This window comes from Choloepus didactylus, chromosome 14 (genome assembly GCF_015220235.1).
Source record: "Choloepus didactylus isolate mChoDid1 chromosome 14, mChoDid1.pri, whole genome shotgun sequence".
In the NCBI taxonomy this organism is placed as follows: Eukaryota; Metazoa; Chordata; class Mammalia; order Pilosa; family Megalonychidae; genus Choloepus; species Choloepus didactylus.
Genome location: NC_051320.1, coordinates 9477346 through 9549434, shown reverse-complemented (window position 1 = coordinate 9549434; position 72089 = coordinate 9477346). Strand labels below are relative to the sequence as shown.

Below are 72089 nucleotides of genomic sequence, written 5' to 3'. Positions count from 1 at the left end.
ATAGCTCATTTCATCTTGGGATAATCTCTGCTTCCTAAGACATTTTTCCTGTAGCTCTGATTCATTATTCTTTTCAAAGACAGAAACATTCTGATCCATTTACAATGGGGCAAACCTTCAAATATGGACAATAACTATCCTAGATATCACAGCTCCATCATTAATTTGGATAAATAATTTAACTTCTGTGAGTTTTAGTTTCCCAAAGAAAAATGGAGAAAGTTCATAGTAAGCACTCTGAAAATATTAGAGTGCAATCCAGAAATTAGTTATAATATGAGAGTGTTTTGGAAGCAGGTGATATAAAAACTAGTTATTTGAGCATTTATTCATTATATTTAAGTAATACCTGGATAAAATAAGAGTTCATAGGAGAGCTAGGCTCTGAAGAAATCTGAAATGAATTATACCAGAGGGTGATGTAACAATGAATGTTTTTGTACTGTTGATTATGGGAAGATTCATTTTGGAGCAACTTGCAGACCAAATGTGAAAGAGTTTATGTTTTGGTTTGGTTAGGTTGGCATTGAATTATGAAATCTCTAATACAATAAAAAGACTTACTATGATACCATTATGAGTACTTTAGATTATCTAGACTCTCCAGTTGTGAAGTTATGTCTCTGATTTGAGATGCATCTTCTTTTTCAATGTAACTATTTAAACTATAAATTTCCCTTCAGCACTGCCTTTGCTGTATTTCATAAGTTTTGGTATGTTGTGTTTTCATTTTCATTTGCTTCACAATATTTCCTAATATCCCTTGTGATTTCTTTTTTGACACATTGTTTGTTTAAGAGTGTGTTGTTTAATTTCCACGTATTTGTGAATTTTTACAGTTCCCCCTGTGTTATTATTTCTAGCTTCATTCCATTGTGGTCAGAGAAGATAAATTGCCTGATTTCAATACTTTTTAATTTATTGAGACTTGTTTTGTGACCTACCTTATGGTCTATCCTGGAGAATGATCCATGTGCACTAGAGAAGAATGTGTATTCTGCTGCTTTTGGGTGGAATGTTCTATATGTGTTAGATCTTGTTGATTTATAGTATTGTTCAAGTCTTCTATTTCCTTATTGATCTTCTGTCTAAATGTTTCATCCATTTTTGAAAGTGGTGTATTGCAATCTCCTACTATTAATGTAGAACTATTTCTCCCTTCAAATCTGTCAATATTTGCTTCATATATTTGGGGGCTCTGCTATTAGGTGAATATAAATTTATAATTGTTATGTCTTCTTGTTGAATTGACCCCTTTATCAGAATATTGTGTTCTTCTTTGTCCTTTCTAAGAGTGTTTGACTTAAAGTCATACATTAGTATAGCTACCCCAGCTCTCTTTGGGTTACTATTTCCATGGTATATGTTCTAGTTTACTAATGCTGCTGTTTTGCAAAATACAAGAAAGGGATTGGCTTTCATAAAGAGGGTTTATTTGGCTATAAAGTTACAGTCTTAAGGCCATAAAGTGTTCAAGGTAAGGGATCAACTGTCCGGCGCTCTCTCCGCCCCGCCTCGAGTCCCCGGTCGGCCGGCGATGGGGACCAGAGAGATAAGGGGAGAGAGGGTGCGGACAATGTCTTACCCGACGCACTCGTGATCACTCTGGACTCGCAGCAGTGAAGCATGTAGGCTTTTAATGGAACTAGGCAATCATCCTCTTTACAGGTTCCGCCCGGGGCAAGACGCCTCGGGGGAGAACAACCTCGATGCGGCCGTCAGGCGCGGCTCCTTGTGGGCTGTCTCCCCGAGCTTTGCCCGGGAACTTTCTTATAAACCTTGCGTGTATCCAATGGGCTAACGCCACGCACACAAGCATGATTGGTGAATACAGCGGGTGGTTACATACATCAGAAGCCGGAAGCAGGATGTGGGCGCCATCTTGGCACCACTCGATGGGCGGGGGGAACTCAGGGGCAGGCTGCAGCTTGTCTACTAGGCCTAATCCGGAATGTGGCTGCTCACAATCAACAATAGAGTACCCTCACTGGAGAAAAGCTGTTGGCATCCAGAAAACCTCTGTTAGCTGGGAAGGCACGTGGCTGGTGTCTGCTTGCTTTCAGGTTGTGTTTCAAAATGGCATTCTCCAAAATGTCAGTGTCAGCTTCCAACAGCCATCTGCAAAATGTCACTCTAAGCTGTAGCAGCAAGCTCCTTCTGTCTGAGCATTTTTAGGGCTCCAGTTAACCAATCAAGACCCACGCTGAATGGGCAGAGCCACACCTCCATGAAAATTATCTAATCAGATTTATCACCCACAGTTGGGTGGATCACATCTCCATGGAAACAACCTAATCCAAAGGTTCCAACCTAATCAACACTTACATGTCTGCCCCCCACAAGACTGCATAAAGAATATGGCTTTTGGAAGGACATAATATACCAAACTAGCACAGTATATTTTTGCATCTTTCACTTTCAACCTACTTGTGTCTTTGAATTTAAGGTGAGTCTTTTGTCCACAGCATGTAGTTGGGTCATGTTTTTTTTAACCCATTCTGCCAATCTCTTTTTGACCAGAGAGTTTAATCCATTTACAATTAAGTGATTACTGAAAATGTAGAACTTTCTTCTGTCATTTTGCTGTTTGCTCTTTGTAAGTCTTGTATCTTTTTTTCTCCCTCAATTCTTTTGTTAATGTCTAATTTCATATTTATTTGATTTTTTTGTATTATTCTGTTTGAGTCCATTCTCATTTCTTTCTATATATATTTCATTTATATTCTTTGTGGTTGCCATGGGGCTTAAATTTAACATCCTAATTTAACATCCTAAATCTATAACAATCATGTTTGATTTGACACCAACTTAATTTCAATAGCTTACGCATATGCTGTTCTTAACCCCTCTGTCCCTCCATCTGTTTGTTTTACTTTCACAAATTATACATTTATATGTTGTATGTACAAAATCATAGATTTCTCATTACTTTTTATGCATTTTCATTTTAACACCTGTAGTAAGAAAGAAGTGGAGTTATATACCAAAAAATACAATACAGCATTTGTATTTATCATATGGTTACATTTACCCGAGGTCTTTATTTCTTTATGCCTCTCCAATCTGCTGTCTAGTGTCCTTTCCTTTCAGCATGAAGTATACTTTCCTTTTAGCATTGTTCATAAGGCATGTCTAGTAGTGATGAACCTCCCCAGTTTTTGTTCATTTGGGAATAGCTTAATCTTTACCCAGATTTCAAAAGACAGTCTCACTGGATATAAAAATTGTTGGCAATTATTTTGTTCCAGCACTTTAAATACTTTGTCTCACTGACCTCTTGCCTCCATGGTTTCTGATGAGAAATTGGCACTTGATTTTATTGGGGCTCCCTTGAGCATAGCATTTTGCTTTTCTCTTGCATGTTTGAGCTCTCTCCTTGTCCCTGGCATTCAATAGTTTGATTAAAACATGTCTAGGCATGGCTCTCTTTAAGTTTATACTTTTTGCAGTTCATTGGGCCTTTTAAATGTGGCTATCCACACGTGTCATTAAATTTGGAAAGTTTATTGCCATTATTTCTTTGAATATTCCTTTTGTCCCTTTCTCTCTTTCTTCTCCTTCTGGGACTCTCATAATGCATATATTGGTGTGGTTGGTGGTGTTTCATAGGTCTACTAGGCACTGTGCACTTTTTTCATTCTTTTTCTTTCTGCTCCTCATCCTGAATCATTTCAGTGATCTTATCTTCAAGTTCACTGATTTTTATTCCTGCCAGCTCCAATCTGCTGTTGAAATCCTCTTGGTAGTTTTTCATTTCAGTTATTGTGGTCTTCAACTTTACTGTTTCTGTTTGGTTACTTTTGAAAATCTCTATCATTTATTTGAGATTCTCATATTGTTCATTCTTGTTTTCCTGATGTCCTTTAGTTTTTTTGTTTGTGTTTTCCTTTATCTCCTTGAGCATATTGAGGGTCCTTTTTTAAAAGTGTTTGCCAGTTTGTCCAATATCTGATCTTCTTCACTAAAGATTTCTGATGTTTTATCTTGCTCCTTTGGATTGGCCATTGTTCCAGTTTGCTAAAGCTACTATTATGGAAAATACCAGAAATGGATTGGCTTTTATAGAGGGAATTTATTAGATTACAAATTTACAGTTCTAAGTTCATAAAAGTGTCCAAATTAAGGCATCAAGAGGATAACTTCACTTAAGAAAGACTGATCTCATCCAGGACACCTCTGTCAGCTGGTAAGGCACAGGGATGGCATTTACTTGTCCTTTGCTCCCAGGTTCTGGTTTCAAACTGGCTGTCTCCAAAATGTCTCTGGGCTTCTGTCACTCTTAGCTTCTCTCTCTCAGCTCCTGTTCAACCTTGCTTGGTTTCCCAGGGTGTTTCTCTCTAAGCATCTGGGGGCCCTCTCTTAGCTTCTCTGGAGCAAACTCTGGGCTTCATTTCTTAGCTTAACATCTCCAAATGTCTTTCTGTCTGCATTTCCAAGCATCTGGGTCTGTGTTGGCTCTTTGCTTCTCTCAAGGACAAACTCTGGATTACATGTCTTAGCTTCTCTCCAAAATGTCTCTCTCAGCTTCTCTGAGCTCCTTCTCTCCATGAGCTTTCTTAAAGGACCCAGTGATCTAATTAAGACCCACTGTGAATGATCAGGATCATACCTCCATGGAAATAATCTAACCGAAAGGTCTCACATACAGTTGGGTGGGTCACTTATCCATGGAAACAACCTAATCAAAAAGTCCCACCCTAATCAAAAGACTAATAAGTCTGACCCCACAAGATTGCATTAAAGAACATGGCTTTGGTGGGGGCCATGATAGATTTAAACCAGCACATCCATCATTTCTCGTTTCTTTGTTTGTCTGGTAATCTTTTGTGGTGCTCTGTATATTTAAATATTTTAAAATGTTAACTCTAGGATTTAGCCCCTGAGCTGTCTGTTTCTTCAATTGTGTCAAGCTAGTGATATGACAGAGATTTCCTTGAATGCCAGGAGCTTACAAATACAAACAAACCAATACAAAAAAATGCCTTTCACAATCTTTGCAAATTGGCTTTTCCTTGTCTGGCGCTCTCCTTCAGAGTTTAGACCTCCTGTTAAGAAGGTCAGCCTAAGGCAAATGGGAAGTGCAGGGGCCTCTCTGTCTTTGCTCAGCCTGTTTCTTGTCCTGGGCTTGTGCTTGCTCTTGGCCTTAGGAATTCACTCATTTATAGGAATTTGAATGCTCTCTCTACTCCCTATTAAACTGACTTTCTCCCTCTCCCTCTACCTGGTGGTCTCTTATAGGACTTAAAGCAGGTAAATCTTTTGCTGCAGGCTGCTTTGACTGAATTCTTTCTTACACTGCTTTGGTTGTTTGGCAAGCTGCTTCTGCCTGCACGGTGAGTCCTGGTAGGGCAAGGCACAGATGAGTCCTGATTTAGTCTTTCAGCTTTCTCCTCTATAGATTGGCACCAATATACAGGCACCCGGATATGTGCATAGGGGTTACTCTGTTCCCTGCTGAACAGGGCAAGGCACCCACAATGGAGTGCAGCTGGCTCCCCACCTCACTGGGGAGGGGTTGGGGGAGGGCCAGTAAGGGTGCTATGAGCTTATCCTACCATTTTTAAAGCTGTATTTTTTGGATTCAGCTCTCTGGCAGTTACCATAACCGCTTAACTGGTTTCGGGAGTTTTAAGGAAGATAACACTGCAATTTTCTTCTAGTTGTTCAATGATGCTATGGTGGAATGACACCCAGCAGCATCTTACGCCACTATTGTGGTCAACTGGAGACCAGTTTAATTTTTTTTGTTTCCTTTGTTTCCAGGTTTCTTCCTTCCTTCCTTCCTTACCTTTCCTTTCCTTTTCCTTCCTTCCTTCCTTCCTTCTTTCCTTTCCTTTCCTTTCCTTTCCTTTCCTTTCCTTTCCTTCCTTCCTTCCTTACTTCCCTCCATCCCTCCTTCCCTCCATCCCTCCCTCCCTCTTTCTTTCTCTTGCCTTCTAGCTTGCCTATTATTTTATTTTATTTTTGTTTGTCACTAGATATGCTTGGGGTGGTGGGACTCCTATCAACCCTGCTCATATTTATAAATTTCTTCCTGGAGATAGCCTTGACTCAGTAATGTCAGGTTTAGGGGCCTCACCTATGGCTATGCTTTTTTTTTCTTTCAGAGTTTAAGGACTTTGGGCTTAAGTTGGGATTGAATTAACCCTTTTGCTGCCATGGGTGTTTTTCCCACCTGAAGGTCAGGATTTTTGTTGTAACACAGGCTTAGGCAGCAGTGATGTGGCACAAGAGGGCGGGGCACACACCCAGTGGCTGATGGATTGAACTCATGTTCTGCTATGAGTATGCTATTCATATGCTGTCTGCTATTTCTGCCACACAGATTTCCTTTTCTCCTCTTTTATCTCTGTACAAATTCCCTCAGAATATTTATTTTTTATATTTTTAAATATTATTTATTTTTTTACAATTTTATTGAGATATATTCACATAACATACAATCCTCCAAACTGTACAATCAGTTGTTCATAATATCATCATATAGTTGTGCATTCACCACCACATCAACCTTTCAACATTTTCATTACTCCGAAAAATAAAATAAAAATTAGAATAAAAAAGAACCTCCAAAGCATTCCATTCCCCTCCTTCCATATTGTTCATTTACTTATTTACTTTTTTATAACATTCATTCATTTTTTTAACTTTATCAAAAAATTAAAAAACAAACAATAAAAAACAACATATCAAACAAAACCAAAACAAAGAAATAAAAAATATATAATCTAAAACAAATACATTGTTTCCAACATGTTCCTACCATACCCCAAGAAAATTAACAAACCACAACCAAACAAAGGGATTTAAAAAAAGCAATTAACCTAAAAAACTACATTGCTGCCAACTTGTTCCTACCATACCCCCCCCCAAAATTAACAAACCACAGTCATTCCTGAGCATTACCATAACATTAAGTTTACCCTCCATAATTTATCTATTCTTATTAGATTATCATTCCCCCTTCACTATTTGCTGTCTATCACTAGGTCCCCTACATTCTACAATATAAACAATTTATTTTACATTTTCCACAGAGTTCACATTAGTGGTAATATACAATAGCTCTCTTTTTGTTCCTGGCTTATTTTACTCAGCATTATGTCTTCAAGGTTCATACAAGTTATCATATGTTTCATGACCTTGTTCTTTCTCACTGCTGCATAGTATTCCATCATGTGTATATACCACATTTTGTTTATCCACTCATCTGTTGAAGGACATTTGGGTTGTTTCCATCTCTTGGCAATTGTGAATATTGCTGCTATGAACATTGGCGTGCAGGTATCTGTTCATGTCACTGCTTTCAGACCTTCTGGGTATACACTGAGAAGAGCAATCACTGGATTGAAGGGTAACTCTATATCTAGTTTTCTAAAGAACTGCCAGACTGTCTGCAAGAGTGACTGTACCATTATACTGTCCCACCAGTAATGAATAAGGGTTCCAACTTCTCCACATCCTCTCTAGCATTTGTAATTTTCTGTTTGTTTAATGGCAACCAATCTAATTGTTGTGAGATGATATGTCATTGTGGTCTTAATTTGTATCTCCCAAATAGCTAGTGAAGATGAACATTTTTTGATGTGTTTTTCAGCCATTTGTATTTTCTCTTCAGTGAACTGTCTTTATAATTGGGCTGCCTATACTATTGTCATTGAGTTGTAGGATTTCTTTATATGTGCAAGATATCAGTCATTTGTCACATACATGGTTTCCAAATATTTTTCCCATTGAGTTGGCTGTCTCTTCACCTTTTTGACAAATTCCTTTGAGGTTCAGAAGCTTTTAAGTTTGAGGAGTTCCCATTTATCTATTTTTTTTTTCTTTTGTTGCGTGGACTTTGGGTGTAAGGTCTGAGAAATGACCTCCTAATACAAGGTCTTCAAGATGTTTCCCTACATTATCTTCTAGAAATTTTATGGTACTGTCTGTTATATTGAGTTCTTTAATCCATTTTGAGTTAATTTTTGTGTAGGGTGTGAGGTGTGGGTTTTCATTCATTCTTTTGGATAGGGATATCCAGCTCTCCCAGACCCATTTGTTGCATAGACTGTTATGTCCCAGTTCAGTGGTTTAGGGGACCTTATGAAAGAAAAGTCATCTATAGATCTGGGGATCTATCTCTGAATTCTCAATTCAATTCCATTGATCAATATGTCTATCTTTGTGCCAGTACCATGCTGATTTGACTATTGTGGCTTTATAATAAGCTTCAAAGTCTGGAAGTGTAAGTCCTCCTGCTTCATTTTTCTTTTTTTAGAATGTTTTTAGCAATTCAAGGGCATCTTTCCCTTCCAAATAAATTTGATAACTAGCTTTTCCAAGTCTGCAAAGTAGGTTGTTGGAATTTTGACTGGAATTGCATTGAATCTGTAGATGATTGTGCCAGTTTGAATGTATTATGTCCCCCCAAATGCCATTATCTTTGATGCAATCTGTGTGGGCCGATGTATTACTGTAATAGATTGTAATTCTTTGAGTGTTTCCATGGAGATGTGGCCCACCCAGTGGTAGGTGATAACTCTGATTAATTTCCATGGAGGCATGCCCATGCCCATTCAGTGTGGGCCTTGATTAGCTTACTGGAGCCCTATAAAAGCTCAGACAAAAGGAGTGAGCTTGCCACAGCCAACGGGGACACTTTGAAGAACACACAGGAGCTGAGAGAGGAGCTGCAGAGACATTTTTGAGATGGCTTTTGAAAGCACACTTTTGCTCTGAAGAAGCTAAGAGAGGACAAATGCCCCCAAAGCAACTAAAAGTGACATTTGGGAGGAGCTTCAGCTAAGAGAGGACAAAACACCCAAGAGCAACATTTTGGAGAACACATTTTGAAACACAACCTGGGAGCAAGTGGACACCAGCCACGAGCCTTCCAAGCTAACAGAGGTTTTCTGGACACCAATGGCCATCCTTCAGCGAAGGTACCCCCTTCCCTTGGACAGTTTAGGGCCTTAAGACTGTAACTTTGTAACCAAATAAATCCCTTTATAAAAGACAATCCATTTCTGGTATTTTGCATAATGGCAGCATTAGCAAACTGGAACAATGATTTTGGGTAGAATTGACATCTTAATGTCATTTAGCCTTCCTATCCATGAACACAGCATATTTTTCCATCCGTTTAGGTCCCCTTCTATTTCTCTTAGTAAATTTATGTAGTTTTCTGTGTATAGGTCCTTTACATCCTTGGTTAGGTTTATTCCTAGGTACTTGATTCTTTTAGTTGCTATTGAGAATGGAATCTTTTTTTAAGTGCCTCTTCAGTTAGGTCATTTCTGGTGTATAGGAACATTACTGATTTATGTGCATTAATCTTGTATCCCACTACTTTGCTAAAAGTGCTTATTAGCTCAAGTAACTGTGTCATCAATTTCTCAGGGTTTTCCATATATAAGATTATATGATCTACAAATAATGACAGTTTTACTTCTTCCTTTCCAATTGGAATGGCTTTTATTTCTTTGTCTTGCCAGATTGCTCTGGCTAGCACTTCTAGCACAATGTTGAATAATAATGGTGACAGCAAGCATCCTTGCCTCATTCCTGATCTTAGGGGGAAGGCTTTCAGTCTCTCACCATTGAGTACAATGTTGGCTGTGGGTTTTTCATATATGCCCTTTATCATATTGAGGAAGTTTCCTTCAATTCCTACCTTTGAAATGTTTTTATCAAAAAAGGATGTTGGATTTTGTCAAATGCTTTTAGAGTGTCTATTAGATGATCATTTGATTTTTCTCTTTTGATTTGTTAATGTGTTGTATTACACTGATTATTGTTCTTATGTTGAACCATCCTTGCATGCCTGGAATGAACCCCACTTGGTCATGGTGTATGATTTTTTTAATGTGTCTTTGGGTTCAATTTGCAAGTATTTTATTGAGAATTTTTGCATCTATATTCATGAGGGAGATAGGCCTGTAGTTTTCCTTTATGTAGCATCTTTAACTTGTTTTGGTATTAGAGTGATGTTAGCTTCATAAAATGAGTTAGGCAGTGTTCCGTTTTCTTCAATGTTTTGAAAGAATTTAAATAATATTGGTGTCAGTTCTTTTTGGAAAGTTTGGTAGAGTTTCCCTGTGAAGCCATCTGGCCCTGGGCATTTAGTGTGCAAAGCTTTTTGATGACTGATTGGATCTCTTTGCTTGTGATTGGTTTGTTGAGGCCTTCTATTTTTCCTGTGGTCAGTCAAGGTAGTTCATATGTTTCTAAGAAATTGTCCATTTTCTCTACATTATCTAGTTCGTTGGTGTACAGCTGTTCATAGTATCCTCTTATAAACTTTTTAAATTTCTTCAGGATCTGCAGTAATGTTGCCTCCCTCATTTATTATTTTGTATATTTGGGTCCTCTCTCTCTTTGATTTTGTCAGTCTAGCTAGGGGCTCGTTAATCTTGTTGATCTTCTCAAAGAACTAACTTTTGCTTTTATTTATTATCTCTATTTTTTTGTTGTTGTTCTCTACGTCATTTATTTCTGCTTTAATCCTTGTTATTTATTTTCTTCTACTTGGCTTAGGATTAGTTTGCTGTTCATTTTCTAGCTCTTTACTTTTTCCATTAGTTCTTTGGTTTTAGCTGACTCTTCTTTTTTGATGTACACATTTTTAGCTCTAAATTTCTCCCTCAATACTGTCTTTTGTGCATGCCATAAGTTTTGATATGTTGTGCTCTTTTTCATGCATCTCTAGATATTTAGCAATTTCTCTTGCTATTTCTTTTTTAACCCACTGATTGTTTAGGAGTGTGTTTTTTAACCTCCAGATATTTGTGAATGTTCTAAATGTCTGATGGTATTGACTTCTAATTGTATTCCATTGTGATCAGAGAATGTGCTTTGAATAATCTCAATCTTTTTAAATTTATTGAGGCTTGTTTTATGGCCCAGCATATGATCTATTCTGGAAAATATTCTGTGAGCACTAAAGAAGAATGTGTATCCTGGTGATTTGGGATGTAATGTTCTATGTATATCTGTTAAGTCAAATTCATTTATAACATTGTTTAGGTTTTTAATTTCCTTATTGGTCCTCTGTCTGGTTGATATATCTATAGGAGAGAATGATGTGTTGAAGTCTCCCACATTTATTGTGGAAAGATCTGTTGCTTCCGTCAGTTTTGCCAATGTTTGTCTCATGTACTTTGGGGAAACTTGATTCGGTGCATAGACATTTATGATTGTTATTTCTTCTTGGTGAATTGTCCCTTTTATTAGTATATAGTGACCTTCTTTGTCTCGCATAACATCCTTGCATTTAGAATCTATTTTATCTTAGATTAATATTGCTACTCTTGCTTTCTTTTTGCTGTAGCTTGCATGAAATATTTTTTTCCATCCTTTCACTTTCAATTTCTTTGTGTCTCTGGGTCTAAGATAAGTCTCTTGTAAGCAACATATTTATGGTTCATATTTTTAAATCCATTCTGCCAATGTATAGCTTTTAATTGGGGAGTTTAATCCATTTACATTCAATGTTATTACTGTGAAGGCATTTCTTAAATCAGCCATCATATCCTTTGGTTTATGTTTGTCAGTTATATTCTTTCCCACTCTCTCTTTATTTCCTTTAATGTACCCTTAGCAGAACTCTTTAGTTCTGAGCCCTTCTCCATACCTTTCTCTCCTTTCTCTTTTTCTCTGCTGGTAGGGCTCCCTTCAGTATATCTTGTAGTGCAGGTCTCTTGTTAGCAAATTGTCTCAGCATTTGTTTGTTTGTGAAGATTTTAAGCTCTCCTTCAAATTTGAAGGAGAGCTCTGCTGGATAAAGAATTCTTGGTTGGAAATTTCTCTCTTTCAGAATTTCAATATGTCATACCCCTGCCTTCTCACCTCCATGGTGGCCACTGAGTATTCACTACTTAGTCTTATATTGTTTCCCTTGTATGTGGTGAATTGCTTTTCTCTTGCTGCTTTCAGAACTTGCTCCTTCTCTTCAGCATTTGACAATCTGATCGGAATATATCTCAGAGTGGGTTTATTTGGATTTATTCTGCTTTGAGTTCATTGGGCATTTATGATTTGTGTATTTATGTCATTTAGAAGGGTTGGGAAGTTCTCCCCAATAATGCCTTTGAATACTCTTCCTAGACCTTTCCCCTTCTCTTCCCCGTCTGGAAGACCAATGATTCTTATATTTGTGTGCTTCATTTCATCCATCATATCCCTGAGATCCATTTCAAATTTTCCAATTTTTTTTCTACATTTGTTCTTTTGTACTTTCACTCCAAAACATTTTCTTCCATTTTGCTTACTCATTCTTCAATTAATCTGCTGCTATATGTTTCAGGATCTTTTTAGTTTGATCAACAGTTTCTTTTATTTCCTGAAGCTCATCTATTTTTTTATTTACTCTTGCAAATTCTTCATTATGCGCTTCTCCTGTCTTCTTCATGTTCTTTATATCCTAAGCCATGATCTTTTGTTTGTGATTAATTGCTCCAAATTCTGTATCTCCTCTGGTTTTTTGATTTGGGCACTTGGGTTATCCAGATCTTCTGGTTTCTTCATATGCTTTAAAATTTTCTGTTGTTTCTGGCCTCTTGGCACTTGCTTATCTTTATAGGTTTCTTTTAGGATATGCAGACTTATTTGAACAATTATCTATAATTTGACAGAGCTACAGCTTGTTGGAGTGCACTTTCCCTGACCTACCAGCAGATGGCACCTCCCAGCCACCTATTACCATCAAGTGGGTTCTCCTTGACTTCTTCTTTGCAGTCAATGGGAGTCCAAACCTTGTGGAAGTCCAATCAGTGCATCAATTTTCCGTGTGCAGTTGAGACCGCCAGCCCCGAGGGAAGATGGCTTTAAGATCCAGAACTCCCAGCCATTTCTGGGGCTGCTATTATAACACCCTGGGGCTGTTGCAGGAGCCCAACCCTTCGAATCAGATTCCCCACAGTCCCCCTCTGCTGTGGGCCCACAAGTCCCTGGCATTGGTGTAGGGCTCTTTGCACTTCTGTGCGGGACCCTGCCTCTAAGCTGTGCACTCCATGGGCCTCCGTGGAGGAAGACTGCACAACGTAACAGGTGAGTGGAATCCCCAAGGGGAGCTCTCAGCCGTGGAGCTACGAAAGGAATATGCATCTCCCAGCCCACTGAAAAGATGGCTGTATAGGTCGTGGTGATTTCCCACTTCTGCGGACCTCCACCTGCTGCAGCAGGCCATTCCTGTCTCTGGGACAATTAGCTGTGGGTGTGCAAAAGGCTATCACCTACACCAGATACTGAGGTGGGTGCCTGGGGCGTGGAAGGCAGTCTCCACCGTGCTCAACTGTGCAGCTCTCTCTGCCAGATCTGCAGTCACTTTCTGGGTTTTTAAATTAACCCACTTCTGAACAATTACCCCAGGAGTCTCCCCACTGTGGCTGCTGAGCACTGTTTCCCCAGGAAGTCAAACAATCACTCAATTTTGAACTCAGTCTCTCGATTTCTCTAAGTGCGCGGTCACTGTGTATGTAGCCTACCTTGTCCAGCCAGTAGAATCCTGGAACTGCTCTTCTGGAGCACTGTCTGTCTTTTACCTAGTGTTTATCATGGAAGATAGTTTTGCTGTGTCTCTCCTAATCCACCGTCTTGGATTCTCCTAGCTGTCTCAGAATATTTAAAGTCATGGCTCCCAGTTTCTGTCTGTTCAGTCGCTTGTGCTGCAGACCTGCTGGAAGGTTGTGGGGGGAGGTTGGGGAGCCTGGTGGCCCACCTTTTCCTCTGGGATTGCCAGTCTCCCTGGGTGGGGGCTATTAAACCTAGTGATTGCCAGATGAGCCCCTTGAAGTGCTGGTAGCACCAGTGCTTAGCAAAGCCCAGGCACATTCGTAGGGGTTTTGCTTTGGGAGAGAGTTGAGTATGAAATGCTCCTTTGTCTTGTATTTTCTCATCAGTTCCTGAGCCATGGGTCACCATGGGTCACCATGCATATGCATCTCGATATCCTTGGAGTCCGGAGAGTATGTGACAGCAATTAAGGAAGCAGCACAGGAGTTGGACACAGCTGCCCCCCTTGCCTGAACAACTTCTCTTGACAGGCACCTGGAGAGCCATGCTTAGCTCACCCCAGGTGGTAGTCTCCTTCCTTTCCCCAAAAGTCACAAAGGGCCATCCCCAGGACCAACCAGGGTGTATAATCACAAATAATGTCCATACGGCTGCCCCAAGTAGCCAGGGATGGTCACTGGGCTAGCTGTGGTGACCGGAGAGCTCCAGTGTGACCCTTGGTGAGTGGGACTCAAGTGCCAACTGGTTGAATTGTTGTGTTGTTGCTGCCTTTACAGGCAGGAGCCCCAGAGATCACCCACCAAACAGAGGCTGAACCCGACACCGATTAACAGCAAATCTCATCTTGAGGTGAGAGTGCTTTAGGTGGGGAAGAGATGGCAGCACCTGGCAGAGGCAACACAGCGCCACACAGACCAAAGCACAAGCCCACTAATCATTGGTGGTTTTGTCCCACGCAGCCTTTACCATATCATGGAACCAGTTAGTTAGCCAAGAATAATTAGCTAAAGCTGACCACGTTGGACTACCCTCTTCTTGATGCCGATTGTTTTAATCACCTCCTCTTCCCTTCATTGATGAGGTTGGGATTCCTGCCTGAAGGTTATGGGGATGGCTGAAAACAAAATGCCTGACATTGGACAAATGAGATTGATAACAGTTTGCAAGTCACATACACTCCCAGCCTGGGAGAAGATGATAATGCCTGTGATGCAGAGCCATATGTGACACTAAAGAACAGAGTAAACAAGGAGGGGCTGTGGGAGGCCAGCTGTATAGCAACAAGAGGTTGCTGGGCCCCTGGTTCCTGCAGGAGGATGTGAAGGGCTTCTTTTAATAATTCTGTGGGCTGAAATAAGCAAGCACTGCGTCTGGTTCCTGTGACAAGGGGGTTGTTTGGCTAGGGGACCTTATCTGGTGGAGCAGAATGGGCAGGGTAACTTGTGGTTAGGTCAGATGTGGTTGTTCTGGTTTTCCCCAGATGTCAAGGCACACATAATATTGGGATTTGATTTTAGGCCTTACACCACATCTTCTCTTTGCAGCTCTGAATGCAGCCTCTACTCTTTTCCATGCAGCTCTCTGCCCTGCTGACCTATGTGACCTCTGACCCCTCTGGATTCCACTGGGGAACACCTGGAAGAGGTTGGCGTTCACGGTTCTCTTCTGAAAAGTGTTGGACCCATTTTAAAGTCCCCACCAGGCAGCCTTTCTGCACAGCCTGCTGCATTTCCAGGGTCCTACATTTTGAAGGTCCTTCCTCTAGATCCCTTGGGGTGGGGGAGGCGATGGTCCCTCCCTGTTAGTAGCCCCAGACATTGCTCCAGCACCTGCAATTTCTCTCCACCCTATCCATATCTTTGTACATAGTCCATTTCCTGAACTCTCCTCACATTATTCACATTTGTACATAGTCCATTTCCTGAACTCTCCTCACATTATTCCCTCATGTGTTTCTACAAAGACCCCAATTACTGCTCTGATTTACTGGTTCTCAAACTAGCATGTGTCAGCATCTCATTTTGGATGTGCCAAATCCCCAGAGTTTGTTAAACCACAGACTGTGTTTTTGTTTCTAATAAGCTCCCAGGTGAGGCTTGGAAAACCACTTTAAGCACTGTCACTCTAGTCTTTTTTTTTTTTTTCATTTTATTCAGATATATTCACATACCACGCAGTCATACAAAACAAAACACACATTCAATTGTTCACAGTACTACCACATAGTTATGCATTCATCAACAAAATCAATCCCTGACACCTTCATTACCACACACACACAAATAACAAGAATAAAAATTAAAGTGGAAAAAATAGCAATTAAAGTAAAAAAGAACACTGGGTGCTGTTTGTTTATTTGTTTGTTTTTCCTTCCCCCATTTTTCTATTCATCCATCCATAAACTAGACAAAGGGGAGTGTGGTCCATATGGCTTTCCCAATCACGTTGTCACCCCTAATAAGCTACATTTTTATACAATCGTCTTCAAGATTCATGGGTTCTGTGTTGTAGTTTGATAGTTTCAGGTATTTACTGCTAGCTATTCCAATTCATTAGAACCTAAAAAGGGTTGTCTATATTGTACGTAAGAGTGCCCACCAGAGTGACCTCTCGGCTCCTTTTGGAATCTCTTTGCCACTGAAGCTTATTTCATTTCCTTTCACATCCCCCTTTTGGTCAAGAAGATGTTCTCCATCCCACGATGCTGGGTCCAGATTCCTCCCCGGGAGTCATATTCCACGTTGTCAGGGAAATTCACTCCCCTGGGTGTCCGATCCCACATAGCGGGGAGGGCAGTGATTTCACCTGCCAAGTTGGCTTAGCTTGTCACTCTAGTCTTTTCATCTTCTATGAAATGGCAACCCTTTTGCCTTTCTAAGGAAGGTAATTGATAGATATGCACAGAATTAAATTGAATGAAAATTAAAAATTACTTCCCCATATATCTGGAGAAATAGAGAAGAAGCAAGAATAGGTAAGAATATAAACCTTTACCATAAAAGTAATATCTAAGCAAGCCAGAGGGAACAGATGTCTTAAATGAAAGTCCTTGGCTCTCAGCAAACAAGTTCTACATACCTGGCTGGTAATTCCAAAATTCCTGTTCAATGTGATAAAAAGAGGAAAGAGTTTGCTTTGCAGTAATATGTCAAAAGTGACTGGAAAGATTATTTTAATTTCTCTCTATATATTTAATTCTCCAAAAGAAAAATTGCAGGTGAGAGATGGGAAGTAGAAGGAAATATTCTCATGTGAAATGTGCATGACATGATCTTGGGATTTAGTCCATGAAAGTGGAAAAGCTGAGACAAAGATGTCAAACATGGAGGAAAAGCAGTGCCAGGCTCTGGCTTCACCTGAGTCTGTGGAGGGCAGCTCAGAGAAGCCACAGAACGATGCTGAGCAGCTGAGAGGAAAAAGACTGTCAACAGCATAGAAAATAACTCACTACCTCATAAAGCTGTCAGAAATCCCCTTTGGATCGCTGGGTTTAAGTAATCATATTAATCACCCTCAGGAGTTTTACAAGATTAGCAGATAAATAAGTTCACTTTTTTTCCTTAAAGGGTTTGAGTTTGTTTTATATTTAAGACTGTTTAACAAGACAGAAGAGAGAAATTTAAACAAGCTTTATAATAGGCTTAACATGCTTAGCAATACCCGAGGACTGGACATTTTCTCTCTAATGGCTTTTTCAGCTCCACCATTGATCTCACTCAGAAAAAATTCATTGATTTTGTTTTTTGCCTGGAGTCCATTCACAAGAAACAAACCATCATATAAATGGCTTATTTAATGCAATAAATAATATTTCTGTCCAGATAACTAAAATTATATTTCTCAAAATTTATTATAAATGAAAGTTCTTTTTTGCTGCTGAATAGAAAAGTAAAGCAAAAAACAGGATATAAATTCATAGTCAATTGAGGTGGATAAAGCTGTTTCCCACATTATTCTAGTAATATTCAAGCATTGTAGCAACCTAAGCAGAATGTAGTACTTTCTTCAGAGAACCCTAAGCAAGGAGGGTTGATTCTCTTTATTTTGAAGAATGGCACTCAACTAAATTTGGTTATGGGTTGTAATAACACAGTATTTATATGAGTTACTGTAGTTGAGAAAAATGCTTTCCTGCATCATGATTTCTTTAGAACTTCATCAATTCTTTGTGAGAAGGCAAAACAGGTATTACTGCTCTCCCCATCTTGCTGATAATGGAAGCTAAAAGAGAGTTCTTTGTGATTTGCCCAAAACTGCTAGGAAGTGGAGAAACTCTGGACTTTGATACTCCAGACTCCAAATAGTCTTTTTACTGACTCTACTATAATTCATATCATCCTTAAAATGAAATCAGTTATATAAACATGTATATACATAAGTAAAACTGCTATTGAATGTGCTTTAAAATATTAACTTTTTATAACATTTTGATCTATGATAGTGTGTTTTTATTTGTTTTCCTCTGAAGCTCTTCAGGAACCTTATAAAACAAACCCTAGGTCATCCAAGGCCCTCAAAAGATCATGTCAAGCAAAACCACCCTTTTTCAACACTATTTACAAGTTCGATGGTTATACAATCTACTAGTGCCTTTTTATCTTCTGCTAACATTTTCCTGGATTTGGCAGAGAGGTTGCTGGATCCTGGGAAGGAGAGATAGCATCTAAATAAAAACGTTGTTCAAATGGCTTAGAAAACACAAGGGAAGCCTCTGAAGAGAAAACACATCTTGTAGCCAGAAGATGTCAAAGAGAAAGAGACTTGCTTGCTGCTTCAGGGGCCATGAGTTTAAGTCTCTGTCAATGCATCAGTGTCTAAAGCAGCATGTTCAAACATGTGGTCTGTGACCAGCCGTATCTTTTTTTAATGTATATATTTTTACTTTTTATTTTTAAGTAACTTCAGACATATTTTAGTTTGCAAAAATAGTACAAAAACTTCCACATACTCTTCACATAGATTCCCCAAATGTTAACAATTAATCCTGTTTTATCATTCTGTCTCCCTCTGTACTTTTCTTTCCTGAAGGGTTTGAGAATTGGAGCTGAATTTTTAACAGGCATGACAGGAGTCCCCTACAAAGTGTTGGTTCAGTCCTTGACCACCTTCATGACTGCAAATTCTAGTTCTTATAGGTTGATTTTATCTTTGGAAATATTTTACTGAACAGTCAGAACTTGGCAGAGATTGGTTTTTCTGTAAATACTGCTTCCAGATATGCACTGTCAAATCTCCTTTCCCATTTCTTTTTTTAAACAGTTTTCTTCACACACCATACAACCCAACCAACGTGTACATCGATGGATCTCCATATAATCACAGACCTGTGCATTCATCACCACAATCAATTTGAGAACATTTTCATTCTCCAGAAAGCAAATCCCATGCCCCTTATACCTCCCTATTATTGAAATTTATCATTGATATATTACCTTTGTTATAATTTATAAAAGAATATTGCAATATTTCTGTTAACTGTAGTCCATAGTTCACATTAGTTATATTTTCCCATATACCACTCTATTATTAATACCTTGTAATAATGATATATATTTGTCCTAATTCATGTAAGAACATTCTCATATTTATACAATCAACCACAGTTATCATCCACAACAGGGTTCACTATGTTATACAGTCTCATATTTTATCCACTAGCTTTCCTTCTAGTGACGTACACAAACCTAAATTTCCCCTTTTAACAATAGTCATACATAATTTGGTGCCATTAATTACACTTATATTAATATGTTGCCACCATCTCTATCCATTTTCAAATAGTTACAATCAACCTTATTAAAAATTCTGTACAGATTAAGCATCAGCACCCCACTCTCTAACCTCATCCTATCTCCTGGTAATGTGTGCTCTGGATTTGAACTCCGAGTTTGCTCATTATCATTAGATCATATTAGTGAGATCACACAATATTTGTCCTTTTGTGTCTAGCTTATTTCACTCAACATAATGTCCTCAAGTTTCATCCATGTTGTAGCATGCATCAGGACTTCATTTCTTATTACATCTGAATGATATTCCATCATATGTATATACAACATTTTGTGTACCCATCCATTGACACTTGGGTTGTTTCCATCTTTTGGCAATTGTAAATAATGCCCTTATGAACACTGGAGTGTAAATAAATGTCTGTTTGCATCCCTGCTTTCAGTTCTTCTGAGTGTATACCTATAGTGGGATTGGTGGATCATGCGGCAGTTCTATAATTAGCTCCCTGATGAACCCCAGACTATCTTCCATAGTGGTTTGCACAATTCTACATTCCCACCAGCAGTGAAGAAGTGTTCTTATTTCTCCACATCCTCTCCAAAACTTGTAGTTTTCTGTTTATTTTGAAAAGTGGCCATACTGGTAGGTGTGAAATGATATCTCATTGGGGTTTTGATTTGCATTTCCCTAATAGCTAGTGATGTTGAGCATCTTTTTGTAGCTTTTTAGCCATTTGTATTTCCTCTTTGGAAAAATGTCTATTCAAGTCTTTTGCACATTTTTACATTGGGTTGTTTGTCTTTTAATTTTTGAGTTGTAGGATTTCTATATATTCTGGATATTAAACCCTTATGGTATATGTGGTTTCTAAATATTTTCTCCCATTGAGTAGAAGGCCTCTTCACTTTCTTGACAAAATCCTTTGAAGCACAAAAGTATTTAATATTGAAGAGGTCCCATTTAACATTCTCTTCTTTCATTGCTTGTGCTTTGGGTGTAAAGCCTAATAAACAACCTCCTACCACAAGATTTTGAAGAAACTTCCTTATGCTTTCTTCTAGGAGTTTTATGATCCTAGCCTTTTATATTTAGGATTGTGATCTATTTTGAGTTAATTTTTGTATAAGTTGTGATTTAGGGGTTGTATTGGTCAGGGTTCTCTAGAGAAACAGAACCAACTGGAGATATCTGTAAATATGAGATTTTATAAAAGTGTCTCACGCAGCTGTGGGGATGCATGAGTACAAATTCTGTAGGGCAGGCCTTGGGCTGGCAACTTCAGTGTAGGTCTTTGATGAACTCCCCAGGAGATGCTGGCTGGCTGAAGATGTGAAAGTTCTCTTTTCTCCCTTAAAAGTCTTCAATTGATTCGATTAAATCCAACTGATTGGATTCTCTCATTGTGGAAGACACTCCCTTAGTTGTTTGTAGATGTAATCAGCCACAGATGCAATCAATTGATTGATGATTTAATAAACCAGACTTCTAGCTTATTAACTAGCCACAAAATGTCTTTGCAGTAACAGTTGTGTCAGTGCTTGCTTGACAAGACAACTGGGCACCATCACCTGGCCAAATTGACACATAAACCTAACCATCATAGGAATCCTCTTTGATTCTTTTGGATATGAATATATGGTTATCCTAGCACCATATGTTGAAAAGAATGTTCTGTTCCAGCTGAGGGGATTTGGCAGACTTATCAAAAATCAATTGACCATAGCAGTAAGGGTCTACTTCTGAAGTCTCAATTTGAGTCCGTTGATCATTATATCTTATCTTTATGCCAGTACCATGCTATTTTGACAATTGTAGCTTTGCAATTGCTTCAGAGTAAGGATGTATGAGTCCTCCAACTTCATTCTTTTTTCTCAAGATGTTTTTGGCTATTTGGGGCTCTTTGCCTTTCCAAATAAATTTGATGATTGGCTTTTTCATTTCTTCAAATGGCTGTTGGAATTTTGATTGGGATTGTGTTGAATCTGTAAATCAATTTGGGAAGAATTGACATCTTGACAATATTTAGTCTTCCAATCCAAGAATATGGAATGTCTTTCCATTTATTTAGGTATTCTTTGATTTCTTTAACAATATTTGCTAGTTTTATGAATACAGGTCCTTTACATTATTGGTTAAATTTATTCCTAGGTATTTGATTTTCTTAGTTGCTTTTGTAAATGGAAAATTTTCAGTTTTGATATTTTGTATTTTCTTTTTTGTTTGTCATGAGATATTTACTGATTTCTCTTGTAATGTCTTCTTTGATCCACTGATTGTTTAAGATTGTGTCATTTAATTTCCATATGTTTGTGGAGTTTCCTGTTCTCTGCCTGTTATTGATTCACAGCTTCATTCATGTGTTGTCAGAGAAGATGCTTTGTATGATTTCAACTTTTTAAATTGTTTTGTGGCCCAAGATATGATCTATCCTGGAGAGTGATTCATGTACACTTGAGGAAAATGAATATTCTGCTGTTTTGGGGGTGCAATGTTGGTATATTTCTTTCAGGTCTAGTTCATTTATCATATTAAGTTCTCTGTTCCCTTACTGATTTCAGTCTAGATGTTTATTTATTGAAGAGAGTGGTGTACTGAAGTCTCCAACTATTATTGTAGAGGTGTCTATTTCTTGTCTCAGTTTTGCCAGTGTTTGCCTCATATATTTCAATTCACCACGGTTAGGTGCATAAATATTTATGATTTTATTTCTCTTTTGGTGGATTGACACTTTTATTAATATATGGTGTCCTTCTTTCTCTCTTAAAACAGCTTTTGACTGAAAGTCTATTTTGTCTGACATTAGTTTAGCTATCCCAGCTCTTTTTCGGTTACTATTTGCATGGAATATCTTTTTCCCCCGTTCACTTTCAACCTATTTGCATCTTTGGGTCTAAAGTGAATCTCTTCTAAACAACAAACAATTGATTGAGGAGTTAATCCATTAACATTCAGTGTTATGACTGGAAAGGCAGGACTTACTGCAGCCATTCTGGCTTTGGTTTTGTTTGTTTCTTTTCTTTCTTTCTTTCTTTTTTTTCTTTGATCAAAATGCAATTTATTATATAAGTGTAGAAAATCACCATTCCCAGAGTAAACAAAAACAAATTACTTAAAAGTATCAAACTTTTAAATAATTCTCTTCCATTCTAATAAAAATGTTACAAAGTCACCACAGCTCCATTCATGTACCTTAGATGTCATTTAGGACAAGGCTTCAAAAATAATTAACTCAGTCTCAAAAACCCTTTAAAATTCAATAAACTTTTAAAATCCCATTTAAAAGACATGTCAACAGAACAAGGGTATATAATCAGGATACGTAGTATATATATTAGTTATGTATTTGTTTTTCTTTTACATTTGTTATTTAGAATCTATTGGCAGAAATAAGTATACACACACCAGCACACACACATAATTGAAAAAGATAAATTTCAGAAAACAGTAAGAAATGCAAACCTAAATTGATGTATCAAAACAGCTCATTTTACCAAATTTTCATTTTATTTGCCATTTTTGGATTATTGACAGCTACCATTATTTAGAAAATTCAAATTTTTGAAAATTCACTTCCCATTTCTCGATAAGTTTTAAAGACCTCCTCTACAAGAAATACTAAAGGGAGTGCAACAGACAGATAGGAAAGGACAAGAGAGAGGTTTGGACAAGAGTGTAGAAATGATAGATATCAGGAGATAGAGTGTAGAGATGGGGCATTTGATGCTGAAGGAGTATAGAATGTTCAAGAGGACTGATTGTATAGACCCAGAAATGGATAGCACAATACTGGTGTAATGGTAGCACAATATTGCAAGTACACTGAACAAAGATGAATGTGAGTACAGTTGAAAGAGGAGTGTTAGGGGTTTTCATGACACCAGAAGGAAAAATACAAGATAAAAATGGGACTGCATGACTTAGTGAAACCTAGAGTTTGAATGTATAGATATAAGAATGGCTTTACATGAAAGAGAACAAATGAATGTCAACTTTGCAAGGTGTTGAAAATCGGATGGTATTGGGGAAAAATATAATCATTGCAAACTAGAGTCTATAGTTAACAGTAACATTGTAATATGCTTCCATTAATTATAACAAAGGCAATATACCAAAGCTAAATGATTATAAAAGGGTGATATAAGGGGTGGGTATGGGAATATTGGCATTGGCGTTGTTGTCTGACCTTTTTATGGCATTGTACTGTATTTTTATTTTCTTTTTTCTTTTTTTGTCCCTATTTTTTCTTTTTCTTTTATCTTTTCTCTCCTCTTCTTTCTTTGCATAAGAAATGGAAATGTCCTCATATAGATTGTGGTGGTGAATACATAACTATGTGATTATACCAGTAACCTTTGATTGTTTACTTAGGAGCAAATGTATGGTGTGTGAATAAAACTGTTTAAAAATAAACAGAGGGATACAAGTGCTGGAAAATATGTGAAGAGAGAGATGTCAGAGATATTTATTTGGTGCAAAATCTATATTTTCTGTAGCATACTATATAAATTAACTTGTATGGTCAGTTTATTCAAACACCATAATTACATGGAACTTTGAATAGGGAGTGAGATATGGTTGGTTTGTACAGGTCAGTATGAAGCCCCGATACATCCCAAAGTAATTTGGGCACAGAAAAATATATAATTGTGAAAAACCCTTGAGGTATTGGGGGAAAATTTGGAAATATTGAATTTCCCCACCTGAGAAATTACTGATATTCTCATCAGCATTGGGGACTACCAATTTAGAAGGCTGATCCCTCAATCTTGGGGCTTGCCCTTTTGAAGCTTCTTACTGCAAAGGAGAGGCTAAGCCTATCTATAATTGTGCCTAAGAATCCTCCCAGAGAAGCTCTTTTGTTGCTCAGATGTGGCCTTTCTCTCTCTAAGCCAACTCTGCAGGTATACTCACTTCCCTCCCCACTACATGGGACATGACTCCCAGGGGTGTAAATCTCCCTGGAAACATAGGACATGACTCCCAGGGTTAAACCGGGACCCAGCATTGTGGGATTGAGAAAGCCTTCTTGTACCAAAGGGGGAAGATAAATGAAACAAAATAAAGTTTCAGTGGCTGAGAGATTTCAAATCTCTCAGGTCATTCTGGAGGTTATTCTTATGCATTATATAGATGTGGATTTTTAGTTTTTAGTGTATTAAAATAGCTAGAAGGAAATACCTGAGACTGTTGTACTGCATTCCAGTATCTATGATTCTTGAAGATGATCACATATCTATATAGCTTATATGGTGTGACTGTGTGATTGTGGAAAGCTTGTGGCCCACACTCCCTTTACCCATTGTATGGACAGATGAGTAGAAAAATGGGGACAAAAAGTAAATCAATAATTGGTGGGATGGAGGGGTATGGGATATTTTGGGTGTTCTTCTTTTCCCTTTATTTTTATCATTTTTATATTTATTTTTTGGAGTAATGAAAATGTTCAAAAATTGTGTTGATGAATGCACAACTATATGATGATACTATGAACAACTGATTGTACACTTTGGATGATTGTATGGGATGGGAATATATCTCAATAAAATTGCATTAAACAAAAAGAATGATTATGAGTAGATGGGACCCAGGTCCAGAAACATAGAAGAAGATCTTATCTTGACCAAGTTGGTGATGGTGCAGTTACTTTGGCTCCCTAAATCTTATTAGGTTTAATTTTTCTGGAGATGGTTTTGGAATACTCGAGGGTGCTGATAGTTGTATCTGAGCATGGTATTGACAAGCATTTTGCAATTGAGATGCAATGGCAGTTTCTTAAACTTTTCAGCTCATCTTTCCCTCTCTTTCTCTCTCACTGCCCCCTCCCCTTTCCCACAAATACATACACATACCTCTCTCTTTCTGGAAACTCACAGTACTTTGAAAGAGGGCACATATTTTGAAACCAATCTGTATCGGATATACTGTTGTAAAGAAACAAAGCAGTCCGGGAATAAAAGGCCGTGACAGATTGATTCCAACTGAGCAGGCTGCTTGGAAAACACATGGCATAAGCAGTTCTTGAAGAACATATGAACTTCAGAGAAGTGAGGGAACAGGTGGGGATGTGCCCAGAACAGCGGATACCATTGCTTGGGAGGACAATTGACACAACCAGTGTACCAGGATTCTAAAGCAGGGGAAAAATTACAAGGGTCCCAGATGGTGGTAGTTTTGAAAAACAAGTTGCTATAAGCCATCAGGAGCCTCCAGATCTAGAGATTTGAGCAGATCAGCTTTTGTGAATATGATCTGGTAGAAATGTGAGGAGTGGCTTGGAGGAGGATGGAGAGTGGGAGTTCAGTTAAGGAAGCTCCTGCAATTGTTCAGGCAAAAGTTACATAGGGCAGTGCTGCAGCCAGCTGAAAGGGATGGTGAGGGCATTGGAAGTTAGCAGAAAATGAACTGCAGGGATAAAAAATGAAATGAGGCATTTTTGGCAATTTATTGCTCTGTTGTGATAATAATCTGTCCAGAAATTAAATAGCTGCTGCCACCTATTGGTGAATAAGCTTCACATTCTAATGTTTCCTTACATGGAAAGAGTAACGTTTTAGAAAATATGTGCAAGAATGATGTGACTTCTGTTTTGATCCTCTCCTTTTCACCCTGTTGATGAGGGAGAGCTTTTGCCCTAGGGGTATGGGACTGGCTTAACACACAACACAGAATACTGGACAGATGTGATGGACAGCAGTTTATTAGTCACATATAATATAACCATAGCCTAGGGAGGAGGACACGCCACGCCACACAGGGACACTCAGGGGCTGCAAAGGGCAGGTTTTGTGGTAACAAGAGGGAAAGATGCCCCCTTGGTGGCTGCAGAGGATGTGATTGGCTTGTTGGGATGATCTCAGAGGCTGGCAAGGAACTGGAGCCTGCTACTGATGCCTGACTCCCGTGACAAAGGGGCTGTTTGTTTAGAGGACCTTATCTGCAGGAGCAGAGTGGGCAGGGGAACTTTTTAGGTCATCCCAGGCCATCCTAGTTTTCCCCAAGGTACCACGTAACAGTAACTTCAGGCCATTTAGCATACTCTAAACCCGCTGTAGTCAGACCATCCCAAAATAACTACTGAACTCTATTCAAAATACTAATGTGAATGAGAAATATGGTGCCCTGTCTTCAGGCTAGAAAGGTTTACGAAATTGTTAGGGGGTAATGTATGCAAAACAGCTACTTGCTAATATGTTTAGGAGAAGAGTGATATCCGAGAAGGGGGAAGTGGACGAAGGCTACTTCAGCTTTTTGCGGGCTAGAGGGTTGGTATTTGGGGGTCCATCCAGAAAGGATGCACGCAAGAGCAACGTCCAGATGTGGTCTAAAAGGGGATAGCACAGGGCCAGTGTACTTGAAAGAGTTTTAACCTTTCAGACTACAGTGGTATTTCCATCAAAGAAGACTGAGAGTCACTTGTCCCAAGCTTTAAACTAGCAGTATTTTCCTGAGATGCAGGTGATGATATGAGGAGGTAAAAACTGCTCCCCGCACTTTGAGCAGACACTTGTTCTCAGATAAAAGCCCAGTGTGTCCACAGCCTCAAAAGTAGGAGCTCCAGATCTATTGACATCACCCGCAGAGGAATGAAAATTGAGAACCTGTACTCGTTTGAATGTATTATGTCCCCCAAAATGCCATGTTCTTTGATGCAATCTTGTGGGGGCAGCCATATTAGTGTTGATTAGGTTGGAATCTTTTGAGTGTTTCCATGGAGATGTGACTCAATCAACTGTGGGCAAGACCTTTGATTGTATATTTTCCATGGAGGTGTTACCCCACCCATTCAGGGTGGGTCTTAATTGAATCACTGGAGCCCTATAAAAAAGTTCACAGACAGAAAGAGCTGCTGCAGCCAAGAGCAACACTTTGAAGAACACACAGGAGCTGAGAGAGGAGCTAGAACACAACCTGGGATCAGCAGATACTAGCCACATGCCTTCCCAGCTAACAGAGGTTTTCCAAACACCATCGGTCTTCCTTCGATGAACGTATACTTGTGTTGATGCCTTCATTTGGACATTTTCATGGCCTTCAGACTGTAACTTTGTAACCATATCTGGTATTTTGCATATCAGCAGCATTAGCAAACCGGAACAGAGTGTGCTAAAACAGAGACGCAAATAGCAGCTGGTCTCCAGCTCTCCTAACATAGACATGTCTCCTAACATAGACGTGGAGAATTGCCAGGTGATATCCCATCTAAAGGGGGAGCATCATTATTTCTGTTTACAGATAAGGAAAAGGAGATGTGGAAAGATTGAATAACCCCCCAAGGTCACTCAGCTATTATGTGGCAATTCTGACTTTGGACTGATTTTGGAACCCATTTGCTGAATAACCACATTCAATTGCTTTCTATTCTCTACCCTTACTTGAGTTAATAGCACCCAAACCTTACTGCATTACTAAATTGTTGGTGCCGTGGACTGTGATTCATTTTTATTATTTTAAGCATAAACAGCTAAAAAAGTATTCAAGAGCCTTGTCAGGGGTCCATATTAAGTTATTCTTGCATATTAGAAGCATAAATATAGCTTAATTAAATACAATAATGGGTAATAGTTTCACTTTTAAGCGAAAAAGAACATTTTTCTCATCTTTTCATGAATTATTTTGATGACATAAGTTGATAGTCCCTTATTCACCCGAATACATGTATTGAAATGTACCCCTCTGACTCTCTTATCTAGTAAGTTTTTCATTGCCTCGGAGTTTGGCACAATATCATATCCTACCCAGCGTGATGTCTTATAATTTTTTGCTTGTATCATGTATAAAAGTTCATTAAATAATTTTAAATTAAATTCCGGTCTCTCACTTTTTTGAATTATTCCCAATCATTTGGAGACTTTATTGTGTCCTCAATATAGGAAATAAATCTTTTAAAAGTTTGTAAAGATTCAAATATTTCCCCAGGAACATTACAATTTCCTTCTTCACTTATGACATGTCATTTTGTTTCTGAGCCTCTCAGCCCACTGCAAAAATACATGAATTGCAAGGATTCTTATGCACTTGCTGTAGAATCATGGATATTATCTTCTTCCTCCCACTTCTTTAAGTATGCTGCTTAGCTGATTTGGAATTCATAAACATGATATAAAGGCAGCTCAGATCAAACACTTAAAAGGGGAAATACACAAACATTTATAAAATGAGGTTATTATAAAGTTGATATCATTTAGTGATTTTTAAAAAAACTGCACCTAGATTTGGGGCAAGATGGCAGCATAGAGAGGAGTGGAAGCTAAGTAGTCCCCCTGGAACAACTACAAAAAAAAAAACAGAAACAACTAGTAAATAATCCAGAATAACTGCAGGGGGACAAACGAGACCGTCCACTCATTATACACCAACCTGAATTGGGAGGAATGCCCGAGAACACAGCATAAAATCTGTAAGTAAAACCTGCGGATCCAAGTCACGAGACCCCCTCCCCCATAGACCGAGCTGCAAAGCCTCGTGGTGCCGGAGAGAAGCTCCCTCCCAGCAAGCGAATACAGCTCAGCTGAGCTCCAACTGGGGTTTTAAGTAGCCAGTGTGAACTGTTCACTACAGGTACGAATCTCCAAAAAACAGACAGAGGCTTTGGGTATTGACTGACCTGGGAGAGCCGGAGGGTTGCCTTGGACTGGGTCTGAAGGGGACCATCTGTTTCTTTTTCAGCTCAGTGGAGAAAGCCCCAGTCATTTTCAGTTTCCAGGGCTGTGACTTGGGGAAGGGTGGAGACACCACAAGCAGAGAGCAAGACCATTGAAATGCTAATGACCTCCACCTGGGGGGTCTGTCTTCTCTAGGAGGAAAGGGGTGGGGCCCTTTCCATTCAGAACCGGACCCCAGAGCCTGGGGGAACACGGCCATACCTCCTCACACCAGTCAAGAATTATAGGCTAACAGGCATCACCTGATGGGCAGAAAAGCACAGTGACCTGAGGCATCACAGGGTGGAGCAATTTTCTAAGACACACCTGGAGGGAAACCAGATACTGAATATTTCTTCCCTCTGGGGCCTGAGCCTGTTCTGGTCTGGGAAAACCTGATTTGGATAACCAAGGAAACCATGCCTAGACAACAGAAAATTACAACCTACACTAAGAAAAACAGTTATGGCCCAGTCAAAGGAACAAACGTACACTTCAACTGAGATACAGGAATTTAAACAACTAATGCTAAATCAATTCAAAAAGTTTAGAGAAGGTGTTGCAAAAGAGATAGAGGCTGTAAAGGAAACACTGGGCATATATAAGGCAGAAATCGAAAGTTCAAAAAAACAACTAGTAGAATCTATGGAAATGAAAGGCACAACACAAGAGATGAAAGACACAATGGAAACATACAACAGCAGATCTCAAGAGGCAGAAGAAAACACTCAGGGACTGGAGAACAAAACACCTGAAAGCCTACACACAAAGGAACAGATGGAGAAAAGAATGAAAAAATATGAGCAATGTCTCCGGGAACTCAAGGATGAAACAAAGTACAATAATGTACATATGATTGGTGTCCCAGAAGGAGAAGAGAAGGGAAAAGGGGCAGAAGCAATAATAGAGGAAATAATTAATGAAAATTTCCCATCTCTTATGAAAGACATAAAATTACAGATCCAAGAAGCGCAGCGTACTCCAAACAGAAGAGATATGAATAGGCCTATGCCAAGACACTTAATAATCAGATTATCAAATGTCAAAGACCAAGAGAGAATCCTGAAAGCAGCAAGAGGAAAGCCATCCATTACATACAAAGGAAGCTTAATAAGACTATGTGCGGATCTGTCAGCAGAAACCATGGAGGCAAGAAGGAAGTGGTGTGATATATTTAAGATACTGAAAGAGAAAAACCGCGAACCAAGAAATCCAGCAAAGCTGTCCTTCAAATATGAGGGAGAGCTCAAAATATTTTCTGACAAACAGACAATGAGAGACTTTGTGAACAAGACACCTGTCCTACAGGAAATACTAAAGGGAGCACTACAGGGTGATAGAAGACAGGAGTGCATGGTTTGGAACACAATTTTGGGAGATGGTAGCATAACAATGTAAGTACACTGAACAAAGGTAACTATGAATACGGTTGAGAGAGGAAGATGGGGAGCATGTGAGACACCACAAGAAAGGAGGAAAGATAACAACTGGGACTGTATAACTTGGTGAAATCTAGAGTATTCAACAATTGTGATAAAATGTACAAATATGTTCTTTTACGAGGGAGAACAAGCAAACGTCAACCTTGCAAGGTGTTAAAAATGGGGAGGCATTGGGGGAGGGATGCAATCAGCATAAACTAGAGACTGTAACTAATAGAATCATTGTATTATGCTTCCTTTAATGTAACAAAGGCGATATACCAAGGTGAATGCAGATAAGAGGGGGGGATAGGGGAGGCATGTTAGACACTTGACATTGGTGGTATTGTCTGATTCTTTATTCTACTTTGATTTAAGGTTATTTTTCCTTTAAAAAAAAAAAACTGCACCTGTGCTATCAGGGATGACCCCTTTTTATCATGCCATCTTTAGTGTTTGTATGTGCCCAGGGCTTTTTGATGGAGTCCCATTTTTTGCCTGACAGCATCAGTGTAGAATCAGAAAGCACACATCACTTCAGGGAAGCATGTAGTAGAAATACACTGTAGGATTCTCTTCTTGCCTGGCTTTGATTAGAAAGAACAGTGAACAAGGAGTCTTGCAGAGGGAAAACAATTTTCTAGTCTTCTTGGGCTGAAGTATATTTTGTTACTTAGATCCTGCACTGTAAAATGATTTCTTTTTCCTAAAATGATAAGAAATACAGATTAATTACCACTCAGCATAGTAAACAAAAAGCCTCGTGTTACCTGTATGCTCATTTTAACTCAATGATTTCTAAATAAGATTATTTTTAGCCAGGCTGTGATATTTATCCTGTGTTACCAATTCTCTGCTGTTTCCCTGATATTTGATGTAGAGCTAAGAATTTTTTTGTTGTTAATTATTTTAATATGGAGCATGTCTTTAATTATCCATGATTTAAATAAGTCGCCCCAAAGTTTGTGTTAATTGTAAAAAACCTAAAACAGTTTGCGGAAATTGCATGTTGCCATAAACCAGGCTTGTTCTGGGAAACAAGATAGGTCACAAATTGCCTATTATTTATTCATTTCAGTTATGAATGACGTCACTCATTGTTCCTTCCTTTTCTTTTCTTTGTTCTACTAAGTAATTGTATGGATCACAAGTGTATGGACACAATGAAAACTCTAAAGAGAGAGAAAGCTGGTATGGCTAAGGGAAAATTAGAAACATATTTGAATAGGAATTTTAAGAAAGCTCTTAGAAAAGCTGGAGTTGAACTGGAAACAAACTATGTGAACTGACAACCTGTAAAACATGTCTTCGCTACCCTGCTGAGTTGTCATCGACCTTCCCTACTTTCTCATGTGGAACAATCTGATACTCATCTCCACTAAGATCGCCTGGAGAGCAGCTGATCAAGGTCTCTCCGTGCTAGAAAGGAATTGGGGGAATCACTATAGGCCTGGAAACTTGTCTGTGCAGAAAGTAAGGATGCTTTCACAGATGTCCCTGGAGTGCAAAAGGGAAAGGAGACATTCTTCATTGGCTCCAGCTGACCAAATTGTTTTGCTTGAGCATCAAAAGGAAATAAATAATTTTGTGAAAATTATTATGGATTCTTAATGTTACTCAAAAGGAGTAAATTACATGATATAATAAAGGAAGTGTGGTTTCCCAGTCATATTTATAGAAAATGCTGCATATGCCTCAATCCAAACTATGTGTGTATTGAATGAAGTTTGGGTTAAATCAGACAGTAAAATATATCACAATGTTGCAGTATGGGGTGTGTGTGTGTGTGTGCAAAGTACATTAATATACACAGAAAAAAAATCAATGAGAGAAATTATTATAAAGTCTATGTAAGAGGTTTTAGTTGAGGAAAAAAAAAACAGGTAAGAGTAAAATGTAATATACAAGTTATCTAGAGCGATATAAGCATGAAGGGCCTGTTCAATAAACTCCATGAAATTGTTTAGTCATCTTGGAAGTTCTCCAAGGTGTATGTCTTGCAGTCCTGACCCATTCCTCAAATTCGTACTTGAATTGAGAGTCTGAATTTCTAACTGATAAACCCAAATCAAAATCAGCTGACCTGAAATGGGACTTCTATTCACCTTGGTCAGGAAAATAACCTAGCCATACAAAAAGATTTAAAAATAAGTATAGAGATGATGAAAAATAAAAGATCAAGTTGATATTATCAGTAATTTGGGGAAGGTGTAGCAATGGGGTTCTAAATACTTGTGCCTTTTAAAATTCTGTTTGCTTTTAAAAATGCTTGAGAGAATCAACTATATTAAATTCGTAGCTGTAATTGGAAATGTTTCATAGGGTTTGTTGATGCAGTGGTTTGGAGCTATGTACCCCAGGAAAACATGTTCTTAAACTTAACCCATTCCTATGCATATGTGAACCCGTTGTAAGTGGGCTTTTTGAAGAAGTGACTTCATTTAAAGTGTGGCCCAATTTAATCAGGGTGGATGTTAATCCTATTACTGGAGTCCTTTATAAGCAGAATGAAATTCAGACAGAGAGTATGAAAGCCACAGAGCGAGCAGCCAGAAGCTGAAAGTGAACAGAACTCAGAAGAAGAGAGAGAGGCCAGGAGAGGCCGCCGTGTGCATTGCCATGTGACAGAGGAGCCCAGGACCAAGGATCACCAGCAGCCAGCCCCAGAGCACCAGTCGTTGAGAAGAAAACCTTGATGATGCCTTGATTTGGGCTTTCTCTTAGCCTCAAAACCATGAGCCAATAAATTCCAATTGTTTAACATGACCCATTTCATGGTATTTGCTTGAGTAGCCAAGGAAACTAAAATTCCCAGCTTCCCAATTTTTCTTTTCCTGGTTTGGAGTCCATTTCTCAGTGTCACCTCTGTATCACTTCTTCAACCAGCATTATGTCACACTGCATTTTCCCAGGGCTTTTCTAATTAAAATTAATTTTTAGAAATGCTTGTCATTGTCCATGGACTTCTAATGTTTATTTTACTTGAGTAGAACTGCCAGAAAGACTTTATTTCACCTAACTACAGCCTCCAGAGACTTTCAACCTATTTTTCTAAGACTGCTTTTCCTGTCTCCTATGTGAAAGTCATCCTCCCATGCCGTTATTTGCTTTGGAAACATCAGATTCTTATGTTTCCATAATGGTAAAGTGATTTGCAGCGCACTCTTCAACTGGGTAACAATTCCCTCTAAAGAGTTTCATTCACTAGGCATGATTCTATAGGGCTCCTGGAAGGCTCCCATAGTTTCCCCAACTTCCCAGACATTTTGGAGATGTCAAGCCTAGTAAAACGATTGAAACAAAATTGGAACTATTTTTCAGAGTTTGGGACTGGTAACATCTCCTTTTAGAATAATTTAAAACTGGCCAATGCCGAATGAGCCAGTGGGTCTTTCTTTGCCATGGTTATGCCTTTTCTGTTCCTCTCACCTGTTAGTCATTCTGCATCTGAGAAGATCCTTGGCAAACAACTGATTAGCGATCCATTCCAACCTTTCTCAATACACTAAAGCAATAAAGCAGACTGAGGAAATGACTGAAATCACAGTAATTTACAGATCACAGCTGAATCAGAGATGATCACTTTAAATCAGAATCTATGGACTCATTTTTCTTCAGTTAGCACCGCCAAAACGTTTGGGGAGGAGTTCCTTAATTTAAAAATCCTGCCCTCTGTGTTTTGGGGCGTATTGGTAAACGATTGTGGTTCCACCTGCAGAAGTACTTAAACTGATAACACCTTAAAGAAACCCCTGCGGAGGCCGGAGCGGACCAAGGCGTTTGTCACCGGCTACGGAGACATGACCTCATCTGTTCCCGGGCCGGGAACTCTCCCAGGAGCGCACGTTCGCGAGCTCCCGCCTGGCCAAATTGTGCCCTAGGGGAACAACTTAGGGCACCCTTAGGGCGGCGGAGCTGGACCCGCCAGCCTTCCCCAACCCAGCAGGGCTCGGACGGGAAAACGTAAACTGTCCACCTCCCGGCTCCAGGCGCAAACCTGGGCGCTTCTTTCTTCCGCCGGGACAAGGAGTTGCTCCTGTTGCTTCAACCCCGCCAGGCGGGAGGAGCCGGGCCAGAGAGACCTCGAAGACTGGGTGGTGGTGGGGTGGTGGGCACCCCGCACTAGCCCAAGGACGCCCCAGACCGCTGCCTAGTTGGCGCCGGGAAGGACAGTGACGGGAGACGCGAGGGACTGTGTCCGCGTCGCGGAGAGGGTTTCATGGGGAGCCAAGACCACCAGGCTGGCCCGGGACTTGGGTCCGCGGTGGGAAAACAAGCGTCACCTCTCCCAGGGTCCCCGGAGCCCCGAGCAGGAATCTGTGGTGGGCGGGGCCGGCGTGAGACCCGCCCCCGCCCCCGCCCCCGCCTCCCCGGTGCTTCCCCGGGACTACCCCGTTGGGGCTGTGCGCCGCGCTGTCCCCAGACCCCGAGCGCTGCCATCCCTACCTCCTGGGCGCCCCGGCCCGCGCCTCCAAAGCGTGGAGGCTTCGGCGCACTTAGGTCTCACCCCTAACCGGATTCCAACCCCGACGCCCTCCCGGACTGCAGGGCCAGAAAGGCGCGGGTATCCGGAAGTTTCCTGCCGGCAGGTGTATCCAGAACTCGGTGCGCCCGGACCCACTGCCCTCCCGGGGCCCCGGCCGTCTTGCACCCAGGCCAGCCCGGCGACGACCTTCCGAAGTCTCCTCTCTGCTGCAGACGCTGACTATGCGGCCCGCCGGGTGTCCTCCGCTGCTCGCGCTCCTCCTGCTGGCGCTGGCTTTGTCCCCGCACGGTACCCAGGGACGGCCAAGGGGCCGCCGGGGAGCAGGGGTCGCGGCCGGGGAGCCGAAGCCGTCGCTTTTCCTCCCAGCGCGCGGGGTCGGTCGTGCCCCAGCGCCCCTGGTCCATGCCGCAGCCTCCCCGGCGCTCGGCGTCCCCAGGAGCTCAGGTAAGTCAGGAGCAGCGACACTTTCCTGGGCGATTCTCGGGGCCAGGGAGGGGCACGCGCCGAGGGAAGCTTTAATGGCACAGCAGAGAAGACAGCGTCTCTGCGAATCCCATCTCTCAGAGAAAGAGATGATGGCTTTGTTAGACTTACCACTATTGAGGCTCAAAGTCAACAAAAATCTTTGTATACCCTTCCCATGTGGACGAGGGCTGGTGGAGCAGCGCAAAGTGACTGTAGGGGCTGGGTTAAGTGACGCGCCTGCCAGCTCTCCTTTCTGATTCTTCCCGGGGTTATGAGAATTAAATAGAAGTACTGACACAAAACAAGCCCTCTCCTCTGGGTCTTGTTACCGCGGACCTACCCTCGGTCCAGCCTGCAGCGCCGCAAACACTCCCGGCGGCCCCCACATCAGCCCTGGCACTGAGGTGCCCCATGGCGCGAGGAAAGGTAGCCAGTGCCGAGTAGTCGGCCAGCGCGGAGGAAAAGCGGAAAGACCCGGCCAAAGGAGGACTCAGAGCGCAGCCGACTGTTGGCTGCAGGGTACCGGGCGCACGGGGCAGAGAGAAGGCGGCGAGGAGGGAGAAGACCTCCGGAGCCCCGGAGCCCTCCCTGCATCCCCCAGGCCCCTGGCCTCGCCGTCCGGCTCGGTTCCCCGCCCCCAGGCCCCAGGTTTCCGGGATCCCCTGCGCCAGGCCCGGGTCTCGCTGAGCGCACCCAGCCAAGGAGCTGCCCCGCGACCTGGCGGGCTCGCCCTTGCTGTCGTCGCAGGGCTCTTCTGGCCACTTCTGCCTCGTTTTCCACTTTAAGGAAGCGCAGAGGGATGTCTAGCATTGAGTGCCGCTCGCGGGCCGGTGATCCTGCGCGGGGCTGAAGACACCCAGGAGAAGCACACAGTGCGGAGCTGCGCTCGCCGCGCGCGTTCCAGGGGATGAGGGCGCGGAGGGAGGGGCGGGGCTGGCAAACAGCAGCGCGGAAGACGTTCTCTTAGTGACAGGACTAAGCAGAGGGGTGACAGGTGCGCCCCTTTAGATTGGGCGTCTGGCCGCTGAGCCCCGGGTGTCGCGGGCTGGGGCGGAGCCCTCCAGGAGCCCCGAGGGCAGCAGGGGACGGAAGGTGGAGCCACGCCCATCACGCATTTAGATTCAAAATTGCTGTTAGCTCAAATATTTTACCGCAGAGAAAGAAAATGCCACTTTGAGATATAAAAGGAGGAGAAGAAAGTCCCAAATGACAGAAACATTTATGGTAGCGCATTAATTCAGACACTTTGGTTTACGTTAAATAGAGCTTTTCTCTTTGGATAAAAGACAGGGGAAAAATAGTATTTTATTAAAAAGTTAAAATGAAAGGGACAAGAATCCAAACTGTTTTGTTTGTTTGTTAAAACAAATATATAGCCTGACAGAAAGAAACCTGCGTCGTCACCCTCTGAGTCCATTGCTTTGCAAAGTAATTTGTGATTGAACTCCCTTTTGATGGCTAGAACTTTGCCACCATAGTTGGTTGCGAATGGAAACACCAGGACGTGGATCGAGGATCAAGGACCATCTAGAAGGGCGTAGACAAGGTCCATCTAGGTGTTTTCCTCAGTAGTGGTCTTAGCTCATTCAGGAGGAGACACCATGGGGTCTTGGAGGCCCCGGGGCTCTCACCCGCTGATCGCACCTGGACGTCTGCTGCATCCTAACCCAGGTCTGATCTCTGGGCCCTGAGATCTTGCTGCACCCGCAAATGCACGCCCACCCTTTTCTTCAGGTTATCAGCTTGTCTTTTAGGAGTCGGTCAAAGCCAGGGGCAGTGGTGACCAGCCAGGTTGCAAAGAGCCTGGCAGCCAGTGAGCAGGAAGAGTAGGATTTCCATTACCCCTTCCGGATTTATCATCTTTTGCTCTCCATCCTCCCCACAGCGCATGGTGATTGATTGATGGATTCATTCATTCATATATTCAGACATTTGCCACACATTCCAGGAGACTTTGTTGGACTTGGGGATGTGAAGTCAATTAACACCCTTGAGCCTTGTCTTGGAGAAAAGAGGAGAGGAGCTGTGGGTTTAGTTAACAAATCTTGCCTCTAGGATACCTCTCCAATCTGCTTCTTTCTCTTTAGTCTCCTTCCCATCACCCTAGTTCAAGCCCTCAATGTTGCAATGACCTCTAGATTGCCTATCTCCACTAATGTCCCTTGCTGATCTAGATTATTGGGCTAAGAATTAGAAAGTTTGTGTTTTTGTAACCCTCACGCCCTTTCTCTTATTTCCCATCCCTTCTCACAGTGTCTCTTGTCCTCACACCGGCAGAATGGAGCAAACAAAGAATCTGACCTACAATTCTGCCAAATAAAAGGGGGTGGGCTGGCTTACTCATTCACGGAAGTAAAGACAAGAGGCAGAAGGTCTGAGAAGTGGGAAAAGAGAAGTTTTTTGTTTGTTTGTTTGTTTTTATTGTGATTGTTCACATACCATACAATTATCCAAAGATCTGAAGTGTACAATCAGTTGCCCCCAGTACCATCATACAGCTGTGCATCCATCATCACAATTACTTTTTGTTCAATTTTTAGAACATTTTCATTACTCCAGAAAAGAAATAAAGACAAAAAAAAAAAAAAAAAAAAGGAAACTCAAATCCTCCCATACCCCTAACCACCCCTCTCCATTGTTGACTCTAGTATTGGTATAGTACATTTGTCACTGTTTATGAAAAAACATTGAAATACTACTAACTGTAGCATATAGTTTGCAATAGGTATGTATTTTTTCCTCTATGCTCCTCTATTATTAACTTCCAGTTGTAGTGTCATACATTTGTTCTAGCTGATGAGAGAGATTTATAGTATTTGTACAGTTAATTTCAGACATTACCCACCACAAGGTTTACTGTTTTATACATTCCCATCTTTTAACCTCCAACTTTCCTTCTGGTGACATGCATGACTCTGAGCTTCCCCTTTCCAGCACATTCACACACCATTCAGCACTGTTAGTTATTCTCACAATGTGCTACCATCAACTCTGTTCATTTCCAAACATTTAAGTTCAACCTAGTTGAACATTCTGCTCATACCAAGCAACCACTCCCCATTCCTTAGCCTTGTAACTTGGTAACTTATATTTCAAGTCTGTGAGTTTACATATTATAATTAGTTCCTATCAGTGAGACCCTAAAATATTTGTCCTTATGTGTCTGGCTTATTTCACTCAGTATATTGCCTGAAGATTTCATCATCAATCCATTTTTTTTTAAGATGGTTTTGTTCACACCCCATACATTCCATCCTAAGTAAACAATCGATGGTTCCCTGTATGGTCACATATTTATGTGTTCACCACCTTCACTACTATCTATATAAGGACATCTACATTTCTTCCAGAAAGCAGGAGGAAGAGTCAAAGAAGGTAGGCAAAAGACAAATAAAAAAGAAAGAGAAGAAAACACACACAGACACACATACAGACACACACAAAACAACATGTCAGCTAGGAAGTAGCAAAAGGACAGATAACCTTAGATCAAAGTAGAATAAAGAGTCAGACAACACCACCAATGCCAAGAGTCTCACAACCCCCCCCCATACCTCCCTCTTATCTGCATTTACCTTGGTATAATGCTTTTGTTACATGAGAGGAAGCATAGTACAATGATTCTATTAATTATAGTTTCTAGTTTACGTTGATTGTATTTGTCCCCCAATATCTCCCTATTTTTAACACCTTGCAAGGTTGACATTCATTTGTTCTCCCTCATGAAAAAACAGATTTAAACATTTTATCACAATTGTTGAACACTCTAGGTTTCACTGAATTATACAGTGCCTGTCTTTGTCTTTCCTCTTTTCTTCTGGTGTCACACATGCTCCTAACTTCCCTCTTTCAACCATATTCATAGTTACCTTTGTTCAGTGTACTTATATTGCTGTGCTACCATCACCCAAAATTGTGTTCCAAACCTCTCACTCCTGTCTTTTCCTATCTGTCTGCAGTGTTCCCTTTAGTATTTCCTATAGAGCAGGTATCTTGTTCACAAACTCTCTCATTGTTTGTCAGAGAATATTTTGAACTCTCCCTCATATTTGAAGGACAGTTTTGCTGGATATAGGATTCTTGGTTGGAGGTTTTTCTCTTTCAGTATCTTAAATATATCATACCACTTCCTTCTTGCCTCCATGGTTTCTGCTGAGAAATCCACACATAGTCTTATTAAGCTTCCTTTGTATGTGATGGATCACTTTTCTCTTGCTGCTTTCAGGATTCTCTCTTTGTCTTTGATTTTTGATAATCTGATTATTAAGTGTCTTGGTGTAGACCTATTCAGATCTATTCTGTTTGGGGTATACTGTGCTTCTTCGATCTGTAATTTTATGTCTTTCATAAGAGATGGGAAATTTTCATTGATTATTTCCTCTATTATGGCTTCTGCCCCTTTTCCCTTCTCTTCCCCTTCTGGGACACCAATGACATGTACATTCCTGTGTTTCATGTGGTCATTCAGTTCCCAGAGACATTGCTTGTATTTTTCTGTTCTTTTCTCTATCTGTTCTTTTGCATGTAAGCTTTCAGGTGCCTTGTTCTCCAGTTCCTGAGTGTTTTCTTCTGCCTCTTGAGATCTGCTGTTGTATGTTTCCCTTGTGTCTTTCACTCTTGTGTTGTACCTTTCATTTCCATAGATTCTGCCAGTTGTTTCTTCGAACTTTCAATTTTTACCTTATGTACGCCCAGTGTTTTCTTTATAGCCTTTATCTCTTTTGCCATATCCTCTCTAAACTTTTTTAATTGATTTAGCATTATTTGTTTAAATTCCTGTATCTCAGTTGAAGTGTACGTTTGTTCCTTTGACTGGGCCATAACTTTGTTTTTCTTAGTGTAAGTTGTAGTTTTCTGTTGTCTAGGCATCTGACCTCCTTGGCCATCCCAATCAGGTTTTCCCAGAGGATAGCAGGCTCAGGTCTGAGAAAGAAGAAATATTCAGTATCTGGTTTCCCTGATGGTGTGTCTTAGAGGATTGACACACCCTGTACTTTTCTGCCCAGCAGGTGGTGCCCGTCAGCATGTCACTCCAAACTGGTGTAAGGAGGTATGGCCCGTGGCTGTTTTCCTCCAGGCTCTGGGGTCTGGTTCTGAATGGAAGGCAGGTAGTAGAGCTGGGCCCCACCTCTTTCCTTCTGGGAAGATTTGCCCCCTAGAGAGAGGTCAATTGCATAGAAATAGATTCATTGTTTCTCTGACTCTGCTGTCTCCACCCTTGCCTGGGTCAGAGTGCTGCGAGTTTAAAATGGCTGAGGCTTTCTCTACTGCAGAGCACTGTGAGCTGAAAATATTTGAGGCTTTCTCCAATAAGCCACCCAGGTTGAGAGAGAGAAAGGGACAGAAAGTACCCTTTCAGTGTCAATCTATGGCCCCCAGCTGCACCTGTCAACCAGAAATAGCACTCAATCCTTTGGGCTCCCTGTCCTGAGACAGATATGTCTCCTGACTCTCCAAGGTCAGTCGTCACCAAAAGCCTCTGTCTGCTTATTGGGGATTCATAGTTTGTATTGAGCGGTTAACATTAAATCCTCAGTTGGAGCTGGGCTGAGGTATATTCACTTGTTCAGAGAGTGCTGCTCTCTAGCACTGCGAGACTTTTCAGTTGAGGCTGCCATGAGGGAGGGGGCTCTCAGCTCTGGTCCGCAGTTTTTACTTACAGATTTTATGCTGCGATTGTGGGCATTTCTCCCATCTCCGATTGTTGCATGATGTGTAGACAGTAGTGGTCATCTCCCAGCTGTTATTCCAGATCTTTTACTGGTTGTTCCTCATTTTTTATTAGTTGCTCTGAGGGGGCTAACTAACTTCCACTCTCCTCTATGCCGCCATCTTCTCCTTCCTCTCAAGAGAAGAGGCTTTGGAGAAGTTTGAGACAGTGGAGAAATTGGTGTGGGATGTGGGGAGATGGAAGTATAAAGGGGCTGCTGGAAAGTTCTGATGTTGTTAGTTTCCTGGCTGCTTAAACAAATACCTGCAAAAGGAATTTATTGGCTCAAGGTTTCGGAAGTTAGCAGTCTTTTTTCCTTCTGGGGTCCATATCTTCTGGTTGGCTGGCTGACTTTGGAGTTCCTTGTTTTTTCTGTCACATGGTATTTTAGTTTGCTAAAGCTGCCAGAATGTAATATACTAGAAATGGACTGGTTTTTTAACAATGGGGATGTATTAGCTTACAAGCTTCCAGTTTTGAGGCCATGAAAATGTCCAAATCAATGCGTCATCCTGATGATACCTGGACTTCTCTGCCAGATGGCAAGGTACATGGCATCTGCTGGTCTCTTCCTTCTCTTCTGGGTTCTGTTGCTTCCAGCTTCTGTCTTCAGTGGCTTCCTCTGTGTTTCTGTGGCTCTCTCTCTCAGCTTCTGTGTGCTTCTCTCTGTTTTCATCCTCTTATAAAGGACCCCAGTAAGAGGATTAAGACATACCTGGGACATGCCTCAACTGAAATAACCTAATCAAAAAGTCCCACCCACCATGGATTTATACCCACAGGAATGGATTAGCTTTAAGAACATGATTTGCTGGGGTACATACAGCTTCAAACCATCACACATGGCAATGTGGCGCCTTCTTTCTCTTCTGACTTCTGTTGACTTCCAGCTTCCATGACTTCTCTCTCTTGTGTCCAATTTCCTTTGCTTATAAGGACTTCAGCCCTATTGGATTAAGGCCCCCCTCATTCGGTTTGTCACACCTCAACTGGTAACATCTTCAAAGGTCCTATTTACAAGTGGATTCACACCCACAGGACCAGGGGCTTAGACCTGAACATGCCTTTTGTGGGGGATGTGATTCAATCCCTAACAGATATATAACAACCCCTTTTCTACTTCTGCCTTTTCAAGAGACTTCAGTTAACATTTAGATGATTTCTGAACTTTCTGGAATCAGATCTATGGTTCTTTTGGATATAAAACCTTGCCAATATGGGCCTTAAGGTGGGGGTGTGTAGGTTGATTTGTGAGGTTGTTCTGAACAATTGCAAACGATTATTCTTAATAAGTAGCTGAGCGCAATGGGCTGATCTTCCCTATTCACAAATCTGCCATGGCTTTTCTCGATTTTCCACGAATGTCCAAACCTCTCCTGAATGCAGGGCTTTGAGCTGTGATCTGTCTCTCCTTCCTCTCCATGCTTCTCCCAGGCATCACTAAATGCCCCCATGCTTGTTGCCCAGAACCAGTACCTGTTCCTTGCAGAGGCCGTTCTCCTCTGCGTCTCCTACTCTACCGTCTTCTGGAATGTGCTTCTCTCATCTTGCCTACTGGAATTCTGGAAGGCCCTCTTCCTTCATGATGTCTTTGCAGTTATTTCCCTGTTCAGAAACATCTAAATCCTAAATTCACAAAGCAACTATTCCCACAGTTTTGAGAAAACTTTAAAAATCCGTGACAAAATCAAATATTGCTCTGACTTGTGTAATAATGGAATTTTATTTGCACAACCAAAATTCTCTCTGTCGAAGGTCTGTGACTATTACATCTGCCCACTGTGGTAATAATTTCTTCCACATTGTTTTAGTTTCCGAGGCTCCTCAAAGCAGATACCATGAAATGGGTAGTCTTAAACAATGGGAATTTATTAGCTTTCAGTTTGAGGCCAGGAAAATATCCAAATTAAGGCATCACCAGGTAAGGCTTTCTTCCCAAAACTGGCTGCCGGCAGTCCTTGGCTCCTTTGTCACACGGCAAAGCACATGGCAGTGTCTGCTTATATTTCCCTTTTCTTCTGAGTTTTGTTGATTTCAGCTTCTTGCTTCCATGGCTTTGTCTCTGTGTGTGTGTGTGTTCATTCTGTTTATAAAGGACTCTGGTGAGAGGGTTTAGACCCATCTTGCTTGGGCTGGGCACACCTTAACTGAAGTAGCTCATCAAAAAGTCCTGCTTACAATGGGTTCACACCCACAGGAATTGATTATATTTAAGAACATGTTTTACCAGGGTATTTACAGCTTCAAACCACCACACACATGAATAATGAAAATAATTTTCTGTTACTTTATGTATCACCAAAGAGGGAGGGGAACAGACTAGTACTTTTTAATGTTTTATTTGCAGAGTTACTTGAAGCCACTTGTTTTATGGAAAACTGTTAGCATGGGAAGATGACAGATGGAAGGGTTATGCATGATTTTTTTTTTTTTTTTTTTTTGCTATATATGATTTGGCTATCACCTAGCAAGCACGATCACCCCAAATCTGTTGAGCATGGTAGGTAGTTGTTACAATCATAAACACACATGCTAAGTAGCCAGGGCTAACTTTTTGCCCACTCATGGTGTTTCTGTAGTAATTGCTACCTATTTGCAGGTGCCCATTTGTCTCACCACTAAGAGAGAAAGCCTGTCCAGAAAGTTGACAGAATTACACCGTGTTGGTCTCTCTCTTTTTCTCTCTTTCTGCAATGGCACAGTCTCAGAAGACTAATTGTCAATCATATATTGGCCTTGAAAACTAGGATTTTCTAACTTCCTTTTCAACGTTAAAATTTTTTTTTTTTTTTTTTTTTTGGCCTCCAATTTCATTGCTGGAAATTATTTCTAGACATTTAAGGGCAGCTTTCTAAGATCTTTGTTACAGTGAGAAGAAATTATTGTTAGTCTTTTCTATTAGATTATCTCATTTGGTAATGATTTATTTATCCTCTGAACACTTTTCTCCTTCTCCTTTAGCATCTGTCATATTGTAACTCATATAAGGTTGATATTATATTTGTCTGAATTTAAATCTTTTAAGTTGGGGGCCCAGAATTACTCAGTTTCCAATACCCTATAGCCTGCCAAAGTCACTGTGCAGAGTCCACATTTAGGAAGGATTTTTCAAAACAGAACTTTTGATAAAAGAAATTTGAGGGTGCTTTAAAAGTTTTGACTTTAAAAGTAAAAGAATTTGAATTTGCATTTGTTCCTAAAGCCAAACCAGACCCATTGTCCTGTTTCTCAATCTCTCCTATTCTGAATCATCGCTTTCTTAGCATTTGGTTATATTTAGACAAAACAGTATTTTCTGCCCTTACAACCTTCTAGAACAATGGTTCTTCAAATGTGGCTTCTGGGTCCTCGGAATCAATTGGGTCACAAGTTTCCTATGTAATTAATTCCTGGACTTCTACTAGATATAGCAAATCTCTGTGGGTGGAGCCTGTGAATCTGCATTCTAACAAGCTCTTCAAGGATTCTCATGTGCAATGTGGCTTTGAAACCACCAGAGAGTTTTCAGCTGCGGAGGGTAGGAGGAGAAAGGCAGCTTTTTAGAATCTCCTGGAAAGCTCCTTTGAAATAGAAACAATTACTGACCACCCTCTCCAACCCCAACCAAGCTTCTATTTTGGTAGCTCTCTGTCCACTCTCTCCTCACCTCCACAGGCACCTCAAATTCGAGGCCCACAGCTCTGGAATTCCATTTTCCAGTGTGCTTTGATAAAAGGTTTCCTAGGTCTCCTCCATCTGGGAACATAACCCAAATACCCCTTGTTAAGGAGTCACAGACAAGCATGTGCAGTCCTACAGTAAAGAAAACTCTACGTGAACCAGCATCATTCAAACTTTTAAAAAGTCCAGCATCCATTACATCTTGTGGAACCAGTTTTTTGAAGGGATCCACTTTGGGAAGCATTGCTTTAATAACTGCATGTTGCCTGGCACCACCTCAACACCCAGGAGACATGCAGGGAAGAGAAGGCCCAGCTCAAGTAAACTAATGGAAAAAAGGTGAAAAGAGGAAGACAGAGCAGCAGTGGGGGTATGGGGAGTGGGGCTTCCAAGAAATGTGGGTGCACCAGGCTCCTAATCGTTCAAGAAATGTGTGCTGCTTTGAATGTATTATGTCCCCCAGAAAAAGCCATATTCTTTGATGCAGTCTTGTGGGACAGACATATTAGTGGGGATTACGTTGGAACGTTTGGATTAGGTTGTTTGCATGGAAATGCGACCCACCCAACTGTAGGTGATAACTCTGATGAGATATTCCCATAGAGGCGTGGCCCCACCAATTCAGGGTGGGCCTTGATCAGTGGAGCCATATAAATCAGCTGACAGGCAGAGGGAACTCAGTGCGGCTGTGAGTGATGTTTTGAAGAGGAGCTACAGCCAAGAGGGACACTTTGAAGAAAGCACAGAAACTGCAGATGAGAGACATTTTGAAGACAGCTGTTGGAAGCAGACTCTTGCTCCAGAGAAGCTAAGAGAGGACAAATACCCCAAGTGCAACTAAGAGTGACATTTTTGAGGACCTGCAGCCTAGAGAGGAACGTCCTGGGAGAAAGCCATTTTGAAACCAGAACTTTGGAGCAGATGCCAGCCACATGCCTTCCCAGCTTCCAGAGGTTTTCCGGACACCACTGGCCATCCTCCAGTGAAGGTACCCGATTGCTGATGTGTTACCTTGGACACTTTATGGCCTTAAGACTGTAACTGTGTAACCAAATAAACCCCCTTTTATAAAGGCCATTCCTTCTCCGGTGTTTTGCATTCCGGCAGCATTAGCAAACTGGAACAAAGCGGGACTCCAAAAGAAGGCAAACTACAGTTCAATGCAAAAATAAATATTAAGAGATAAATTTAGTAAGTGACATTATTCATCTAGCATTTAACTGATAATTCCTGAAGAGAGTGCCAGCTGTGCATGTTTTGTACTGTTGTTAATAGTTGGTGTTCTTTTTAAACATACAAGCATTCAACTTTGCTCAAATTTGACAGAATCCATAATTACTATTCACTTATCATGATACGTGTCAACTTCACTCTTGGAAGAATGTGTTTTTCCTGTGAATATAAGGTAAATTACATGATTCCACTGTTAAAGAAAATGTCATATGATTTTTCTTAAGCAGTCGTTACTTGTAAGAAAACAGGGAAACAAAAACATCAAAAAAAACATAAAGCTTGAAAGGCCAATATTTCCTGCTGATAGATTTGTAAAAAGTTTATCAATAGTGTAAAATTAGCTATTGATCATTTTCATGGCAAAGATCATGGGTACAGGGAGTGAGCCACTGGGATGGAAAGCACTGGCTTTCAGCCTGGGTTCTGTCATGGAGCTGTGGGCCCTGGGACAGGTGGCCTCTCTAAATTTCAGGTGTCTCACCTGTACAGTGGGGCAAGAGCCCAGTCGCCAGGGTTCTGGTGAAGATCGAATGGGATGATGTGTGTGAGGAATGTGGTGTGTTCCCAGCCTTGGGGACACATGGACGTGTTGGCTTCTGGCTCTCCTGAGGCACTGCAGTGGGTCAGAATGGTGAAGAACTGGGAGGAAAAGCATCTGCCCTTCCTCTCAGCTCAGAGCTTGGCTGTGTTTTGATGGGATCCTCAGTTGTCAGATGATATGCCTCTTCCTCTGAAGGGAGAAACACAACCCTCACTGGGTTTGGAATATTATCCAACTGGTGAAACTCTTTCCCATGACTCTTCTATGGGATGTGGTAGATTCGAAAACAAAGTCTTGTTTGAAAAGGTGTAGGATTTATAGTTTGAATTTTAAGTCAAGGGAATATAAATTAATTGCCCATATGTTTGATGAAGTGTTGAAGTAGCCACTCCTTGGAAAAAACTTTATAGGTCATAGTGAAATTAAAAGACACTTCAGGTTCAGAAAAAAGGAGATAAATATAAGCTAAAGCTAAAGCTAAAGCTGCCAAAATGCAATATACCAGAAATGGGCTGGCTTTTAAACACGGGGATTTATTATCTTACAAGTTTACAATTATAAGGCCATGAAAATGTCCAACTTAAGGCATCAACAGGATGGTACCTGGACTTTGAAGACAGGCAGCTAGCATCTGGGGCGCTTCTGTCACATGGAAAGGTACATGGTGACATCTGCTGGTCCTTCTCTCCTGGGTTTCATTGCTTTCAGCTTCTGGCTTCAGCACCTTCCTCTTAGCATCTCTGTGGGCCCTGTTTTAGCTTCTCTGGGGCTTTTCTCTGAATTTCATCTCCTAGCTTCTGTATATGTTTCATCCTCTTTTAAAGGACTCCAGTAAGTAGATTAAGACCCACCCAAATGGGGTTGGTAACATCTCAGTTGGAATAACCTAATTAAAAGTTCCTGCCTATAATTGGTCTGCACCCACAGGAATGGATTAAAAGAACATGGCCTTTTCTGAGGTACATAAGAGCTCTAAACTACCATAACATAAATGCCAGTTGGACAATACATAGTAAACTTGCTTATCTCATATTTTGACCAATTTGGGCTCAGCTGTTAGTCTGTTTGACTGTGACCGTCTCCCAGCCAGTCTTCTAAGCCCACACACACTTTCATTCTGAGGAAAAATCTTTCCTCTGGTTGCTTATTCTATTTTAATGTGTAATTAAGTATTTTAAAATTAGTTTGTAAAAATTTTAGCATATGATAATCAGGCAGTAATTATACATTTCAAAAATGTTCACTGTGGGGTATTTTGAAATGTACGGGAAAGCTCTTACTGTGCAAGGAATCCCTTTGCCTCATGTAGGAAGCAGTATATTTAGAAAAAGTAAGATGAAAATTGTTATAGATGATTACGAAGAGTGATACAAGTTTTCCTACAACCATTTTCACTTTGCTGCCAGATGCTGTAAAGCAATACAGTGGGGACACCATTCCTTCCAGTATCTGGCACCACCCACAGGACGAAATCCAAACTCCTTAACCAACTTTGCCTGTGTCCCAGGCCGTCCACTGTCTGCCCCCACCCACAGCCCAGCCTTGGCTCCAGCCATGTCCCCGCACACCCCTGACAGTTGTTAGTCTTTACCTTGGCCTCTCAGCTGCTTAGCTGTGGTTGGCCCCTCCCTGTCCTTTTAAATGAGTCCTATGTTTCCAAAATTATTCTTACTTTGTTCTCCTCCTTCTGTGACCTTTCCTTTCCTTCCCTCCACACTTCTTCTTCAGCCGCCCTTTAGATATTTGCACTCCTGGTGTTCCGTTCTGAATCTAGGATTCTGTTGCATCATCCTGTGCACTTTCGTAGTTTTAACTGTTGCCTCTATGCTACTGTCCTAGTTTGCCAGGGCTGCTGTGACAAACACCACACACTAGTTGGCTTAAACAGTAGGAACTTATTGTCTCACCATTTTGGAGGCTATGCATCCAAAAGATCAAGTCCTCTGCAAGACCATGCTTTCTCCCCAGAGTCTGTAGCATTTTGGTGCTGGCGTGCTGTGATCCTTGGGGTTCCTTGGCTTGCATCCCAGCCTCTGCCCACATAGAAATCCCTCTCTCTCCTTGTGCCTGCTCTTCTGGGTTCCATTGATTCTGGCTTCTTCCTGTGTGTCTGCGTTTCTTCTGGATATATAGAATTCCAGTAATATGGATTCAGGCCCAAACTGAAAATGGGCCACACCCATACCAAAAAGAACATGAGTTCACACCCACAAGAATGCAGATTAAGATTAGGGACATATCTTTTGTTGAGGTACATAATTCAACCTACCAAACTTACTATAACAAAATGTTTATCTCCTGCCCTTTCTCTTCCTTCTTCCTTAAACTCATATGTCCACTATCTGCTGAATATCTCCACATCAGGAATCTCAGACTTGATCTTTCTCCAACTGATCTTGTGCTTCTGCCTTCAAACCTGATGTTTGTCCTTAATTTCTGGACTCAGTGAAGGCAAGCTTTTTGCCTCTTGGATTCTGTGCTTCCAGGGTGATGTGAAGTTACTGCTGGGCTAACAGCCCCAGTCGCCTAGTTTGTTGCTGCCTGATCCAGTAGAACATGAAGAAAGCTGGCTCTAAGTGTGGAATGCTGGGCACCTATGAAATGGTTTCTGTTAACATTTTCATAAAAAATCCTGTTTGCACCACAATTACATGGAACTTTGAATAGGAAGTGAGATATGGTAGGTTAGTATAGGTTAGAGTGAAATAGTGACATATCCCAAAGTAATTTGGGCAGAGAATAAAAAATATATTTACAGCTTTCCCCCTCCCCCCGCTGAGGAGCTGGGAGAAAGTACGGAAGTGTTGGACTTCCTCACCTGGACTGGTGTTGATGTTGTCACAAACATTGAGGACTGGTGGTTTGATGTGCTGAGCCCTCTTATCACGGGACTTGCCCTTATGAAGCTTGTTACTGCAAAGGAGAGGCTAAACTTGCATATAATTGTGCCTGAGAGTCTCCCCCTGAGTAACTCTTTGTTGCTCAGATGTGGCTCGCTCTCTCTCTCTCTCTCTGTAACTAAGCCACCTTGGCAGGTGAAATCACTGCCTTCCCCACTATGTGGGACCCGACTCCCAGGGGTGTAAATCTCCCTGGCAATGCAGGATATAACTCCAGGTGATGAATCTGGACCCAGCATTGTGGGACTGAGACTATCTTCTTGACCAAAAAGGGGATGTGAAATGAAACGAAATAAAGTTTCAGTGGCTGAGAGATTTCAAATAGAGTTGAGAGGTCACTCTGGTGGACATTCTTACACACTATATAGATAACACCTCTTAGGTTTTAATGTATTGGAATAGCTAGAAGTAAATACTAGAAGAAACTACCAAACTCCAACCCAGTAGTCTGGACTCCTGAAGATGATTGTATAACAATGTAGCTTACAAGGGGTGACAGTGTGATTGTGAAAACCTTGTGGATCACACTCCCTTTATCTAGTGTATGGATGGATGAGTAGAAAAATGGGGACAAAAACTAAATGAAAAATAGGGTGGGATGGGGGGGGATGGTTTGGGTGTTCTTTTTTACTTTTATTTTTTATTCTTATTCTGATTCTTTCTGATGTAAGGAAAATGTTCAGAAATAGATTGTGGTGATGAATGCATAGCTATATTATCATTCTGTGAACAGTTGATCGTACATCATGGATGATTGTATGGTATGTGAATATATGTCAATCAAACAGAATTTAACTGAAAAAAAATCCTGTTTGCCTTTTTCAGCATCTGAGAAAATGATCATTTTAAATCTGGGAGGGGGATTTACTAGATTAAACCAAAATCTGAATTAATCATTTTCAGATCAGTCTCCAAATGGAATGGCAAAAGGTTAAATTACACCTGAACTGAACTGTGGTTTAAAACCGGAAAGAAATCTTATTTTGCAACATGAATTTTACGTTTTTTTTCGGGTTCTCTGAACTCATTTAATATTTTGTCCTTGGGTAAACATGCAGGATAATGTTAGAATTTGTCATAATATTTAATACAGAGGATGTAGAAGGGAGTTTATAGATGATTTTGCTTGTCTACCTCAATTTGCAAACACACAAACAAACAAACAGACTCAAAGCCTATTCAAAGGGGTTTGGATTCGTTTGGTTTGACACAGAATTTTACTCTGGCTGAGAAAGCCAAGTTTGCCTGCTGAGTTTCAGGAGGGAAGATGGTGCTTAGCTGAGTATAGAGTATGATTCAGAATGGCTATATTTGAACTCAGATAAAACAATTTGCATCTGACCTTTGAAATATCAGCAGTGAAATATTAGAGATACTGTACATTCCAAAACTATATTCTACCAAGCTGCAACACTATTTTAGAATTCAAACACTGAGTGCGTTAAAAATCATGACACAGGCACACACGTTCTCTTGCTCTGTCAGCTGAGGGTTCAGAAGCAGCAATGCAGCTCTGACAGCATGCGTTGCAGGTTGAGCTTGTTTCTAACATCACTCTCCAATAAAGGGAGTGGGGGCTCCTTGGAGAAATGTCTGATTCTAGGGCTGGACAGGAAATAGGCAAGAGGAGCTGGGAGTATCTTATAGTGCCAAAAGTAAGGAATGCTCAAAAAATGAAACAAACCAAAAAACCAAAAGCAAAACAACCCAACAAGCCCCATGGGGATGAGGTTTGCCAAAGGGACTCAGGAACCAATTGAAAGCATCCTCAAGGGCCAAAGCCAGAAAAATTTGAGCAAAAAATAGTGTTAGATTATAAACCATAGTATAAAATAAATATGAGTCCACACTGGCTTAAATAAATAATTGAATAAATGAATATTTGAGGGAGAAGAGACAAATCTCCCATGCATAAGAATTCCAAATGATCTATGAGGTGCTGCCCCCTCCAGGCAGTGGAACGTAACTCCCCACTCCTCAAGCATGGGCTGCATGGAATTGACTTCCTTCCAAGGAGCACAGCAGGGAAAGGGATAGAAAGGAGTAAATTTACAGTGGAGAAACCTGATTGTGGTGGTTTGGAGCTCTTTGTACCCCAGAACAACATGCTGTTAAGCTTAATCCATTCCTTAATCCATTCCTTTGATGTGTTTACTTCAGTTAAGGTGCAGCCCAGCCTAATTAGGATGGGTCTTAGTCCTATTACTGGAGGCCTTTATAAGCTGAGTAACATTCAGACAGAGGGAGAGAAAGCCACAGGGAGCAGCCAGAAGCTGAAACTCAATGAAACCTTTAAGAGAATGGAGAGGCCAGGAGAGGCCACCACGTGCTTAGCCATGTGGCGGAGGAGCCCAGAATCAAGGATCTCCGGCAGCCAGCCCCAGAGCGCCAGTCTTTGGGGAGAAAGTGTCGCCTTGATGATGCCTTGATTTGGACATTTTTCCAGCCTCAAAACTGTGGGCTAATAAATTCCCATTGTTTAACCCAACCAATTTCATGGTATTTGCTTAAGCAGCCCAGTTAACCCAAACACAGACAAAGACTACCTCAGCCAGGAGATCAAAGTCAAAATTAAGAGTGATGATCATATTGACAGTGAGTATCTTTGATATGAAGTGGTGAAAGTGACCTAACCTCTGCAGTCTTGCTCCTGCAGCCCATACCTCCATTCTAATCGTGAGAAAAGTATCAACCAATCCCAACTGAGGCACATTCTCCGAAACACCTGACCAGTACTCCTCAAACTGCCAACGTCATTATGTTGGTTTCCCGGCTGCTAAAACAAATACCATACAGTAGGTTGACTTAAATAACATGAATTTATTGGTCCACATTTTTTTACTTAAAATTTTTTTTTAATTAGAGGAGTTGTAGATTTACAGAAAAATCATATATAATATACATAGCTCCCATATTCCACCCATTATTAGCATCTTGAATTAGTTTGGAACATTTGTTAACAATTGATGAAAAAACATTTTAGTAATTGTTCTATTAACTACAGTCCATGGTTTTAACTTAGGGTTCACCATTACACAGTCCTATTGATTTTTTTAAATAAAAGTTAGTTTTATTGGGAATAACCCCTCTATTGCATTACTCTTTCTTAGTAAGAATTTAAAAAATTGCCAAATTATTGCCAGTCCACAGTTTTATCATATATAACACTGTGAGAGAAGAAGAGGGATTGGTCTATCATACATATTCCCAATGGGAAAATAATGCTTTTTTCTCTTCCAGAGTATTCAGTGTCTATGGGCTACATTTTTTTTTTTCAATTCAGTTTTATTGAGATATATTCACATACCATACAATCATCCACAGTGTACAATCAGTTGTTCATGGTACCATCATATAGTTGTGAATTCATCACCACAATCAATTTCTAAACATTTTCATTGCTCCAAAAAAAGATAAAAATAAGAATAAAGATAAAGTATAAAAGAACACCCCAAAAATTCCATCCCCATCTCCCCCTCGTTTTCAGTTAATTTTTGCCCCCATTTTTCTACTCATCTCTGCATACACTGGATAAAGGTAGTATGAGCCACAAGGTTTTCACAATCACACGTTCCCACAGGGTAAGCTACATAGTTATAAAATCATCTTCAAGAATCAAAGCTACTGGGTTGCAGTTCAACAGTTTCAGGTATTTCCTTCTAGCTATTCCAATACACTAAAATCTAAAAAGGGATATCTATGTAATGTGTAAGAATAACCTCCAGAATGACCTCTTGGCTCCATTTGAAGTCTCTCAGCCACTGAAACTATTCTGTTTCCTTTTGTTTCCCCCTTTTGGTTGAGAAGATTTTCTCAATCCATGATGCTGGGTCCAGGCTCATCCCCAGGAGTTAGTTATGTCCCACATTTCCAGGGAGACTTATACCCCTGGGAATCATGTCCCATGTAGGGGGGAGGGCATTGAGTTTCCCTGCAGAGTGAGCTTAGAGAGAGAGAGAGGGACCACATCTGAGCAACAAAGAGGTTCTCTGGGGGAGACTCTTAGGCACAATCATAAGTAGGCTTAGCCTCTTCTTTGCAGTAACAAGCTTCATGAGGGCAAGCCCCAAGATTAAGGACTTGGCCTACCAAATTGGTAGTCCTCAATGTTTGTGAGAATATCAGTAATAACCCAAGTGGGGAAGTTTAATATTTCTGCATTTTTCCCCAGTTCCTCAGGGGGTCCTGCAAATACATTTTTATTCTCTGCCCAGATTACTTTGGGATGTATCGGGCTGTCACACTAACCTATACAAGCCTACCAGATCTCACTTCCTATTCAAAGTCCCATGCAATTATGGTGTTTGAATAAACTGACTGTACAAGTTAAATTACATAGTGTGCTACGGAAAATATAGATTTTGTACCTAACAAACATCTCTTCCTTTGATCTCACACAGAAGTTGAAGTTTAAAGACACAGTCAATTTCATCCTTTACCTTTTGGCCTGATTTGCTTTAGTCCTAACCAGCTCCACTTCATTCACATCTCTAATTGAAGTATGAACTTTTTTTCACCTTTTTTTAACAGTTGCTCTATGAGGTAATACTGACATTCATAGTTGCCAAACCCTAGTTCTGAGTCTCAGGTGTCACACAGATACCCAAATTTCCAGAGACTGACCAGCTTATTCACAAACTGCTCAGCATCTCAGAATTTGGAGATAAATGTTACAACCCAGGAATAGATATGACTGCTGTAGGAGCTTACAATCTAAGGACCTTTACAATAAGCTTTCCCCGGATAACTCAATTCCCAGAGTTTATGCATTATGTTTGTCTGTATTAGTGAGGCATTAGAATGTTTGTCTTTTTTGGCTTACCTCACTCAAAATGCTTTCCTCAAGATCCCCATTCATTAGTTGCATGTCTCACAACTTCGTTCCTTATTGCAGCTGCTCAGTATTCTATTGTGTGCATACGCCACTCTGTTCATCAGTCAATATGCCCTTAGGCCACCTCCATTGCAAATCATGTATACTGCCTCCATAAACCCCAGTGTGCAAATGTCCATTCATGTCCCTGCTCTTGGATCTTCCAAGTGTATACCACATAATGAAGTTGCAGGACCTTATGGCCCCCACATACTTAGCTTCTTGTGGAGCCACCACACTGTCCTTCAGATAGGCTACACCATTCTACTTCCCCACCAACAGTGAATAGGTACATCCCTCTCTCCATGTTTTCTCCAGCACTTGTATCCCTCTGTTTATTTTTTCCCTGCAATTTTATAGAAATATATTCAGATACCATACAATCATCCATGGTGTACAATCAGTTGTTCACAGTATCATCATATAGTTGTACATTCATCACCACAATCAGAACCTGAACATATTCATTACTCTAAAATATATATGTATAAAATATAAAAAATTAAAAATTAAAAATAGAATAATAAAAAAGATAAAAGGAAAAATAAAAACACAATACAATACGATACAATAATAATGTCAGACAAGAACACCACCACCAGGAATCCCATACCCTCCCTTACATCCCCATCTCACAGACATTCAACTTTGGTATATTGCCTTTGTTACAGTTAATGGAAGCATGTTACAATGTTACTGTTATTCCTAGACTACCATTTGCATTGATTATATTTTTACCCAATACCTTCCTACCTTCCTTTTTTCAACACCTTGCAAGGTTGGCATTCATTTGTTCTCCCACATGTAAAAATATTTTTATATTTGTACATTTAGTCACCATCATTGATGACTCTAGGTTTCACTAAGTTATGCAGTTCCAGTCTTTATCGTCTATCCTTCCTTCTGGTGTCATACATGCCCCTAGCCTTCCTCTTTCAACTTTACTCACAGACATCTTTGTTCAGTGTACTTACAATATTGTGCTACCATCACACAGCACTATGCTATCCATTTTTAGATCTATACAGTCAATCCTGTTGAACATTCTATACCCTTTTAGCCTCAAATGCCCAATCCCTACCTTCTTTCTATCTCCTGATAACCTGTTCTCAGCTTTCAACTCTCAAAATTTGCTCATTAATGTTAGTTCATATTAGTGAGACCATACATTATTTGTCCTCTTGTTTCTGGCTAACTTTGTTCAACAAAACATCCTCAAGATTCAACCACATTGTTATATGTTCCATGACTTTGTTCTGTCTTACAGCTGTGTAATATTCCATTGTATATATATACCACAGTTTGTATATCCACTCATCTGTTGATGGGTTGTTTCCATCTCTTGGCAATCATGAATAATGCCACTATAAACATCAGTTTACAAATGTCCATTTGTGTCTTAGCTTTCAGTTCCTCTGAGTATATACCTAATAATGGAATTGCTGAATAATATGGCAATTCTATATTTATCTTCCTGAGGAACCACCACGTTGCCTTCCAGAATGGTTGCACCATTCTGCATTCCTACCAACAGTGAATAAGTGTGCCTCCTTCTCCACAACCTCTCCAGCACTTGTAATTTTCTGTTTTTTTTTTTTGATAATGGCTATTCTAGTAGGTGTGAGATGGTATCTCATTGTGATTTTGATTTGCATTTCCCTACCTACTGATTTTTTTTAAATTATTCTAGTAGCACATATACAACCTAAAATTTCCCATTCTAACCACATTCAAATATATATTTCAGTGCTGTGAATTACATTCACTATGGTGTGCAATCATCACCACCATCCATTACCAAAAATTTTCTATCATCCCAAATAGGAAGTCTGTACAATTTAAGCATTAACTCCCCATTCCCTACCCCACCCTGTCTCCTGGTAACCTATATTCTAGATTCTGACTCTATAGAGTTTGCTAATTCTGATTATTTCATGTCAGTGAGATCATACAATATCTGTCCATTTGTTTCTGGCTTATTTCACTCTACATGATGTCTTCAAGGTTCAACCATGTTGTTTTATGTTTCAGAACTTCATTCCTTTTTGCAGCTAAATAAGATTCTGTTGTATGTATAAACCACATATTGTTTATCATTCATGGGTTGATGGACACCTGGGTTGTTTCCGTCTTTTGGCAATCATGAATAATTCCACTATGAGCATTGGTGAGCAAATATCTGTTCAGGTCACTGATTTAAATTCCTTTGGACTTATACCTAGAAGTGGGATTGCTAGGTCATTTTATATTTAACCTTCTCAAGAACTGCCAAACTGTCTCCCACAGTGACTGCACCATTGTAAATTCCCAGCAACATTGAATGAGTGTTCCTCTTTCTCCACATCCTCTCCAACACTTGTAATTTTCCATTTTTTGAATGATAGCTATTCTAGTGGATGTGAAATGGTATCTCGTTGTGGTTTTGATTTGCATTACCCTAATGACTAATGTTGAGCAGCTTTTTATGTGCTTTTTGTCCATTTGTATATCTTCTTTGGAAAAATGTCTATCAAGTCTTTTGCCCATTTTTAAATTGTGTTGTCTTTTGTTGTTGAATTGTAGGATATATACTGTATATCAAACCCTTATCTTATCTGTAGTTTCCAGATATTTTCTCCCATGGTGTAGGTTGTTGATTTACTTTCAAGATAATGTCCTTTGATGGAAAAATTTGTTAACTTTGATGAGGTCCCATTAATCTATTTTTTATTTTGTTGCTCGTGTTTTGGATGTAAAGTTTAGGAAACCGTTATCTAACATGAAGTCCTATGTTTTCTTCTTGGAGTTTTATAGTTTGGTTCTTATATTCATATCTTGATCCATTTTGAGATGATTTTTGTATATGGTTTGCGACAAGGGTCCACCTTCTTTTTTTTGCATATGAACATTCAGTTTTACCAGCACCATTTGTTGAAGAGACTACTCTTTTCTCAATTAAGTGGACTTTGTACACTTGTCAAAAATCAGTTGGCCATAAATGTGCAGGCTGATTCCTGAACTCTTACTATGACTCTGTTGGTGTATATGTCTGTCCAGGCTGATGGTTTTAAGGCTAGGAGAAATCCAAAATTGAGACATTAACAAGGTGATGCTTTTTCCTCGGAGACTGTGGCGTTCTGGGGCTAACTGCCCGTGATCCTTGGTTCTTGGCTTTTCTATCCCATGACAATGCACATGGTGGTGTCCTCTTTGTCTTCTGCGTTTTATTGACTTCCAGCTTCCTGCTCTTCTGTGGCTTTCTCTTTCTGTGTCTGAATTTCATTGGCTTATAAAGGACCCAGGAATCAGGATTAAAGCTCAACCTCATTCAGTCAGGCCACACCTTAACTAAAAAAATAATATCTTCAAAGGTCCTATTTACAATGGGTTCATACCCACAGGAATGGATTAAGATTGAGAACACTTTTTCTGGGGTACATAATTCACTCTCCAACGTCCATCAAAAACAAGGGAGGTTTGAGGACTTAGAGCTAAGAAGAACATAAGGAAACATGGCTAGGAAATGTAATGTGGTGTTCTGGATAGGATCCTGAAACAGAAAATGGACATTAGGTGAAAGCTGAGTACCGACTTTAGTTGATAATAATGTGTCAGGGTTGGTTCATTAATTGTAACAAATGTACCTGTGGCAACCCGTTTCCTGAGCAAAACAGGCCTGCAGATCTTTGGTGCACAGCAGTCTGCATGACCTAGGCAGCTAAATGTTTAACCTATTGTCTTTCTAAGCCAGTAAGAGAAAAGGGGTAAACTGACCTTAAAATGTAACTTTATGGAAAGCAGGCAGGAACTGAGAGGCTATTAGTCTCACAAAAAGAGCAAAATGTAATTGTTCAAGTGTTATTCTAGTCCTTCCTGCACCACCCCCCAGGTCAGAATGACCTGTTCCTGCATCTATGCTCCCCCCACCCTTAGGAAGGCCTTTGTCTTAAACCCTTATAAAAGGCTTTCTGCCCTCTTTGCATCTCCCGGTCATATTCCCTATGAATGTGATGCCTGCCCGGCCTGAGAGAGCCGTCATGATCTCTCCACGACTTCTCACCCTGTAAGTAAGCCCTGAATATAAGTTCATGTATCAGAAAATGCTCGTTGTCTTCTTTGGCCTCTGGACTGGCATGGCCCTCTTGGGCTGCGACAGTACGATACTAATTGTCACAGCCCGAGGGGGCTGTACCAGTCAAAAGACCAAAGAAAATGCCCAGCATCTGCTGAAACATGAACTTTATTTAGGGCTTACTCACAGAGAGGCAGAATTTAAACTGCTTCTCTCTCGCTGGGCAGGTACCGCTTTCGCTGGGAAAATCGGTGGCACAATTCAGAGAACAGCAAGCTCTTTTATATGGGTTTTAGACAAAGACATTCCTAAGGATGGGGGGAGCATAGATACAGAACAGGTGACTCTGACCTGAGGGGTGGTACAAGAAGGACTAGAATAACAGTTAAGCAAATTACATTTTGCTCTTTTTGTGAGACTAAGAGCCTCCCACATCCTGCCTGCTTCCCATAAAGTTACATTTTAAGGTCAATTTACCCTTTTTCTCTTTACTGGCTTACAAAGCAATATGTTAAACATTTAGCTGCCTAGGTCATGCAGACTGCTGTGCACCAAAGATCTGCAGGCCTGTTTTGCTCAGGACATGGCTTGCCACACTAATGTAAGATAAAAATAGAGAAAACTGAATGTGGAGTACCTGGGAGCTCTCTATACTATCTTCACAAATTTTCTGTACTATCTAAACCTGTTCTGTGATAAAAAGTGTATTTCAAAGATGTGTCATCTTAAGAGCAGTTGTGATCTAAAACACTTGATGTTTACTTTTAGGAAGTGAATTTTTTGTTTTGAACAATTTGTAAGGGAGAAAGTGATGAATTAATAATTTTGAATGACAGTCATTTTTTCAAAAGCTATTTAGATTATCAGTAAGATATTTAACTAATATAGCTACAACAGTTTTAAGTAACCTAAATAACCTGAAGTGAAGGAGAGCTTATAAAGTTATATTTTGAGAAGTTTTTGTAATAGAAATATTCTTTGTGGGTGAGTCTTTACCACTTGTATTGGCCAAATTGACCAGCTGATTTCTTCTGCAAGGTGTTCTAATTGAACCTCACATTAGAGAATATACTCACTTATGTAAAAGTTATGCACTGAAATTTTGTAAGTCATATTTGAAATATTCATGGGTAACTCATTTAAAATAATTTTGGATAAATTATTGTGAAAATAATGAACTTTTGTAATGCAAATAATCATTTCCAATTTAGTTGGTTACTATATTGAGATTTCCTTAAGGCAGAACACTTCTGTATATATTCTGTGTGTAAGATGCAAGGAAGTAAACAGCTGCTCGACTCGACACTGGCTCAAAGCGGCCACAGAGAACATGTGAACACGTGGGCGTGGCTGTGTTCCAATAAAACTTTATTTACAAACCAGGCCTTAAGGCTGCTTTTGGCTCAGGGTCTGTAGTTTGCCAACCCCTGGGCAGACCAAGGCTATCCACCAGACAGATATTCCTTCTCCGTAAACCTCTTAACCTGGACTTCCTTGGACAGTCAAGAGTGGCCTCCGCAGATTTGTGAGCGTGGAGATCAGACCATTAGGCCCAGCGTTTCTTATTATCATGGCTGACCATTGTTTGGAATAACCTCGGCAAAATGGCCTTCGCGCTCCCTGCCTTGAGCCCCACGTCAGGGGGTGCTTTACATTCAAAAGATACACGTATCTGACTCGGGAAAGTCTACTGAAACAATGTAAAATTTGCTGGCGCCTCGGGCTGCGGCGTTCTCGCAGCGGCTCCGAGGCGTCCTGGGCCGAGTGCGCATGCGCTGAGGCGCATCTTCATCCCGGACACGGAACACCCGGAGCTTTCGACCCCTGTCAGGACCGCTCCAAGCCAGGGCGCTGCTCCACTGGACTTTTATAACTCCTAGATATTAGTGAATTCCTTCAAATTAAATCTACAGAAGTTGCAGGCGCACAGATTGAGACTGTTCCTGAGACGCTGGGTCAGCTCGCGTCTCATCCGAGGGAGGGATGATTTGGGGTGGCGGCAAATGGAGCGTGGAAGCAAGGCATCCTTGACCCCGGGATCTGAGGCGCGTGGGGTTATGGACGTCAGAGACTCACAAGCCCTCATGTGTATTACTGGGGAAAATGCTCTGGTCCAAACACTTATCTTGTCTTCTAATAATCACAAACAGCAAAGAAATTCATTAGTCAGTTATAATGTTATAAATGATTGATTATGAAATTATTTAGCAATGGATATTCAAGTTTGGTACCTTATCTGAAAGATTCAGATCAATGCTTCTCAAACTGGACTCTGCAGACAGACCACCTAGGAGTTCTTTTTGAAATGCAAATTCTGATTCTGTGGGTATCCGCCTGAAATCCTGCCTTTCTAACGAGGTCCCAGGAGATGCTGATACTACCAGACTATGAAACACTTTGAATAGCAAAAATTTGGAAGATGGTAAGCAACCAGTTTGGCTGATATAGGGGTGTGTGTGTGTGTGTGTGTGTGTGTGTGTGTGTGTGTGTGTGTGTGATCTTGAATTTGCTTTATTATCCTGTGTGGAATCATGGTGTAGATAGTATGAGACCGTATAAAATTACACACAGATAGACAGCATCTCTTTGTTTAAACACCTTTAACTCAGAAGTGGCATGATATAAAAACATATTCACAAATATTTGCCAGTGTATGCTGAAACAGATGCGAAAGACCCACAATAGCAAGAAGAAAGTACACATTTTAAGACAGGTCATTTTTAAATACTTTAGAAAAAGATCACTTGAATTTGATTAAAAGCCACCAACTTTTTCTCCTAAATATTTAGTTAATTTGAAAATTTTTCTAAACACTTAGGCATTCTCCAACAATAATTCTCTTAGCACTGATGTAATAAAGCTACTTGTTTTTATTGTTTAAAAAGGAATTGTTCATATATATATATATATATATATATATATATATATATATATATATAATAGTAGTGCCATTTCTTTCACTGAAAGAAAGAGCTCAAGGATCTATATAGCAAGCATTTCAATTCAAGTACCTGAATATACGAGGTTAAAACATGAAATGATGTCCCTGAGTACCTCCCAAGGGACTTACGATCAATTAAAATGGCTTTGTAATAAATCGTGTCACACCAAATGATTTTGATGGTAAGATGTTAAGCTATATGAAGATAAAAATAAGCAATAAATGTCATATATTATTTTGTTTTCTAGTTGCTCTGCTTTATTGTTTTGGATTATGTCATGATATCTGCTCAGTTTTTGGAAAGAAGATAGGAAAAAAAGATATTCCTACCAGTATAACACATTTACAGTGTGATTCAGCATGTATATGTATATTTAAACACATATATGCAAATGTATTCCTTTTAAAAAATATTGCAAACTTAAAATTGGTGAGGGTGACATATGGTAACTGTTTTATAAATAAAAACTAGAAATGTTCACAAATTGGATGAATGAGATGGTTCATTTATGTTGTTCCAGGATAGTTACCATGCACAGCCTAGAAAACCTTCTGTTTTTCACCATCCATATGTGTAATCTTCTATTACACATTAGATCCCAGGGGAAGGAAAGGTACATTTTAGACCTGCACTGTCCAAAACAGGCCCCAAGCACAGGTGGCTATTGAACTCTTGAAGTGTGGTTAATCCGAAATGAGATGTGCTGTAAGTATAAATACATGCTAGATTTTGAAGATTTCATATAAAACAGGTCAAATATCTCAATAATTTAAAAATATTGATTACATGTTGAAATGATAGTATTTGGAATATATTATTAAATTAATCTTGCCTGTTTCTTTTTACATTTTAAAATGTGGCTACTGGAAAACTTAAGCCTATGCATATGGCTCACATTTGTGTAACGGACAGTGCTTTTTTAGACCATTTTTCATCGGAAATAAATCAACCCATTTTGTTGTCTGGGGTAGTTCTCTGATAGTCAGTTGTTTATTTAATATTTTGTTGATCAGAAACTATCATGATTGCATTTAATCCCCAAATACAAATTCATTTTCAGTCCACTAGCTTTTTTATTGAAAAATTAATACAGATACATGTTCAAAAATTAAAATTTATTTTAATGTTAGAATTATGAAAAGAGAAAAATGTATCTTTCTTTCTCACTACCAGAATCTTACTCCCTCATGCCTCTCTGCACACATGCCATTTTAGATCCATGAGAATCCTTCCAGAAATAAGATGTATTTGTGTGTGTGAATACCACTTTCCCTTGTTTTAATACAAATAGGAGTGTGCTATAGACCAGGAATTGGCAAACTTCTTAGGTAAAGGGACAGGTGGTAGCTGTTTTAGACTTTCAGGGCCAGACCAGCTCTGCAACATCTACTCAACTCTGCCACTATAGTGTGAAAGCAGTCATGGAAAATGCATACATCAATGGGCATGTCTGTTTTCCAGTAAAACTTTATTTATAAAACAGGTGCAGGGCTGGATTTGGCCCACAGGCCATGATTTTCCAGCCAGTGCTAGTCAGTAGAAATAGAATTACTTCTCTATAGATCTGCTGTCTCTCTGCTTTGGTTCTTGTCCTTCCGTATATCAGGCATGATGATCTTTTAAAAATGAAGCTTGGCCGTGTCATTCCCTTGCCTAAAACTCTTTGACTTCTCATTGCACATGGAATTAAGTAGAAAATTCACAAGGACTCAAAGGTCTATCTGTGTCTGCTGCCTCATCTCACATCTCTCTTCTTCACTAGCCATCCTGGAAATTTCTCAAGTACTTGAACCTCCTGTAGTCCTTTCCCCTTCAGGGGTATTTCTTATTGTTGTTGTTGTTTTCAGTAAGGGGTTCTCTTCCCATTTCTTCTTATCCAGTTATCTCTTACCACTCTAGGCATCAGCTTAAATTTAACTTCCCTGTCTCAGTTGAATCAACGTGTTATACATTCCTATATTCTCATATGATGTTTGTTCTTTGGAATTAAAATTCAAATGTATTCAAAGTATGGTTTTCTTGAGTCGCCTATATCTAACCCAAGTAAGGCATTGATTATTTCCATTTTAAAATGTAACTGTCCTATTTGAGGGGTCAGCCTCTCAGCTTTCAATTCCTGGGACATCTGCCCATGGTCAGCAAAGTTCTGCTGTGACAAAGTTCTGCAGGTGATAACAGATAAACAAGATACCAACTCTTTGCTCCAGAAGTCCGCAATATTGTAGTGGAAACACACCAGCACACAGTGAACTGTAATGCTAAGCAGCATGTGATAATCACTGTTTTAGACATTCCAAAATGGATTACAGGGTGTAGAAGAGGCTCTACAGATTAAAATTAGAGTCGACGATGCTTTTGGAAATGGAATGATTTACGGAGTCTTTAAGCATGCAGTAACTGTAGGTCTTCTAGTGCCCTCAGCTGGCTCACCATTCCGAATGGGTCACTGCAGCTCCATGGCCATATCCACATGGATTGTTGGCCCCACACAAGCCAACGCGCCATGTTTGGTTTCAGAGAGTGGTTGTGACTGCTCTCCACTTATGGGAGAAAGATCCATGAATAGGTTGGAATATTATTGAAGAGAACACTTAAAGATTTCCTTGAAATGCTTTCATTTTCACTGCTGCTTTACTTCTCTGGTTAGGTTTACTTGTTTGTAACTTTCGGGTGTTTGTTGTTAAATGGGAGGGGGCGAGTGCAGACCGATTTGCACACACTGCCTCTCACTGTGATTCTCTTGGCATTCCTGGGCCGTCAGGAGCAGGGGAGCTGCCTCTGCTGGGGAAGGGGCTCCCACCTCGCAGGATGCAGAGGGCTGTCAGAATTCCCACTTCTTCATTAACCAAGACTCTTATTTCAGGAATGTCACATAAGTCAATGTGGCAGCCGAGACTGATAAAAATATTCCCTTCCCCATTATGTTCCTGTTACATTTGACAGACACAGGAGTCTGTCTATAATAAAGACTTTGTAGGTTCAGATGTGTAATGGGTTACAAATTCTGCCAACAAACATTGAGGCTCAAATATTTTATTAAAATTTAAGTTCTCTTTTCTTCAATAAAGTTGCGTATGTTCCCAAATTGCTTTCATAAATTGCATTTTCTGGATGGTATATTTTTAGTGATTGCAAAATGAAGTTTGAGAATTAGATTTTTTATTTTATTCTATGCACAAAACCTCTTAAGTAGGAGAGTGTCTTGATCTCAAGTACATTTACATTCTGGAGGAGAAAACCCTTCAGAAGGCTGTTACAAAAGTACAGTGAAAACAGTATGAGAACTTTGACTAGATTTATATTAATATAAATAGACAAAAGTGAAAGTGTCTGGGTAATTTTGAGGAGGTGTAATATATAAAACTAATGGATTGAATGCAGTGGTAAGGGAAAGAGAGAAGTCAAGTATAACTTCCTTGATTTTTGGCTTGAGTGAGGGGTAAAGATGACAATTTTTGAGAATGGGGAACAGGGAGAGAAATAGGTTTGGAGCAAAAGGGGAATCAAAAGTTCGGTTCAGACCAGGCTATATCTGAGAGGTTGGGAAGGCATCCTGTAGAACAGCAGGGCAAGCAGATAGCTCAGCCAGAGCTAAGGAACCCGTGGGGATTTGGAAGTCAGCATCACACACGGCCACAAAGCCATGTGGGTTTTGTGCTTGTAACTATAGCACGTCTGTAAGGATATTTTTAATGATGGGAATGCATTCAAGAACTTCTAAATGTTTTTCCCCCCTTTCCTTTCCAGAAATATCCCTAAGAGATTTGAACTTAAAGGACAAATTCATAAAGCATTTCACAGGTAAGCATATAATTTTTCCAATGATTCAATTTTAATAAATTCAATAAATTTAATAAAAAGACTGTATGCAAATTACTATTAGGCTCTGAGGATATGAAGATAAATGTCCATAAAGGGCTCACAGTCCAGTCAGTAGACCAGTGTCCACACCCCAGGGAAATGGACAAGTCCTACCAACCTGTGTTAATTGTGGTGTCAACCAGATCTTGACACTTAATAGAAGTATAAGCAAAGCTTTAGGGATATGTGGGAGATGAATCATTTTGCCAAGAACTGTCAGGAAAGGCTTGTAGAGGACATGAAATTTAAGAAACGGGGCTTAGGGGACAAATAGGGTCTCACAGGTTGGGAGAGGTCCTTTGAGCCAGACATGAAAGCACATGGTGTGGTTTGGGGAAGGTCGGGTGGATGGAGTCTGGAGTCAGCTAAGTAGGGGTGGGCAGAGCTGGTGGGAAAAAATACTGCTGGAAAGGTGGGTTGGAGTAATATTGTGAACCGTTTTCTGTGGTCTTGTAAGGAATTTAGACTGTGCTCTCCATCCGAGGGGGATAACACCAGTGTTTTGAACAGAGGAGGGTGACATATTCATACACCACACAGTAAGCACAGATGAAACACTCCCTCATGACACTCTTTTGTTCTTAAATCAATGTTGCGAATCATTCCATGGCCCAGGTTCTAGTAAAACACCAAATTATTTTAACTCTGCATCCCACATTTATATTGCTATCACCGCTCTGCTCCTAATCATACAGGAATCTTTCATTGTTTTATATCTCAGGCCTATAATCTGGGAAAGATGTGGGTTTCCCATTTAAAGGGTCTTACTTGCTAATGAACTTCAAAGTTATGGTGGTTGGAGGAGGATGACAGTGAGTTCCTCCCATAGCACCGATATGGATTGTTGCTGGATGTTAGCATGTCTGTGGAATCTCATACTTCTACCACTTCTATAAAAAGCAGAGCCCAGATATGGGGTGAAAGTTTCGGTGGGAGCCTGTCTAGGAGTTATGGGGATTGAAAAGGAAAGCCTTAAGACCCGTTCCACTTTACAATAGACCTAGAAACTAAGAAGACACAAATGACTACAATTAAAAAATGGAATAAATATCTGTACATATCAACACTAATTCCTATGAAATAAAAACTGGGCAATAGAAAATAGAAACAACTATATATATATATGTGTATATATATATACATACATATATATATATAAAATGTTCACATCTATTTGCTTTGCTCATTTTTTTTGCCTAGATCTTTTTTCCTTTTAATTATTCTAAAGAGTTCTCTTGAAATTGAAGTTTCCATTATGTGAGATGTTGAGAATGTGGAATCAATTTAGACTACATTTTGCAGATCGCAATTCACTACATCCCTTAGTTTCTGGGTTAGAACAGCTCGCAGTCTAGTTCTTTTAAGGGCATGGAAGGATGTAAACTGCAGTTCTGTTTCCTCCATCCATAAATTGCTAGCAAATGTGTTTGGAAAACACTTCTATGTTTATAGTGAGCGTACTTTTCCTGTCCAATAGGGCCAGTCACATTTTCAGCGGAATGTAGCAAACATTTCCATAGACTGTATCACAACACCAGGGATTGCTCAACGCCAACTTGTAAGTAGTGCGGGATTTTTTTTTTTAAACTCTTTATCCAAAAATAAATGCACATAATTTTAAACTTCAACTCTATGTGGGTAGGAACTAATAGACTAAACATTGTATAAGGTGCTGTTTATAATACTGACAGTACTCAAGGTTTGTATATGCTGCTGAAATTACAAGGAATTAAACCACATTCTAATTGGGAATACATCCAAATCTGAAAATAGCCAGATTTCCTTATGGACCAATTGTTTGTGAGGATTTAAACCTTTTATCATTTTTGAAATTCCTTGGCAAAAATAAACTGCTGTCTCATAAATGAAAAAAAAAAGTTTACTATGAAGTGTAAGTAAAAGTTTCCTCACATGTTATTTTAAAGTAAATGTTTTTAAATCACATTATTTATACAATGGGTGTTGGATTTTTCTGAATAATGAAAGCATGTGTTTTAAAAGATGGGCCAATGACTTTGTCTGGATATGTAAGTTACTAAAGTTAACAGCAATTCCAAACATGGTATCTTAATGCTGTCATTTAAAATCATTTTTATGTGTGGTAACTCAGTTGCCCGTTACAATTTACTTTCTAAACCAAAAATTTCCTTTTAATTAAAATACATTTTAAGTATGTTTTTCTTTTTACTAGATTGGTCATCTTGAGGAATATTTAATTTTATTCAGAAGGTGAAGTCACATTTGTTATACTTTTTCAAAAGCAACTTGAGTTTGAAGTGTAGGGAATTGAATTACACTGTAATGAAGGCAAAATGGCTAACCAGTAACACAGCACTGTGGAGAAAGTGTAGGCTTTGGAAGCAAACTGCTCAAACAAGTTGAAACTCTTTCTGCATCTCTAAAAATGAAGAAAACAATCACCTCTCTCATTTTGTTATTAGGAGAATTAATGAGAAAACCCATGTTGAGTACTTGATATATCAGGGCTTATGAAGTGAGAGCTATTGTCATTATGAATCAATGACAATAATTAACATGATTTGTTTCACAATTATATACCCTTTAATTTTTTTCCTAGATTACAAAAGATGCGCTAGATTGCTAACAAGATTAGCGGCCAGTCCACTGTGCACACAGACATAGGAAATTTAACTCGTGAGTAGGTATTTAATTTTCTGCTTATTCTGTTTAATATCCTAACTTTCTTAAGAAACTTTGGGCAATATACAAAATGAGGAAGCTGATCTTTGTAAAGCCTAATGAACTTAATCTGTGGATTTTTCACTTGGTGTTGACGTTCGATCTCAGTGCACAGACTAGTTTTATCAAATCGATTTAAAATACCCCAGCAGTGATTGAATTAAATAAGATTTGGTAGTTTGCCAATCTGAGTGATTTTTTTTTAACCTTTGAACATTTGGTATTATTTTATTGTTCTGCAGAAACATTATGCAGAGAGACATTCAATGAACAAAAATATCTACAGGTCTATCCTTAACTAGTACAAAGGATATAATCAAAGTGAAACCAGGTTTTAAAACTCGGTTTATGTAATATAGTTAAGGAGCAGGGAGAAAGTAATGGCAAAGCAGAGGAAAAGGAAAAGAATGAAGAATATGTAATCTTCGCCTGCTATAACCATTACTTTGCCTGAGTGGCTTGAGAGGTCAGAATTTTCATCCTGTTTAAATAACTCTAGAAGACCTGGGGCAATAAAGTATTTGTACAATCCTAAATATACTTATCATGAGCATAAGGTGTATTTGCAAAAATAGAATCTACACAAAAAGCTGAAAGGTAATCACCTCTTCACAAAGACCTATTTAAGCAGGAATCCTTTGCCGGTGCGGTACAAAGTCAATATTTTTGGTCAGAATTTCAGTACCAAGGATAGGTCTCTAATGAAACCGTGGTTTCTGGATGGTCAGGATGGAAATAAAACTCATGGACTGTCATTTAGAAGTATTCATGAATATCTCGAATTGGCCAAAATAACACACTCTATCCCAAATAACTAATCACATAGGGATTTACTTAATCCATTTTACAGGCTTGTGAAAATTACCAAGATAGTATTAGAGATATTATCAGAGATATTTCCTTTAGAAGAAATCACTATTTTTTTTTGTTATTCTTATTTAAAAAGCTATTTAAATTAATAAGAAGAAGAAGTACTGTTAATTTTGAGTTTCTGTAGTGGCTAAATTTTAAAAATCCACTTTATCTTAGACTAAGAAAATGAGCTAGATCATTTCACTGTTCAGTGGCAAAACATTTACATTAATTTTCAACCTATCTCATAGCTTTTGAATAGTGCAACACATGAATAAATCAAGAAAATTTATTTGGATAGTGAAATGACCTATATCAAACCATATTTTAAAATTAAAACACAGGTTTTCCAAGCAATTACATGCACTGCTTCATTTGATCTTCGTAAAAGGTCTCCAGATTAGTTAACACAAGTGTATGCTTTTATTTTATCCCTTTCTTTGTTTTAATATTTTTATGTAGACCAGTAAGTGTACATAAAGGTACAAAAACAACATAACAGGAAAAGTCCTCCTCCAACACAGTACTGAATTATAATTTATAACATTGTACTCAAACGTACATACTCCTGGTACTAGTCCATAGGAAACAGAGCTGATAAATATGACTGTTTAAAAAATTTTACAGTCTAGTGTTTTAGTGATTTCTTCTATAGGAAATATCTCTGATAATATCTGTTTTTAATTTTTAATTATTTATTTAGCAATATATTAAAATCAAGATATTTCATGTTAATAAATTTTAGGGATTTTTTTACATTTAGGTGATATAAAGTTTGTTTCTTTGGTACATCTGGTTATCACAAAACAAAAGGGATAATCACTATTGTCTCTCAAAGTCCTGATACCTCGCCCCACTCCCCCACAGTAGTCTACATTCTCAGGATTAGACAGTAAATTAAGAGTCCATAGATTCCTTAAGCAAAAGAAATTAAAATATGATTATGTAATAATTTTATGTTAAATATATTAAAAACCAGGTCATAAAATATATTTTCCTTCTTTTGCCCCCATAGGCGTTTTTCAAGAATGTAAATCTACTTTGAAAAAAAAGTGCCTGGAGTTATACTGACTGCAAAAAGAAATGAAGCTTCTAATATATGGTGTAGTAAAATGAGTAGAATCAGAGACTTCCTAGAAATAACTGATTAAATGTGTCCTGCCATAGAATGGAATTGTTCCTGGTTTATTTTTGTGTATATAGTAATTTGTAATTTTTTAAAAAGATGTTTGAATCAAAATATTGCAGATAGAATTTTAAAAATCATGCCATTGTACATTATTTTTGTTAGATATGTATATTCTTATGACTAACATTCCATCTATTTATGAATTAAATAGTTATATAACTTATGTCTGAGGGTGTCTGTGGAAAGGGACCCCTTTTTTGTACAGGATTTTCAATATGATGCTTGTGAAGCAATCATGCAGGAAGTCTGCTTTTATAATTCTTTTCTAATGTTATTTCTTTTTAATTCAGTATTTTGTTGTCATTTGCATTAATTAGAATTGTGATTTATATTAAAAATGAAATATGAAAAATCTGCATTGTTCATCTTTGGATTGAAGATATTTTGTCCCAGAGGTGATTATATTGAAATATAATTGCTATATATGAATATTTATAAAAGTACATACTTCCTGAACTGGTAATTAACAATGTATGTCCTTTTGAAATTAGAACACATAGTATTGCTGTCTTAAATAAAAAGAATGGCAGTGGCTCTTTGACTGGAGGGTGTGTGTCATGGAGAAGAACTTATGGGTTGACTGCTCTGGTTATATGTGACAAAGTACCCTGATAACGTAAATGCATTTCATTTAAAAGCACAATGAAAAATAAGAAATTTGCAAAAAAATAATAGGAAACCCTATCCCTTTAAGAAGTAGACAAACCATGATTTGCTTAGTAAGACATAGACAGTACATTTTCCCCTTTTCAATTGTTTGTGTCTGTGTCATGAAGATGTGTGTCTGTGCTAGGATCACTTCCATTTTAACCGCCTTTGGTTTCTTCCGTAATTGAGTGAGTGTCTATTTGTGTGTGTAAACATGCACACTCCTTTGTCCTTCAGGAAACAAGCTACAAATAGCCATTGGCTTCAGGAATGTTATAAAGCTGCATTTTCAATTTTCCATTTTATTTGTTTCAGTATATGAGTAAAGATGTACAAATAATTTATTTCTATGAAAACTAGTGGAGAAACTGGAATTTTGCAAAAATGCTACGTTAAAAAAGAATGGGGAGAATACTTTCTCGAGTTCATTGCAATTAACATAGTAATTACAATATTCCCTAACTTTGAAAAAATGAAATAGTTTTTGTTTATAACTTTCAAGAGAGCTTAGTGCTCTTCTTGTAAAAGTGAAGAGGCTTTTGAATAATGATGAATAAAGTTTATTGGTGAGATGTGTTTGACTAAACACAGAAAAAAACCTAAAGGGGCATCATAATTAGTATGGTTTCAATGAGGTAAATTATTTCAGTTGGAATTAAGTGAAATTAGATTTTAAACATTCTTGTAGATGATTAATGGTGCGTCAGAAATGTATTCTTTGCTATATATTTCTTAAAAATCTGCAAATATCAAGTAAAAATGATGTTTACTACATGATATTTATTTTTTTGTAGAGCAGTTGAGAGGTCAATGAATAAAATGGCATTTTGATCTAACTCTGTAGAGAAAATTTTATCGCACAGGGAAATAACTGATTGAAGGGTGAGTAGAGCAGAATTTTCATGGTTACTTTGCAAAGTGAGTCATGTCCACATATCAGAAAGAAATAATCTCATTGTTTAAGCAACAAGACAGGAGATTAACAATTGCTTACTCCAGAATACTTGGAGCTAGATCAATTAAGTTGGCTTTTCTCAACTAATCACCTAAGTTAAGTTCAGTTAAGTCCTGAACTATCTCAATAATTACCTAATATTCCACCTCACTTTCTAATATACACTCTTCATATTCAAAGGTAAGATTCAGTTGCTAAAGCTAAGCCTTGAAAGCTTTTAGAAAGCAGGAATCATCCTTTAATTATTGAGGAAGTAGGGAGGGACCTGCAACATGTAAAAAAAAGGGTTAACTAGAAAATCTAACTTTGTCTAAAGTAGCCTTCCCCTACATTCATTTGCTTAAGTTGGTTCATGTCTCTTACCACCTTATGCAATATTGAATTTGTTTGTTTCTTTTATATCTCCCCACAATAAATAAGGTCTGTGAGGGGAGAAGCTATCTTTGAAAGTATATGTAAGGCCTAGAACAGTGACTGACACGTAGTAGGTATTTGTGTAACAAAAGAATAAACAATTATCTCATCATCCAATGAGCATGAGATGAAAGAACGTATTTTCACCCATCGTAAAAAGCAGACAACCATCAATGGAATACTATTGAACGTTTGTCTAGACAGATACTGTATTATTATAATTATACTTCTTATTATAGTCCATAGTTTCCATTGGGGTTCACTGTGTTGTACACTCCTATGGTTTTTTTAAAAAAAATTTTATTCTAGTCAATGGACAG

General features: G+C 39.6%; 1 protein-coding gene across 1 annotated transcript; it reads left to right on the top strand.

Annotated features, from left to right (window-relative positions):
- The first annotated feature begins 34830 nt into the window (after window positions 1-34830).
- Window positions 34831-69638, top strand: ALKAL1 (ALK and LTK ligand 1). Its single transcript, XM_037802328.1, has 5 exons — window positions 34831-35219; window positions 64898-64951; window positions 66489-66569; window positions 67590-67670; window positions 69579-69638. Exons 1-4 carry the CDS (start codon window positions 34997-34999, stop codon window positions 67652-67654), a joined length of 423 nt encoding a protein of 140 aa, XP_037658256.1. The 5' UTR covers window positions 34831-34996; the 3' UTR covers window positions 67655-67670; window positions 69579-69638.
- Window positions 69639-72089: the final 2451 nt, after the last annotated feature.

Coding starts and splice junctions, on each gene's coding strand:
- ALKAL1 (XM_037802328.1), top strand. CDS start 34,997: ATGCGGCCCGCCGGGTGTCCTCCGCTGCTCGCGCTCCTCCTGCTGGCG. Junction 35,220..64,897: donor CGGCGTCCCCAGGAGCTCAG/GTAAGTCAGGAG, acceptor TTTCCTTTCCAG/AAATATCCCTAAGAGATTTG. Junction 66,570..67,589: donor GGATTGCTCAACGCCAACTT/GTAAGTAGTGCG, acceptor TTTTTTTCCTAG/ATTACAAAAGATGCGCTAGA.